The 71,139-nt window shown below is 44.3% G+C and overlaps 5 protein-coding genes and 3 non-coding genes across 8 annotated transcripts in view; 1 reads left to right on the forward strand and 7 right to left on the reverse strand.

The window, feature by feature from the left end:
• Positions 1-2,225: 2,225 nt before the first annotated feature.
• Positions 2,226-7,411, reverse strand: LOC139154254 (zinc finger BED domain-containing protein 4-like). Its single transcript, XM_070728682.1, has 2 exons — positions 7,392-7,411; positions 2,226-4,265 (listed from the first exon to the last, which is right to left on the reverse strand). The coding sequence occupies exon 2, from the start codon at positions 4,254-4,256 to the stop codon at positions 2,226-2,228; it is 2,031 nt and encodes a 676-aa protein (XP_070584783.1). The 5' UTR covers positions 4,257-4,265; positions 7,392-7,411.
• Positions 7,412-10,651: 3,240 nt separating this feature from the next.
• TRNAN-GUU (transfer RNA asparagine (anticodon GUU)) lies at positions 10,652-10,725 on the reverse strand. The gene has a single exon. It is a non-coding gene; the product is annotated as a tRNA-Asn (tRNA).
• Positions 10,726-11,363: 638 nt separating this feature from the next.
• Positions 11,364-11,435, reverse strand: TRNAD-GUC (transfer RNA aspartic acid (anticodon GUC)). The gene has a single exon. It is a non-coding gene; the product is annotated as a tRNA-Asp (tRNA).
• A 3,387-nt stretch (positions 11,436-14,822) lies between these two features.
• Positions 14,823-15,295, reverse strand: LOC139154967 (histone H2B 8-like). The gene has a single exon (XM_070730104.1). The coding sequence runs from the start codon at positions 15,277-15,279 to the stop codon at positions 14,899-14,901; it is 381 nt and encodes a 126-aa protein (XP_070586205.1). The 5' UTR covers positions 15,280-15,295; the 3' UTR covers positions 14,823-14,898.
• Positions 15,296-16,145: 850 nt separating this feature from the next.
• TRNAF-GAA (transfer RNA phenylalanine (anticodon GAA)) lies at positions 16,146-16,218 on the forward strand. Its single transcript has one exon. It is a non-coding gene; the product is annotated as a tRNA-Phe (tRNA).
• A 523-nt stretch (positions 16,219-16,741) lies between these two features.
• On the reverse strand, positions 16,742-17,276 carry LOC139175966 (histone H4). The gene has a single exon (XM_070767389.1). The coding sequence runs from the start codon at positions 17,211-17,213 to the stop codon at positions 16,902-16,904; it is 312 nt and encodes a 103-aa protein (XP_070623490.1). The 5' UTR covers positions 17,214-17,276; the 3' UTR covers positions 16,742-16,901.
• Positions 17,277-24,199: 6,923 nt separating this feature from the next.
• On the reverse strand, positions 24,200-53,063 carry HNRNPC (heterogeneous nuclear ribonucleoprotein C). Its single transcript, XM_070727613.1, is given in 11 exon segments — positions 24,200-24,600; positions 24,697-24,857; positions 26,387-26,447; positions 26,449-26,489; positions 26,802-26,885; positions 26,888-26,961; positions 29,369-29,416; positions 30,373-30,448; positions 40,278-40,549; positions 46,755-46,780; positions 52,946-53,063. Coding segments are annotated over 9 exon segments (870 nt in total). The 5' UTR covers positions 40,519-40,549; positions 46,755-46,780; positions 52,946-53,063; the 3' UTR covers positions 24,200-24,516.
• Positions 53,064-68,187: 15,124 nt separating this feature from the next.
• The window catches only part of LOC139153547 (G-protein coupled receptor 4-like), a 9,261-nt gene continuing 6,309 nt past the window's right edge, over positions 68,188-71,139 (reverse strand). The window contains exon 2 of the mRNA XM_070727617.1: positions 68,188-71,139. This exon is cut by the window's right edge and continues 416 nt beyond it. Coding sequence (XP_070583718.1) covers positions 70,411-71,139 — 729 coding nt within the window. The 3' untranslated portion in view covers positions 68,188-70,410.

Here is a 71,139-nt window from a genome sequence, read left to right on the forward strand (position 1 = left end):
GTTTAACAACCTTTGGTCATATTGTCATGATTTAACCTTCTTAAGATACTTTTGGCCAGGATGATTGAGTGTTCATTTACATATTGAAATACCTTTTGGGGAGAAACTCCTGAAGGTATGGCAAAGGTGGATACATTCAAACAACTCTGTAATTTTTTTAAAATTTGGACTGAAGAAGTTAGTTGGATAACAAAACATCTCAGTGAAACAAAGTTCGGTCCAGTTGCCACGATTTACCATATTTTTCAGACTATAAGAACTCCAGACTATAAGATGCAGCTAGCTTTGGGAGAAGAAAACTAGGGGGGGGGGATTTGCCTCTGCCTCCCAGCAATTTGCCTCCTTGCAGCAAACAGCACACAACCTGGTTAGCTTCACCACAGCCTGATTTAGCACAAACAGCTGATTGGCAATTGGATCACCCTCTTGGAACACCAACCATCAGCTCTTCTGGGCTACGGGGATCACTGCCACCCATCATCATTATTGCCACTTGTCACCCGCCTTCACATGCCCCATCCTCCGCACATCCTGTTTTCAGCCCGTTCCAAGTGGCAGGGATTGCTGCAGCCGCTGCCTTTTGCCACCAAATCGTAATGGCAATCTGCAGCAATCCCTACCACCTGGAAAGGGCCAAAAATGGGATGCGGGAAGGCCAAGAATAGGGTATGCAGAGGCTGAAAGTGGGGTGCACTTTCAATGGAGTGCACAGAGGCAGTGATAGCAGCGGCCAACCCTGTAGCCTGGAACAGCTGGTCACTGTTATTCCGGGAGGCCAATCCAACCGCTAATCAGCTGCTCATGCTACATCAAGATGTGCTGAAGCCATCCAGGCTGTTTGCCATTTTCTGCAAGGAGGCAAATTGCTGGGAGGCAAAAGGCAAAGGGTGGGGACCAGCAGGTAGGCAGGGCCTCGGCAACATTTGCTCTACAAGACACACAAACATTTCCACCCACTTTTGGGGGGCTGAGTCTTATGGTTCGAAAAATACAGTAACCATTTTTAGTTACTTTAGGCCTGGATGACTGAGGCTTCATTTACCGATTCAAAGGTATCATTTGAAACTTTTAATCTGTTTTAACGTGTTAAGAATCTCTGTAAGGTAAGAGAACACAGTTATTCCAGGTGTAAGGAACGAATAAGTATACAGTGTTCCCTCAATTTTCGCGGGAGATGCGTTCCGAGACCGCCTGCGAAAGTTGAATTTCCGCGAAGTAGAGATGCGGAAGTAAATACACTATTTTTTGGCTATGAACAGTATTTCAAGCCTTCCATTAACACTTTAAACCCTGAACTGCAATTTCTCATTCCCTTAGCAACCATTTAGATTATTACTCACCATGTTTATTTATTAAAGTTTATTTTTAAAAATATTTATTAAAGGCAGATGAAAGTTTGGCGATGACATATGACATCACTGGGCGAGAAAAAAATGTGGTATAGGGAAAAAACCTGCGAAGTATTTTTTAATTAATATTTTGAAAAACCGTGGTATAGACTTTCGCGAAGTTCGAACCCGTGAAAATCGAGGGAACACTGTACTACTGTAGTCCAAAAGTTTTCTTTTTCACTTGTCCTCATGCTCTTCATCCAGTCTTAGAAGGTCGTCTTCCTCTTCCACACTCGGGTCTTCTCTTGGACCCAGAGGACTCTGGGAAGAAAGATCTCCAGGGGAGAGCCTCCAATCTTGAGGGATGAGGTGGCGATTCCTACGGATGAACGTGAACATTTTAATGTTGGCTGAGGAAAGGTTCTTGGAGTGGTCTCCTGTTCCCGATAAACTGGGTGCACTACAGAGATCTTCAGAGGGTGAGGGAGATGTTGGTGGGCACCCAAAGTGGAACACGGCCACCTTGAAGAGAGCCGGCCACATCGCCATCTTCCCTTGCCAATACAGCATCGGATCAGCATTTTCTCCAATATGGTCCACGTTGTCGTGGAGATATTCTTCCATTTTCCCGAAGGGCCGTGGCTGCTGTCCCTTCAGAAGTCAAACTGGAGGCAGGATCACTTTTGGTGATGGCCCTCCAGCGTTTCATGGTGAACTTCCAAGCCGCTGAACCAGGAGAGCTGGCAGAGCTGGCGTTGTTTTGGTCTTGAGAAGAGCGATTGAGTGGCGTGAACTCCGTATCGGCTCCTCCATGAGGCACGTAGGACCTGGTGGCCAGGTCAACGATGCGCTCCTTTAGCAGGGCTGCGTCACTCAGGTCTGTCCCACCCAGCTTCATGGTGGTTGATGTTCTCTGAATCGGGGGTCAAGGAAGGCCGCGATCCGATACATCATATTGTCCTTTATTTCCTGCAGCTGATTGTCAGCCTCCAGGCAGTCCAATGCCTGCGTGGTCAGGCGAGCTGCGGTATTATTATTTTCCTGGTAGTATCTGGTCCTCAACGCCCTGAGCTGTTCTTCCAAGAACCACAGGAGAGGAAGGGCTTGGCAGAGAGTTGTGTTGGGCCGAATCACGAGCGCAGCGGCATCCTCAAACGGCTTCAAGATCTCCACCAAGCACTTCATCACTTTCCAGTCGGTGGGTGCCAAGAGCAGTTGGGAACCGTCTTCGTCGAGCATGGCCACAATGGCTTGGCGCTGCTCATATAGGCGCTCCAACATCAGCAAGGTGGAGTTGGATCTCACTTGAGCTTTTGTCCCTAGAGGCTGACGCAAGCCCAAGTTGGCCTGCACTTCCAGGAGACGCCGTCGTACGGTGGCTGAGCGGCGGTAGCAGCTGCATATCCTCCTGGAAGTCTTCAGCAGACGTCCGACTTGAGCATCCCTGGCCAAAAACGCTTTGGTGACTAGCTTCAGACAACGGGCCAGGCAAGGAACATGCTGGAGGTGCAATTCCCGCACCGCCCTTGCCACGCTGGTCCCGCTGTCACACACTACGCCGCCCGTCTTCAGATCGCACAGCCAATCCTGGAGGACTTCTTGCAGTTTGTAGCAGATATCCTCTGGGGCACAGCAGCCTTCAAAGGTGCACACTGACAGTGTGGCGTGCTGCCTGGTGAGGGTGCCTGCTAACTCTGCGATCCAGTGTCCTGTCACCGACATGTATGTGGCTGTTTGCCTGTCACCCCAGGTGTCTATTGTGATATGGACCGTGCGGCTGACACTGCAGGCCACGGTTTGCTGCACGGCCCGAGATACCACTTGTGATAACTCAGGCACTGCCTTGATGGCGAAGAACTCCCGGCTAGGGATCATCCAACGAGGCTGGGCGGTGGCCATAAGCCGGCAAAATCCTTCGCTCTCCACGCAGGAGAAGGGCTGCATGTCCATCGCGAGCATCCACGCGGTATCAGAAGTCAACTGGATGGCTGTTGGGTGGGTGGGAGGGTAGAAGGGTTGTCTCCTGTCTTGCTGGGTAAATGGAAAGTTTGGAGGAGATGGCTCGGTGACTGCGACGGGAGTGCTGTGGGACCTCTCCTTCAGGGGCATCAGCGTGGATGGAGAAACCACTGCGACACCTGGCAGGTGAAGTCCATGGTGGACCTTCAAGTGTTTATGGAGGGCTGTGGTGCCGGGTCGGGTGCCTCCGTCCTTCCCTCTCCTCACCCGTTTCTGGCACATGCTACAAACAGCCACGCAGGGTTCCCGTGGGTCCAGCGTGAAGTAATCCCAAACCGCCGAGGTGGTTTTCTTCTGCACGGGTGGTGGGATTCCATCCACTGTTAACATCTCCCGGTCATGGCCACGCTTGGCGTGCACTGAAGCAGGGATGTGGGTGATGGGTGTGAAGAAATGGAACATCTCCCTTCCTCCCGGAAGGATGGACCTGCCCAGCGTAGCTGTGGACGTATAGGCTGGTAGAATGTAAGGGGGAGCGGGGGATGGGAGAACACGCAGAGGGGACAGAGACGCTATCTCGGCCACATCTTCCTCCTCCTCCTCCTCTTCCTCCTTTTTTAAGTAGGAAAGCATCTTGTGGATTTCAGAAGGGTGGTGCTGCTTCACCATCACTGGGGCAGAAGGGTTGGGTGAAAAGCTGCTCAGGTCAGCAGTGTCCACCTCTTCTTCTTCCTCCTCTTTGTCCTTCCAGTAGAACAGGTCATGCGTTGAAGATGGGCAGGGTTTCTCCTCTTTCATCCCAGGCTCTAAGGAACCAACAGGAGTGACCACATTGGCCAGAGACTCCTCAGATACACCTCCTTCCATCGCATGGGGGAAAGGGGACCGCTGAAGAGAGACAGGTAGAGTCCTCCTGTTGAACGCTGCCAATTGGAGTCGTCTTCCCCGGCCACGCCGTGGCATCATGATGGAATCCTGCAAAGGGAAACCCAGATACAGAATATTTTTTATGTTTCCACAGCCTCAAAGCCAGCTGCTTTCCCTACCAGAAAGAACCAAGGGAAATCGTTCAAACTTTACACATCACCTTCGATTCCCAATCAAGTCCAACATTTAGGTTGTTAAGTGAGACAGTCATTAAGTGAGTTTTGGCCCCATTGTATGTTCATATGAGGAATCCTCACGCCACGGCCACAATGGAGCCCAATATATATGTGGCTAACGGAGACGTTTCTTAAAGTGAGTTTTGCCCCTTTTCCACAAATACAGGGGTTTTTGCCACAATTGTTAAGTGAATCATAGCAAGTTAGGAACACCGTTGTTAAGTGAATCTGCCTTTCCCTCCTCCAATTGTCTTTGCTCCTCAGAAGGTCTCTAATGGTGACACATGAGCGCTGGGACACTTCAACCGTCATAAATATGAGCAGGTTGCCAAGCATCCAAATCTGATCATCTATCCGTGGGGTTGTTATGCAAACAGTTGTAAGTGTGCGACATTCATTCATTTAATTAATTAATTGGATTTGTATGCCGCCCCTCTCCGAGGACTCGGGGCGGCTCACAGCATATACAAGAAACAAAACAATAATATGAATCCAATTAATTAATTCCTAGTTAATACTACATTAAAACAAATATTTAACTTAATTAAAAAAAGGAAAACCAATCATTCAATACTCATACTTAAACATTCATTGATCAGAGGGAAGATGTAAAAGTCCCAAGCCTGGTGGCAAAGATGAGTTTTTAAGCTCTTTCGGAAGGCGAGGAGGGTGGGGACAGTGCGAATCTCTGGGGGGAGCTGATTCTAGAGGGTCGGGGCTCCCACAGAGAAGGCTCTTCCCCTAGGTCCTGCCAGCTGACATTGTTTGGTCGATGGGACCCTAAGGAGGCCAACTCTGTGGGGCCTCACCAGTCGCTGGGATTCGTGCGGCAGAAGGTGGTCACTTTTTTTCAGGAATGTTTTGACTTTGGTCACTAAACAAATGTTCGTAAATCAAGGACTATCCATACTAGGGGTCAGCAACCTTAAACACTCATACCACAAAACTCCTAAAGAAAACATGCCTGTTCAATTCTGGAGCTGACTGGAGGGCCAGTTCCCCCACCATAGAGTCTCCTCCTAGAACTGCGTCCTTTTTCCTCTTCTGACTGGAAGTCCAGTTCCCCCACCACAGAGTCTCCTCCTAGAACTGCATCCTTTTTCCTCTTCTGACTGGAAGTCCAGTTCCCCCACCACAGAGTCTCCTCCTAGAACTGCATCCCTTTTCCTCTTCTGACTGGAAGTCCAGTTCCCCCACCACAGAGTCTCCTCCTAGAACTGCATCCTTTTTCCTCTTCTGACTGGAAGTCCAGTTCCCCCACCACAGAGTCTCCTCCTAGAACTACATCCCTTTTCCTCTTCTGACTGGAAGTCCAATTCCCCCACCATAGTCTCCTCCTAGAACTGCGTCCTTTTTCCTCTTCTGACTGGAACTCTAGTTTTTCCACCATAGAGTCTCCTCCTAGACCTGCGTCCTTTTTCCTCTTCTGACTGGAACTCCAGTTCTTCCACCATAGAGTCTCCTCTTAGCATGGCGTCTTTTCCTTTTACTGACCAGCCACATGGGGCTGCAGCAGAGGGATGAAAGAGCCACAGGTGGCTCCAGAGCTGCAGGTTGCTATACAGTTAAAGAGCTTAGTCTACTGTTGGAGGGAATGCAACCTTCTTCCTGAAGCTTCTTCTACAGAAGTTAACCCAGAGCTGCCACAAGATCACCCCGTGTTTTTTAGCTCCTGGAATCTATCATTCTTAGTCATCCTGGCTAAATTCTTAAATGTCATTACAGGCAGTCCTCGACTTACAACAGTTCATTTAGTGATCAAAGTTTCAACGGCACTGAAAAAAGTGATTTACAGTTCACAGTCCCAACCTTTCTAGCATCCCCATGATTGTGTGATCAAAATTCAGATGCTTGGCACCTGGTTCATACTTATGACCATTGTTGTGTTGTGATGTGTGTGTGTGTCACACAATCCCTTTTTTGTGATCTTCCAACAAGCAAAGTCAGCGGGGAAACCAGGTCCACTTAAGGACAGGGTTATTTTAAATTATGGCCACGGTGACGCTGCAACAATCATAAATGTGAAATACAGGCATCACTTTTTTCAGCGCTGTTAGAACTTTGACCTGTCCATGCTAAAATATACTGCTCAAAAAAAATAAAGGGAACACTCAAATAACACATCCTAGATCTGAATGAATGAAATATTCTCAATTGAATACATTGCTCTGTAGAAAGTTGAATCTGCACAACAGCGTGTGAAATTGATTGTCAATCAGTGTTGCTTCCTAAGTGGATGGTTAGATTTCACAGAAGTTTGATTTACTTGGAGTTACAGTATATTGTGTTGCTTAAGCGTTCCCTTTATTTTTTTTGAGCAGTGTACATGCTAATCACATTAAGCAGGGAGAAAAGAAACAGAATAATAAAATCTTTCTTCTGGTTTAACCCTGTTGTTCTCCTCGGATCCTTTTAGCCCCAAAATGAAATTGTAAAATAATTGTAAAAAAAATTTCCCTGCATATCTGAAACTTGAAATTACATGACTTTGTCTCATTTGAGGGGGGGGGGGGGTTGGTTGTTTAGTTTTTGCTGGGCGAAAATATTTACACTTGTACTCCTCCGGGTTTTTTTAGACCCGGAGTAAAAAACTGAAATTTTCATTTAAAGCATTTCATTTTTTTACTCCAGGTCTAAAAGGACCCGAAGGAGCACAGGTGTATAGTAAACCTGAGAACAGATGCCAGGATTCAATTTATTCTGGTACCCGTCATTTAGGTCTTTCACTGACCTCCTTTTAAGGGAAAAAAAGAGTGATCCTTGGAAGAACACAAGTCAATTAATAATAATAATAATAATAATAATAACAATAACAACAATAACAACAATAATAACAATAACAAAACAAAGATGTCAATAATTATAAAAATTATAACAATAATGATGATAGCAAACAAAATAATAATAATGACAATGATAATTATGACAATAAATTTGATGATGATAATAATGATGATGATAATAAGCCCCCTCCCCAATTAAGGCGAGGTAGACTCACCCCCACCGCAAAATGCTTTCTCCCCCCCCCCCCAAAAAAAGGGGGGGAAAACAAGCGTTCCCCCACTACTCAATCTCCGCCGCTCCTTGAACCGAGTGATCTGAGAAAACGATTCCGGGTCCTCGAACACGCGGGACGCCACCTCGCCTTGCGGAACAGAGTGGCCGAGGACCGCGCACGCGCGCTTCCCGCAGAGCCCAAAGCGGGCGGGCGGGCACGCGCTTAAAGGGACAGGCTCAAAAATGAAAATTGGATGGCGGGAAGGTGGTGGGTGGTGGAGACAGACGGGGGGGGCGGGGAGGAGAACACAGCCCCGAAGGAAGACACGGGAGCGCCCGGATGAATTTTTGTTGTTTGAAAATTGTCTTACATTTTAAAAGAAGAAATTTCTCTATATGTTTATATTTAGGCAGCTAGGTAAGCAGGCAGGTAGATGGGTGGGTAGGTAAGTAGAGGGGCTCTTAATTGAGCGTCGGTTTCCACAAAGCTGCCACGTTCCTTCAAACTCTTATTATTCTTTCCGCGTCCTGCCCTTTGCCAGGATCCCAGTTCGGTGATCTTTTTTGATGTAACCCTAATCAAAGTTTGATAGAATATCCTTTCTCCAATACTGTGTATTGGAGAGTAATGGGTTTCAGAGCCCAAAATGTATGTTTCTAAGTGAGAAATTCATTTGAACTTTCCAACATTTTACTACCTTCCTTGCCACAATTAAGCGAATCACTACAACCATAGTTCCCTCTAAGCTGAGCAGTGAGCAATCGCTCACTTAAAAATCATCATCAACTCAGAGTTTTCCAAACCTGCCCAGAAGCCGAGAGGGAAAGAGTGAGAGGGAAGGAGAGAGAGAGGAAGAGAGGAAGAGAGAGAAACAGATAGAAAAAAGAGAGGTAGGAAAAGAGAAAGAGAAAGAATGGGAGTAAGGAAGAGAGAAAGAAAATCAAAATCTAGTTTGAAAGTAGCTCAACTATTTAAGTGGCATTTTGATATTGATAGAGTTGCCCTATTATGAGCTCACTGTTATAGACGCACAGTACAGTATTTTATTTTGAAATTCTCGGAGGCAAAACAGGGTGGGTTTTTTGTTTGTTTGTTTGTTTGTTTGTTTATTCATTCATTCATTCATTCATTCATTCATTCATTCATTTATTCTGTGCCTCCCAGTCCCAAAGGGACTGCCACTCAGACAATATACTTTTCAGCCCCCCCCCCCCCCAAAAATAAATTAGAGGGAACACTGACTACAAGTGTCCTGAGTAATGTGGTTGTTAAGTGACTCTGGCTTCCCTGTTGACTTTGCTTTCTTGAAGGTTGCAAAAGATGGTTTATATGACCTCACAAAAATCATAAACATAAGTCAGTGGCCAAATTTTGAATTCTGATCAGGTGACCTTAGGGATGCTGCAATAGTCCAACAGTGTGAAGAAAGGTCAAGTTGCTTCTTTTCAGTGACCTTATAATTTTGAAGGGTCACTAAAACAAACTGTTGTTAGTCAAGGACTCTGTACTCCTGTTCAAAAAGAAAATACTGTACCTTCCCCTCCAGGGATGCTGCCCATCTCAAGTGACCCATCCTTCCCCCACCCAGATTCTAAAGACAGGGCGTGACCTTTCAGAACATAATAGGATTAATGGACCACCTTTGGAATAGCAAAAGACCTCATGGTCCATCTAGTCTGCCCTTAGACTAATTCCTGTATTTTATCTTAGGATGGATGGATGTTTATCCCAGGCATGTTTAAATTCAGTCCCTGTGGATTTACCAACCATTTCTGCTGGACGTTTGTTCCAAGCATCTACTACTCTTTCAGTAAAATAATATTTTCTCACATTGCTTCTGATCTTCTAGAATAGAAGAGAAGAGAATAGAATCCTTTATTGGCCAAGTGTGATTGGACACACAAGGAATTTGTCTTGGTGCATATGGTCTCAGCGTACATAAAATAAAATATACATTTGTCAAGAATCGTGTGGTACAACACTTAATGATTGTCATAGGGGGCAAATAAGCAATGAAGAAACAATATTAGTAAAAATCTTAGGATAAAAGCAACAAGTTACAGTCATACAGTCCTAAGTGGGAGGAAAAGAATGATAGGAATGATGAGAAAAACTAGTAGAAATAGAAGTGCAGATTTAGTAAAAAGTCTGACAGTGTTGAGGGAATTATTTGTTTAGGAGAGTGATGGCGTTTGGGAAAAAAACTATTCTTGTGTCTAGTTGTCTTGGTGTGCAGTGCTCTGTAGTGACGTTTTGAGGGTAGGAGCTGAAACAGTTTGCGTTCATGATGTGAGGGGTCAGTAAATATTTTACCCGCCCTCTTTTTGACTGGTGAAGTATACAGGTCCTCAATGGAAGGCAGGTTGGCAGCAGTTGTTTTTTCTGCAGTTCTGATTCTCCTCTGAAGTCTGTGTCGGTCCTGTTGGGCTGCAGCACCAAACCAGACAGTTATAGAGGTGCAGATGACAGACTCAATGATTCCTCTGCAGAACTGTATCAGCAGCTCCTTGGGCAGTTTGTGCTTCCTGAGCTAAAACTAAAGACATTCCCTGCAGGCAGAGAAAATATATATTATATTAATTATAATTGAATGTAACAAAAGATATACATTAAACCATAGCATAAGATATATATATATATACATACATACATACATGTATGCATGCATACATACATACATACATACATACATACATGTAGATTGTTCTGAGTTCGGGTTTTGCCCCATGTAATATTTTGAGTGTCTATGCGACATTTCGGTGAAATCACATTCACCATCATCAGGCTGAAGTTGTAAGCTTCGTGCTTCTGTAAATATAGATATATAAATAAATATAAATAAATATAAATATAAATTATTAAATTTATATTTAATTTAAATTATTAAATATAAATAAACTATATTTACAGCAGCACGAAGCTTACAACTTCAGCCTGATGGTGGTGAATGTGATTTCACCGAAACGTCGCATAGACATGCAAAATATTACACGGGGCAAAACCCGAACTCAGAACAATCTACATACATATACCCGTGAAAATCTACGAAAGCAGGCATAGACATGTTTATATAGATGTGTAAACATCTACCTGCAATGTATGCCTCTTATTCATAAATGCTGATGCTGGAACCATTGCTTTAAAAACCACAGAATGTAAATTGAAACCCAATCGGTTTATCTAATAAAGAAGCAGCTGTGTTTCTTATCTTTTTAATTTTGCGTCAAGAATAATTTTTTTTTAAAAAAAAATATTCAACGCGTCCCTGGGTGGGCTTGAACCACCAACCTTTCGGTTAACAGCCGAACGCGCTAACCGATTGCGCCACAGAGACTCCTTTGGAAGGAAGGGCGATCGTTTAGAAAAAACTTTTACCCAAGATTTGAAAGAGGATTTAAAAAATATGGCAACATTGGGAACTTCAAAGCAAATAACGCCAGTGAATAAAAATAAAAGCACAAGCTATGACAATCATTAAGTGTTGTACCACATTATTCTTGACAAATGTATATTTTATTTTATGTACATTGAGAGCATATGCACCAAGCCAAATTCCTTGTGTGTCCAATCACACTTGGCCAATAAAGAATTCTATTCTATTCTATTTCTTTTTTCCTGGCAGTAACTTAGTGACGCACTAGCTGTGAAAAATAAACATTGATTCCCCCCCCCGCCCTCCCTCCGCAATGCAAAAGTTCTTCAGAGAGAGCTTCCACTTTTCATGGTTTAAAGATTGCTCAATCTTATTTGCAACTTAAAGACGCCTGGGACTTCAATTCCCAGAATTCCCCAAACCCGAACCCATTGCTATAAAACTTTTTAAATAGTGTGTCGTGCAGCTTTCCTCCTCTATCGGAGATCGCATCTTCACAAAACCTTTCATGCAAAGTTAGATCCATGAAGAAAAACGCCTTGGCTGAATTCAATTTTGCAAAAAGCTAATGAAAACAAAAGGGAAAAAAAAAATGACCTCTCCCCGTCGGGGAATCGAACCCCGGTCTCCCGCGTGACAGGCGGGGATACTTACCACTATACTAACGAGGAGGAGGCTGAAAAGTGCTTCTAAATGACTCCCCTTGAGTTCCTAAAATCTTGACGTCAGCCCAAAATGGGGACTAATTGTTTTTCTACCCCAGTTTGCTAATTTTAAAGATACTGTATATCTTTTAGCTAGCATCTAATTTGCCATATGCTTTTTCCTTTAGAAACAGATAGATATAATAAGACTTAAGCCTTTTGATAAATACAAGTCACCCTCTTAAAGGCAATTATAACATGGGGAAATGAACTTTTTCCTTCTCCAACTTATGACTGTAACTTGTTGCTTGTATCTTTACGATTTATATTAATATGGATTGTTTCCTGATTGTTTATTTGTACCCTATGACAATCATGAATAGAATAGAATTGAATTGAATAGAATAGAATCCTTTATTGGCCAAGTGTGATTGGACACACAAGGAATTTGTCTTGGTGCATATGTTCTCACCGTACATAAAAGAAAAAGATACATTTGTCAAGAACTGTGTGGTACAACACTTAATGATTGTCATAGGAGGCAAATAAGCAATGAAGAAACACTATTAATACAAATCTTAGGATACAAGCAACAAGTTACAGTCATACAGTCCTAACTGGGAGGAAAAGGATGATAGGAATGATGAGAAAAACAAGTAGAAATAGAAGTGTAGACTTAGTAAAAAGTTGGACAGTGTTGAGGGAATTATTAGTTTAGCAGAATGATGGCGTTTGGGGAAAACTTGTTCTTGTGTCTAGTTGTCTGACATTGAAGGTAGGAGTCAAAACAATTTGCGTCCAGGATGTGAGGGGTCAGACTCGTGCCGTATACAGGTCCACAATAGAAGTGTTTTACCTCATGATTCTTGACAAATGTATCTTTTCTTTTATGCACACTGAGAGCATATGCACCAAAGAAAAAATTGTGTGTCTTGGAAACAACTGGACTTTGTTTTTTTCCTTTTGAAGACCTTTCGCTTCTCATCCAAGCAGCTTATTCAGTTCTGATGGAAGAGTGGGGAATGGAAGGATTTATGTTCCTTGGGGACTGCTGGTCATTTGCATCCTTTTAGAGCAGTGGTTCTCAACCTTTCTAATGCCCCGGCCCCTTAATAGAGTTTCTCGTGTTGTGGTGACCCCCAACCATAAGTTGAGCGCTAATTCTCCCAACAGAGCTTTAAGCTGATTGGCAGGAAGGTCTGAGGAACATTGACTCTGTAAACACCTGATTGGCCCTACATGGCATTGGGACAGAATACATCCGGAACCGCCTTCTACCGCAGGAATCCCAGTGGCCGATAAGGTCCCACAGAGTTGACCTTCTCCAGGTCCCGTCGACCAAACAATGTCGTTTGGCGGGCCCCAGGGGAAGAGCCTTCTCTGTGGCGGCCCCGGCCCTCTGGAACCAACTCCCCCCAGAGATTAGAATGGCCCCCACCCTCCTTGTCTTTCGCAAATTACTTAAGACCCACCTTTGTCGCCAGGCATGGGGGAGTTAAGTTATCCTTTCCCCCTAAGCTATTACATGTTATGCATGGTATGTTTGTGTGTATGTTTGGTTTTTTATAATAAGGGTTTTTTAGTTGTTTTTATTAATTGGATTGTTCATGTTGTTTTACCACTGTTGTTAGCCACCCCGAGTCTGCGGAGAGGGGCGGCATACAAATCCTAATAATAATAATAATAATAATAATAATAATAATAATAATAATAATAATAATAATAATAATAATTGTAAAAATATGTTCCAAGGTGCCAGAATAGAAGCTTTAGTTCCTAACACCATGGGAAATTTGTCTTTTCCCATGGTCTTAGGTGACCCCTGTGAAACAGTCGTTTGACCCCCAAAGGGGGTCCCGACCCCCAGGCTGAGAACCACTGTTTTAGAGGGATTAACAAAACAATAGATTTGGACCAAACATTAGGAAGTCTTAAAGGTGCTTACTCCAAAGGGCAACTGGACTTTTATTGTTGTTGTTTGTTGTTGAATTTGGTCTCCACATTACAAAAAAGATGTTGAGAAGTGCAACTTAGATGATTAGAGGCCTGAAGAATGATTGCAGAAATGGTGGAGAATAGGACTACGACAAAAGTGGGTGTCACCAGTTCACTCAGTACTGGAAATGTGAATGGAAGCTATTCAATTAGGGAGGAACAGCCTTGGAATGGTGTAGAAGTAGGCATGGATTTCCTGAGGGGAAAATGGAGGACTACATGAACCAGGAGCACTAACCTTTGAAAAGTGTTCGGAAACTTCAGATCGTGCAGAATGCAGCTGCGAGAGCAATCATGGGCTTTCCCAAATATGCCCATGTTACACCAACACTCCGCAGTCTGCATTGGCTGCCGATCAGTTTCCGGTCACAATTCAAAGTGTTGGTTATGACCTATAAAGCTCTTCATGGCACCGGACCAGATTATCTCCAAGACCGCCTTCTGAACGAATCCCAGCGACCAGTTAGGTCCAACAAAGTGGGTCTTCTCTGGGTCCCGTCAACTAAACAATGTCGCTTGGCGGGGCCCTGCGGAAGAGCCTTCTCTGTGGCGGCCCCGGCCCTCTGGAATCAACTCCCCCCAGAGATTAGAATTGTCCCCACCCTTCTTGCCTTTCGTAAGCTCCTTAAAACCCATGGCATGGGGGAACTGAGATATTCTTTCCCCCTAGGCTTCTAAAATTTATGTATGGTATGTTTGTATGTATGATTGGTTTTTAAAATAAGGGTTTTTAGCTGTTTTATTATTGGATTGTCGCATGTTGTTTTTACCACTGTTGTTAGCCGCCCCGAGTCTATGGAGAGGGGCGGCATACAAATCCAATAAATAAATGAATAAATGAATCAATCAATAAATCAATCAATAAATGAATAAATAAAAAAATAAAATAAATTAAAAAAAAATAAGTGAGTGGCTGGAACAAATTATAGAACAAAAGATAAACTGAAACCAGAAAGTGTTCCCATTAGGAATATTAAAACCAAAAATAGATAAGCTTGCAATACATAACACTATGGTAGTGTTAACTAATTAACTCTAGCTAGGATTGCCTTCATACTAAATTGGAAACATACTAGTACAGCTTCAGATGAAATAGTAATTAGAAAGATAACTCTTTTTAATGTGAAGAAATTGACAAAATGACCACAGAATTGCAGGAGAGAACAATCAGATTAAAAGTTTGGAATAGAATGTAAAGTGGTTAGAGAATAGAGGTCCAAATAAGAAATAGAAGTTTTAAATTATTCATTTAACCAGTCACCAATTATTGGATAAGTAGCACTGTTATAATTATATTAAAACCGATACAAAAAGCTGTAAAGCAAATTTACATTATTTTTGTTGTTTTTTAAAGGTGAAAAATGTTCAATAAAGGTTTAAAAAAATTTCAAGTGAAGTAGCTCTTTTTTTGAGAAAGTGGGTGGCTCTTAAAAGAGCCTTTGGTGAAAATTAAAAAGGGAATTGGGGGAATTCGCCGCGACTAAAATAAGAGAAACTACTTGGAGCTGGTGTACTTGGTGACGGCCTTGGTGCCCTCGGAGACGGCGTGCTTGGCCAGCTCGCCGGGCAGCAGGAGTCGGACGGCCGTCTGGACCTCCCGGGAGGTGATGGTGGAGCGCTTGTTGTAGTGAGCCAGGCGGGAAGCCTCGGCCGCGATGCGCTCGAAGATGTCGTTGACGAAGGAGTTCATGATGCTCATGGCCTTGGAGGAGATGCCGGTGTCCGGGTGGACCTGCTTCAGCACTTTGTAGACATAGATGGAGTAGCTCTCCTTGCGGGTCTTCCTGCGCTTCTTGTCCCCCTTCTTCTGAGTCTTGGTGATGGCTTTCTTGGAGCCCTTCTTGGGCACCGGAGCGGATTTAGCTGGTTCAGGCATCGTGGTCAGCGAGAGATTCTCCGTAGAAGGATGAAGAGAAAGGAGAAAACCCTTCCTTTATTTATAGGGCGGTCTATGCAAATGAGCGGTTTCAAAATTCTCAGGCGCTATTGGTGGAAAAGCGCCCTCCCTTTACGCTATTGGAAGAAAAGCCACGAAGTTTCTATTTGATCCATTCCCATTGGTGCTTTCAGTTTGAACGTCTCATTGGCCCAATTTGAAAATAGCGGCTGTTTAATTGGCTAGAAAGGCCAACTTAGAAATCTCGTAATACCTTTACCTGTTTCGGTTTAGGGTTTTTCTTTTGCAGCAGGCTGGATATTTTAAGCCCCCACCCCCGCCTTTCTATTGCCTTCCTGTGTGCGTCTTGCATACTGGCCCCATCGGTTAAATACAAATTATTTAAGATAATTAAAATATTGATTAAGTCTGCACTACTATTACTACTAGTTTTTTCCTTATCATTCCTATCATCCATTTCCTCCAACTTATGATTTATGTTGCTTGTATCCTTAAGATATTTATTAATATTGTTTCCTAATTCCTTACTTGACCCCTATGACAATCATTAAGTTTTGTACCTCGTGATTCTTGACTAATGTATATTTTTTATGTACATTGAGTTTGTTGGTTGGTTGATTGTATTTATATGCCGCCCTCGGGCGGCTTACAATAGAGAACAATACAAAAATATCCAAAATCCAATGCCCCAAAGGCAAATTCCTTATGTATTCAAGCACACTTGGGCAATAAATAATTTTATTCTATTCTAATTACGCTACAATTAAATTAACCTTGGAAATATTTCTGAAGAAAAAAACTTTTAAGCTATGAAATTGCACAGAAAAAGAGGTGGTTCCGAGCGAGCCGAAATAGCTCAGTTGGGAGAGCGTTAGACTGAAGATCTAAAGGTCCCTGGTTCGATCCCGGGTTTCGGCAGGGGTGTTTCCTTTTCTTTGGAAAAGGTGTTTTTTATGATGTCCGTTCACCCCAATCGTTCGACCCAGTCACGTTACACTAAGCTACCTTCGATATCAATAAATAGCATGTTGATTGTATGAAAGCCACCCGCTTTTGCAGTTCGCTCCGCCAAATACATGAAAGCTATCTCTTGTATCTCTGCTGCCCCATCTCGTGATCTCATTTTATATAATATTAAATTTTATTTTTTGTTTCCATGTAGTCGCAAATGCAATAAAACTTCACAAAGAACAGCGGGAGAAAAAGAAAGCAATCTCCACCGCCCGTTTTACCTTTCATTTAACCCCTTATCGTTCTTTTTTAAAAACGGTTTTAAATTATCCCGGAAATTTGTCAGTTTATTCATAAAATAGTAAAATGGGCCAATTAAGATTCAGACCAGAGTAAACGACGCGAAAAGCACGAGTAACCCGAGTTAAAAAGCAACCCGTAATGAAGTTAAAACGAACACAAACTGACGGTACAATAAAAAGACTTACTATTTCAGAGTGTGCAATTTTAAATTTACTCCTGTATAACAGCAACGTTTCGTTTCAAAATTTGGATCGTAACCAACAGCTTTTTCAAGAAAATTTGATTGGCCCTTAAAAGGGCCTTTTGTGCTTTTGTTGGAGTAAATCTTTTAAAAGTTTTTGAAGTCTTTAACCACCGAAGCCGTAGAGAGTGCGGCCCTGGCGCTTCAAGGCGTAGACGACGTCCATGGCGGTGACAGTCTTCCTCTTGGCGTGCTCGGTGTAGGTGACGGCATCGCGAATCACGTTCTCCAGGAAGACCTTCAGGACACCGCGAGTCTCCTCGTAGATGAGGCCCGAAATACGCTTCACCCCTCCGCGACGAGCCAGACGCCGGATCGCAGGCTTGGTGATCCCCTGGATGTTATCGCGTAGGACTTTGCGGTGTCTCTTGGCGCCTCCTTTCCCCAAGCCTTTGCCTCCTTTTCCACGACCAGACATCTCGGAGAGTATGCAGCAGCAAATAACTCAACACCAGAAGCTCAGAAGAAATAGTGATCTGTGGCTGAACGGGCGGACGGTTTATATAGCGAGAAATCCGACCAGAGGGAAAACTTCAAAGACAAGCGAATTGCCATGGTTATTTTGCATAATAAAGGCTATCCAATCCAGCCTGCCTAGCGCTTTTCAAACTAGCCAATTAGCATTTGATTAGATTTGCAAGCCGAGGCTTCTTGGCGCCAAGGTTTCTTGGCGGGAACGGTTCTCCGGTAGTATAGAAGATTCTAAATTATATTTAATTTATATCGTTTAGAGTATTTTAAACTACTGTATATCAGAACCAAATAATGTAATTAATTAAAGCTTAATTTGCTTTAGCACCTGTAGAAATATAAATGCTTAATTCGATAGAACGTTTATCTTTGCATTTTTATTCTTTGTGGAACACTTCGCAGTGAAATTGTACTTACTTACTTACTTACTTACTTACTTACTTACTTACTTACTTACTTACTTACTTACTTACTTACTTACTTACTTACTTACTTACTTACTTACTTACTTACTTACTTACTTACTTACTTGTCAAACAAGTATAGTATTATAGTACATATTAACATAACATAACATAAGTAGACCTTTAAAAATATTTATCCCCCCTCCTCCTCCTGTGTGTTTGAATTAGCAAGCCCCACATTCAAAAGGTGTTGGATGTGAAATTAACCCAGCAGAAATTAATGCATTTCAAGGTGAGCTTGAACTAATCCTATCGATTTTCTGTTGGGAGCCCTTTATACAGGGTATATACCCCACATACACACACCCAATCATACTCTTTTAAAGGGAAGATCTGAAATAGCATGTCAAACAATTACAATTACTTTGGGACCACAAATAAAGACAGAAAATCTGGGCAGGTAGATAAAGATGTATGAATTGAGAAGCGAAAAATCTTAACCTTAATGTATGGAATTGACAGCTGCAGAATGAAACTGTCTGCTTGTCATTCAAATGGAGGCTGGACTATTTTGGGACAATCACTAAAGAAAGGAAAGAAGGAATTTCCTCAGTAGAAGTCAGAGAAATGAAAAATGGGTCCTTTCTAGATACAGTGGTACCTCGAGATACGAGTTTAATTCGTTCCGGACCTGGGCTCTTAAGTCGAGCAGCTCTTATCTCGAACGACTTTTCCCCATAGGAATTAATGTAAATAATTTTAATTGGTTCCAGCCCTCAAAAAACTCACAAAGTTAGTCTAAATTATGCAGAAAGACATGTTTTTAATGAAGAAATGTACATGTACATATAAATGAATAATGAAGTTTCTTTCACTTAACTTGTAAACTTTCTTAAACTTTTAAATTTACATATGTTCAACTTCTCTGCCACCCAATCCTGTAGGACAGAGGTCCCCAACCCTTTTTGCACCAGGGACCGGCTTTAAGCGATCAAGAGAGGAATGGGTGAATGAATGGACGGAGGGTGGGAAGGAAGGAAGGAAAGAGGGAAGGGACAGGAACAGAGGAAGGAAGCAAGGAAACTTATGAAAGGGGAGAGTAAGAGAGGAATGAGTGAAGGGAGGGAGGGAGGGAAGAAGGTGGGAAGGAGAAAGAAAAGAAGAAATAGAGGAAGGGAAGGTAAAAGAGAAAAAGAAAAAGAGCAAGAAAGAAAGAAAGAAAGAAAGAAAGAAAGAAAGAAAGGGGGAAGGGACAGGAACAGAGGAAGGAAGCAAGGAAACTTATGAAAGGGGAGAGTAAGAGAGGAATGAGTGAAGGGAGGGAGGGAGGGAAGAAGGTGGGAAGGAGAAAGAAAAGAAGAAATAGAGGAAGGGAAGGTAAAAGAGAGAAAGAAAAAGAGCAAGAAAGAAAGCTGCAAGCACCCCCCCGAGCCCCCCAGGCCGGCTGCAACCTTTTAAAACATGCGCGCCGCTTCGCAGCTGTCTCCTGAAGCCGAACGCGGAAGTTAGCGTTTGGCTTCAGGAGACAGCTCCTTGGCGCTTGTATCTCGAATTTGGGCTTGTAAGTAGAACAAAAATATCTCTCCCCTCCCAGCTCTTATCTCGAGTTGCTCTTAAGTAGAGCAGCTCTTATGTCGGGGTTCCACTGTATATGTACTAGAATTGAAATAAATATGAAACTGTTCTGTCTGGGTTCCCCCAGATGCCAACACCAACTAAAAAGAGTATCCAGACACGCTGATAAAAAGCAAAGTCATTTTATATCTTTGAAAACAAACACAGATAACAAAAACTGTTCTTATAAACTGGAATGCTATGAAGCTTCACAGAAGAGTCACGACGGCCAGACAATACAACAGGCTTCTTGCTGGCACACATACCACTGTAGATAATAAAACCCACGCCTCCCCCAAGTTTTCAGCCTTCGAGGCCACAAGCCAGAATCAGAGACGCCAAGGATCGAAGCAAGGTCACAGGACTCCCAAAAGATAACTCTCCACAATACAGGAAGGGCGGGCCTGCCTTTTCAACCTTTCTGAGGAGAACCACACCCAAGCCCAGCTGTTGCCTATTAGGGATGGAAATACCTGGCTAATTGTCCCCTTCGTTGTGCTGCCCTTCTCTGCCTCATATCTATGATGGCTTGTGCGTTCTCATCTAATGATTCCAGGCTACTCGCTGGGGAGAGCTCCGCCCTGGGGGTCTCAGGCTATTCTCCCTCCTCCTCGTCCTGACATTCCTCTTCCCCGTCTGCCTGGTCCTCCTCCTCCTCCTGTTCCTCGTCCTCCCCCTCTGAGCATGGAGCCGGCAGAGTTCCAGCCGTTCCCTGAGGAGCCTCAGACTGAATCACAACAGAAACTAATACATTTCATTTATAGCCAACCTGCCAGAAAGTGAACAGGAACTAAAGAGCCTCTTGATGTGGTTGAAGGAAGAGAATGCAAAAGTTGGCTTGGAACTCAATATTACGAAAACTAAGATCATGGTACCCGGCTCTGGAATGTGCTATGTTTTGAGTGCCATGTGTTTCCCATCCCCTTTGCCAATGGCAACTTGATAGCAGGCCAGGGATGCTTTGAGAGTTGGCACTCACTTAGCAGAAATGCTGGGCTCCATTTTAGTCATAAGTCAAATGCTACATGCGCTGGGAGCTTCTGGTTTTTGTCAAAGCAGGCCACTCTTAGTTCTCGTATGCTGGATGTCATCTCACCATCACTAGCCATGGTTTTCTCATTGATTTTTCTTCTCAGAAGGATACCAAAAATAAAAGTGATCACAGGATCCCGAAATACTACTATGGTCATAAATGTGAAACAGTTGCCAAGTATTTGATTTTGATATGATTGTGGGGGTATTATAATGGTCTCAAGTAATGAAAAACGGCTGTAAGTCATTTTTTCTAGTGCCGTTGAAACTTCTGTCACTAAATAAACTGCTGTAAGTGGAGGAATTCCCATAGTCCAGACAGGGAGCATACACCAATGAGCTACACCTATTGCAAGGTTTCATTAACAGAAGCTTGCAAGTCTACAATAATAATAATAATAGTAATAGTAATAATAATAATAATAATAGTAATGATAGTAATGATGATGATAATAATAATAATAATAATAATAATAATAATAATAATAATAATTTATTAGATTTGTATGCCGCCCCTCTCCGCAGACTCGGGAAGCTTCCTGAAGCCCCGGAGTGCAAAAAACAGCACAAGGGGAAAACCAGAAGTCCATTGTTTTAACTTCCTGTTTGCCTAATGTCCCGTTTTTTGTACTCTGGGGACTCAGGATATATATATATATATATATATTGCCCTTTGTCAGTTCCACCATGCATGTGCGTATGTTTGCCAACTGATTTTTGGCCTTGGGAAAGGCCATTTCGCCCTCTGGATTCTTCAGGGAAGCTTCCTGAGTCCCCAGAGTACAAAAAACGGGACATTAGGCAAACAGGAAGTTAAAACAATGGACTTCTGGTTTTCCCCTTATGCTATTTTTTGCACTCCGGGGCTTCAGGAAGCTTCCCGAGTCTGCGGAGAAGGGCGGCATACAAATCTAATATATTATTATTATTATTATTATTATTATTATCATCATCATCATCATCATCATCATTACTATTATTATTACTATTACTATTACTACTATTATTATTATTTTAGACTTGCAAGCTTCTGTTAATGAAACCTTGCAATAGGTGTAGCTCATTGGTGTATGCTCCCTGTCTGGACTATGGGAATTCCTCCACTTACAGCAGTTTATTTAGTGACAGAAGTTTCAACGGCACTATAAAAAATGACTTACAACCGTTTTTCATATATATATATATATATATATATATAGGGGTATGTCAGTTTCCCCAAGCCAGGTGACAAAGGTGAGTTTTCAGAAGTTTGCAAAAGGCAAGGAGTGTGGGGGTAGTCCTGATCTCTGGGGGGAGTTGATTCCAGAGGGCCAGGGTCGCCACAGAGAAGGCTCTTCTCCTGGGTCCCGCCAGATGACATTGTTTAGTCAATGGGACCCGGAGAAGGCCAACTCTGTGGGACCTAATCAGTCGCTGGGATTCGTGCGGCAGAAGGCGGTCCCGGAGGTATTCTGGCCCAATGCCATGTAGGGCTTTATAGGTCATAACCAACACTTTGAATTGTGACGGCAGTCAGTGCAGGCCGCAGAGTGTTGTTGAGACATGGACATATCTGGGGAGGCCCACAATTGCTCTTGCGGCCGCATTCTGCACCATCTGGAGTTTCCAAACACTCTTCAAAGGTAGCTCCATGTAGAGAGCGTTGCAGTAGTCGAACCTTGAAGTGATGAGGGCATGAGTGACTGTGATCAGTGACTCCTGGTCCAAATAAGGCCACAACTGGTGCACCAGGCAAACCTAGGCAAATGCCCTCCTCGCCACAGCTGAAAGATGGTGCTCTAATCTTAGCTGTGGATCGAGGAGGGTGCCCAAGTTGTGGACCCTCTCTGAGGGGGTCAATAATTCTCCCCCCCCCCAGGGTAATGGACAGATGGCATTGTCCTTGGGAGGCAAAACCCACAGCCACTCCGTCTTGCCACGGTTGAGTTTGAGCCTGTTGACACCCATTTCACTCCCATTATTTTTACAGACCCCCAAAATTAGAGGGTCTCTTAATTTCTGAGCTTCTTTGTCACACCACCTTTCCCTTTGGGCTGTACTGACTATCCCACCTTCAAGGATTATTGTTCTGACCCAGCTCCTCAAACACAACAAACCCCTCTGAAGTTAACTCAAAAGATTCTTTTATTAGGAATTCCAAACTCCTTGATTAGGAATGCTGGCAATCCCGGCAAAAGGTTTCTCTCACCACAGAGTAACAAGTCCATCCAGCCGAGAAATGAATAAGTTGTCTGTCACATCTATTCATTTCCACCCCCTGCCCTTTATCTCCAGAGCTACGGTGAGGTTTTGCTAACAGCAGTGGCTCTTCCTTCCCAAGGATCTGCCCATATATTTCCACTGCTCTCCTCTCCTCTGCTTTCTGTTTATCCACACGGGACCCAGCTGTTCCTCCATCAGCTACCTCCAGACCTGAGGGTTGTTGACTCGTGACTCTCCCATCTGAGGGCTGACAGGCAGCCCAGGCTCCCTATGTGTGTTTGTGTGTGTGATCCACCTCCATTCCCTCGGGAACTTTCAGATTGCTCCCACGCCTCCCCCTCCTCCTATGACTTGGCTGCCCGAAGGGCCCAAAAGGCCACACAATTATGGATACAAGATTCGTACTTCTTCTGCTCCTTCCTCAGCAGGTGATCAAGAGAGCTGGTGATGGAATCAGCCAATGTTGACGGCTTGTAGGGAACCACAAGGACGTGGTCCTATCTCCCTTGCTTTTTACCGTTTTTATAAAATGGACCTTTCATTTTAAGTTATCGCCAAGATGCTGGTGATGTCCTGTTAGAGTTAATAACCTAAGCCATAGAGACACCTCCAATGTACAGTTCTCGTAGTCCTCAATGTACGACGATTGAGCCAAACATTTCTGTTGTTAAATAAGACATGTGTGAAGCGAGCTTTGTGTCATTTTTACTATCTTTCTTGTCACGATTAGGTGAATCACCAACATTGTTCAATTAGTAAAAACATTACGTGAATCTGTCTTCTCAACCTATTACCTATCTCCTTTTCTACTTATGGCTATAACTTTGTTGCTTTTATCTTTTCGATTTATATTCTTTTTATTTCATTTCCTAGTACGATTTCAATTATTTAGTATCCTATGGCTATCACCATGTGTTGTGAGGAACGCATTTATGATGACTATGATCCTAAAAAGTGCTTCTTTTAAGCAGTTAAGCCCATACGTGGCCGTACATTTGCAAATTTACAGGGAATCCTCCCCTACCCAATTCAGACGCCCCAGAACTTTTGCGAGGTATAAAACAGGTGGAAACTTGTAGTTGTCTCTTTTCTGTGAGTAACCTTGGAAATGAGCTTCTCTTCCACTCTGCCATAGATCCGTCCTCAGTCTATCAACTTTCCTTACAGCCTCATTTCCTGCTAATTAAGCCAAAACGTGGCTAACGCCCGAGTCAGGCGATCAGTGGGATCATCCTATAATGGGGTCACAATAGGGTGGGTGTGTACTCCAGGTCATTTCCCCAAATATTGTCATCTGATGAGAGTTGGGAGCCTGCCTCTTCGGTGGTGGATCCTGCCTTACGGAATACCTCCACCCCTAATCTGGCAGGCCTTTTTAATTTTTGATTTTCCGTAAATCTTTGAAGACCTTGGAATAACATGAGGTTTCTGCACCTCTGATTTAGCACCAGTTTATTATTTTCAACGTTGCTTTTTTTTTAATAATGCGTTTTTTAGGCTGCTTTAGAGGTTTTCCACTGGGAGCTGTCCCCTCCCCTTTATGGTCCAGAGTTAAAATCCAACTTTGTATTTAAGAAAATACGTAACGCATGTTTGCCAAAGCGCTGCTTGAAGCGAAACGTCTTCCTCCCCACCCCCACAGCCCAAACGCCGTTCGGACCAATGCACGTCGAATCAGCCGTCTATAAACAAGCATATTTTTTATTGTCAATAAAGAGGTATCAAAATTAAAGGAGGAGGGGGAAAATTACAAGGGATGGGACTCAACTAGGAGGAGCGGATGAAGGGAAATGTGAGGCGGGACGGCGACGAGTGGATGCCAAAAGACACGAACATTGTAAAACACACAGGGCTGCGAGATGGGGAGAGGAAGGCGGTGAGAAGCAGCCAGCAAATGGGGTGGGGAGGGGAGATGGGGGTGATGCGAGAAGCTCAATCAGAACAATGCCATGTGGGTCAAGGATCAAGAGAGCATGGGGGAGAGGTAATGTTAGGTTCTTAGGAGTCATCTTCGCCATTGGCACTGTCTCTGTCGTCTTCCCCTTCTTCCGGTTCCTTATCGTCGCCCTTGATGGACTCCAACTGGGAGAGAGAAGGGGACAGGCAGAAGAGCTGAGTTAACAAACGGGGAGAGCCGTCATCCTCACTCGAGGCTCTCTGCCTTCTCCAGCTTCGTACCTGGTCGTCTCCCCGGTCTTCATTGTCATCATCGTCATCCAGCAGGTCCCCTTCCTCAGCTGAGTCATCGGCTCCAGCCTCAGACTCCATCTTCACATTGCTCTCTTCTTTCTTGGTCGAGCTGGTGCTTTGTTCTTCTTCCGACTTGTCGTTCTTCAGTTCTGGCAAAGCAGCGAGAGGGCGGGCAGGAGAATCAGAACACTGGACGGGACTGGGGTTCACAATCATACTGCGCTTCCCCTGAAAATAAGCCCTCCCCCTGGAAATGAACCCTCCCCAGAAAATAAGTCCTCCCCCAAAAGTACCATTTCCTCTGGTCAAGGTTAGGGACACAGAGCTGGAAATCAGGTAAGGTGGCAAGAGGCGGCCCTGTCGTGCCCCACACGCCCCCAAATAATAAGACTCCCCCGAAAATAAGGCCAAGTGCTTATTCTAGGGTTCAAAAAACAGAGTCTTATATTTTTGGGAAAACATGGTTAGAAGTCAAATCTCAAAAGGGTTTTTTTGGGAGGGGGGGGCTTTAGCCATTACAAAAGATCTCCCACCCCAACCATCCCAATAGTTAGCAATATGGCATTGGATCAGACTATTTGTCGGACCACCTCCTGCCGCATAAGTTCCAGTGACCGGTCAGGTCCGACAGAGTTGGCCTTCTCCAGGTCCTGTCAACTAGACAATGTCGGATGGCAGGACCCAAGGGAAGAGCCTTCTCTGTGGGGGCTCCAGTCCTCTGGAATCAGCTCCCCCCTGGAGTTTCGCACTGCCCCCCACCCTTCTTGCCTTCCGGCAAGAGTCTCAAGACTCATTTATGCTTGGGGCCACTAGCCAATGAATGTACTGTATGTCAGTTGATTGAATAGGAATGAGTGTTTTTTAATGGTCCTGGTGTTTTAGAATAATTAATTTTAAACTAATTGGATTTAGGATGTCATATTGTTCTTTTTATATGTTTTACACTGCCCGGAGTCCTCGGAGGGGAGCAGCATATAAATCCAATCAATCAATCAATCAATCAATCAATCAATAAAACTTTTGGGAGGTAACTGCTTCAGAAGTTTGTATCCTGCTTGAAAGGCTACTGTACAAATCTTTTTCCTCCCAGCATGGAAAATTCTAGTGCTGCGAGTGGTGCGGTGGCCTAGAGGGAGGAAGCTCTCGCCTCACAATCCAGGAGAGGCTATGAGTTCGATCCTAGGGAAGAGGCAGATCTTTCTCTCTCTCTCTCTCTCTGGGTGCAATGGGAATATATCTGCTGGGGATAAAACTCCGCTGGTGACAGGAAGGGCATCCGGCCGATAAACCCTCAGCTGCCATTCAGCTGCCTAGACTCCACCCCGCAAGGAGTTATGGGTCATTAAGAGATTAGTTCTCCTACAATGGGGTGAACGGATCTTGGGGGAACGGAAAAGGTGACAGCATAAAAAGCCACACCTAACTAGAGAAGCCCACTCTGTACCTAAAAGATGTCTGAAATTCTTTCCTGTGGCCCAGACAACTGCCCATTCCCAACCTAAGCTTTGTCCACATTCAAACATGAATCTTGTGGCCCTCGATATCTTTCTCCCTCTCCCCCACTTCCAAAAGATTGAACCCTAAACAAACATTTCAGGCCACTGCATGCATCCCACCCAGATCTCCAGGCTGTTTATCTTTCTCCCTCCCCTCCCCTCGCTCCCCTCCCACAATTTACTTTGATCCTTCTCTATCTTCTCAAGGCTTTCCAGCAGAGAATCCACTTTCAGCTTTATCTGGGGTCAGTTCCTTCTTGATGGCTTGCAAGTCGTCTCCTTTCACTGCAAGGTAGAAGACGGAGCTCAATTAAGTGGAAGTTTCAGCACCGGGGAGTGTATTATTAAAAAAAGCATAAAGTACTCAAGAAAATGCATAAAAGGAAGATTTTTTAAAGAAATGTTTCCCCCCACCTTCTCTTCTAAAAGCCCCTCCCCCCACTTCAAAGAAGCATTGCAGTCAGGTTGAAAACAGGGAGGAAGGCAGACTTTGGAGTAAACTCAATTTAAATAATGCACAAAACCTCTCCCCAACTCCCCAATTCCCACCCCTCTCCCCCATTTGCTAAAGACCCTGCTCGATGTTCCGACACCTACATTTTCCAGATTTGGAGGACGATCCCCGCTGCCCGCTCTTTGAGTTGAATCCGCTCTTCCCTCTGCGAGAGGTATTGCCAGAAACCGCTGGCGTTTGGAAGGGACCACGGCCCTGGCAATGGGGGGCGGAGGGGGCACTCGCGCTTGGTAGCTGTACATCCTTAAGGAGAATACAAAAAGGGGGGATATATATATACCGTATATACTCAAGTATAAGCTGAGTTTTTCAGACCAAAAAATGGACTGAAAACCCCCACCTCGGCTTATAAATCGGGTCAACTGACGAATCACAAGAGGGCGCCCTGTGGGAGCCCGGCAGGCATTGGTGGCTCGGGCGGGTGAGGGAGCTATGGCAGGTGCCGCCTCTTCCCGGCTGACGTGGCTTTGGGGGCACCTTTGGGAGGGCATCACTGTCCGTGTAAATACGTAGTGCCTAATAGTGCCATCTCTGACAGCAGGATGTAGGGACTGGGCTGCAGAGGTCCAGAGGTCCAATTGGAAGTTGGAGCCTTGGAGGGTGGAAAAGTGCGACCTCCACAGCCTGGTCCCCATGTGCAGGAATTCTGGGAGTTGAAGTCCACTAGTCTTAAAACCCGTCAAGTTTAAAGACCCCTGGGTTAGGGTTAGAAATGCAAGAGTCTTCAAACCTGGAAAGATTAAAGCTTGTGGACTTCAACTCCCACTCCTCAGGTAGCATGGCTGGTGCAGGAATTCTGGGAGTTGAAGTCCACTAGCCTTAAAATTGTCAAGTTTAAAGACCCCTGGGTTAGGGTTAGAAATAGGTTTTAGCTTGGTTGCTGATTGAGCTTTTTTTTTTTACCTTTTCATTGTTATTACCAGATTGCTTTTGGTTTACCCTCTTTTAAATTTACAGAGCTACTTTACTGCTTTTTCTTTAAAATAAATATTCTAAAACATTTAATCTACTGATGTCTCAATTAATGTAATTTTATTGGTTTCCATTTTTATAAGTTACCAGTAGCCACTGCATTTTTTAACCTCGGCTTATACTCGGGTCAGTAAGTTTTCCCAGTTTTTGTAGCTTCAAAACTGCTTTGCAAATCCACCACCTCAACATCGCATTGCAAATCTCTTCTGGGGGTGTTTTCAAAACACACCTTTCTTCTAATTAGATAAGCCAATTGAGGGCACGATGTCCTCCTTTAACAACAGCTTGGCTCTTTCTGCAACCCCCACACCTCAGAAATATATCCTTTGGCTAAAGACGATGGTCCAAAACTATTTTAGAATCCAGAGCTGGAAGGGACCTTGGAGGTCTTCTAAGACTTCCTCCTCGCTCAAGGAGACCCTATATCTGTGATGGCAAACCTATGGCAAGCATGTCCAAAGTGGCACGTGAAGTCTTGTGGCCCAGCATATGTGGCCATGCTTGTTTATGCTTGTTTGTCTTCCGGGTCTGTGGCACGCATGTGCGCGCACCAAAAAGGAGTCCTTCATGCATGTGGCAAAAAACAGTGTGCGTAGGCTCTCTGGCCACCTGACTATCGGGTGCACGTGCGCACCAGAACCCCGGAAGTTTGGCTTTTCCAGAACGTGATTTCCTTGTGCGCGTGGCAGTACCAAACCCAGCCTGTGCACACAACCAACCAGCTGATCGACAGGCATGTATGCACACACCTGAACCCATAGAGATGGCTTTTCCAGAGCACAGCCCTAACAAGCGTATGCACATGATGATTCCACATGACCTTTTGGCCATTTGGTGCTGAAAAGTTTCATCATTATTGCTCTATACCAATGATGGTGAACCCGTGGCACGGGTGCCACAGGTGGCACGTGGAGCCATATCTGCTGGCACCTGAACCATTGCCCTAGCTCAGCTCCAACGTGCATGTGTCTGCTGGCCAGCTGATTTTTGGCTCACACAGAAGCTCTGGGAGGGTGTTTTTGGCTTCCAGAGATTCTCCGCGGGGATGAGGGAGGGCGCCTATGGAGGGTGAAACACGAGCCTACTGGGCTCACCAGAAGTTGGAAAACAGGCCATTCCCAGCCTCCAGAGGACCTAAGGGGGGGGGGGGGAATGTTTTCGCTCTGCCCAGGCATTGAATTATGGGTGTGGGCACTAGTTCATGCATGATAGCGCACGTGCGTGCTTTTCGGCACCTGAGGAAAAAAGGTTTGCCCTCACTGCCCTATACCATTTCAGACAGATGGCTGCCCATTCTTGTCTTTAGAAACCTCCAGGAATGGAGCTCTTACATCTGCTCTTATATATCTTCAATCTTTCCCAAAACATTTGATCAAAATCTTGTCTTAAATCTCGTCAACACAATCAACGGCTAATGGCCATTTCCTTCCTAACTTTGGAGGACAAGGGATCTAAAGAGTTTAATTCCCATTAATGTAAACGTTTGAGGCATGCACAGATACTCTACGAAGCCATGGGAAGACTTTTTTTCTTAACGAACAAAAAGGAGATGAGAGCCTTAAGCTCACATTCCATGAATTAATTGCTTAAGTTCCAACAATTTTCCCCCTGCCATTTTATAAATTCACTGGATCTGGAGTTTGAGAAAAAGGGAGCAGAGCAATTTGATCCCACGTACCTGTCATAATAGTCGCGCTGGAAGTCATAATCAAGGTCAAACGTAGATCTGAAAGACAAAGCATGGGGCACAAAGTCAGGACTCAGGGAGGCTGGGGACCCCTGCCCCCACCCTTCTAAAGGGCTGGGATGGGGGGGAAATCACAAGACAATCCTTTAAAGTACTAGCAGGAGGAGTCTGCTCACAACCCAATTTAGCAAATAGTGAAACAGTTACAGTAAAGTAAGTAAAGTACAGTAAAGTAGTTACAATGTAAAGGTGAAAAAAGCAAGCAGGGTCCCACCCAATTCCCCCTCCCCACATTGCCGCCACCCCATGCTTCAAAAAGCTATCTGCTCCTTGGCACTGATTCACTCAGCTTCATCCACCCCAGGTACATCAAAGCCACATTGCGGTTTCCGACAGTCGACTGGATTGCTCCCAAGTGCGCGCAGACACACAGGCACACCCACCCGCAAAAACAACTGAGCACTGCATCTTGCACCCAAGCTGGACAGTACAGAAGACAGAGGCATTGCTCATTTCAAAATTAAATTAGGAAATTAAATAGAGGGAAGAGAGATATGAGAGGGGGAGAGGGGCGATAGACGCGAGACAAAGAGAGGAGAGAGGGAAGAGAAGTGAGATAGGAAGAGAAAGAGATAAGAGGGGGGGAAGGGGATAGTGATGAAAGAGAAAGGGGAAAAGGGAGGGAGAGATGAGAGGGGGGAAAGGTGAAGGAGGGAAAGAGGAGAGATGAAAGATAGCGAGGAGGGAGAGAGATGAGAAAGAGGTGGGAGAGAAAGCAGGGAGAGTGGGGGACAGAAACGAGAAAGAGGGGGAGGGATGATAGAGGGGGGTGGGTGGAGAAAGGGAGGCGGGGGAAAGATGAGATAGAGAAAAGAGGGGGATAGATAAGGAAAGAGGAGAGACAGAGATGAGAGAGAGAGAGAAGTTAAAAATAATGTAAATGTAAGGGTCCCGACCTGACTAGAGGGGACGGAGAAGGTGGTGCGGCTACTGACCCGTACATCTCTGTGGCCGATCTCTTCACCCCAGCTTTACCCCGGTTCATCTTCGGTTCTGCAGCCAGATTAATATCTGAACAAGACACAGAAGCTCCATTTGAAACCTAGGATCTCCACATGCCCTTGGGAGAAATTACAATTCTGCTGCCATATGGACAACGCAGCTTTTCTCACCTGAGGAGAACAAACTTTCTCAGAAGTCTCCAGCTAACTGCTAAGATACTTAAAAACATATCTGCCAAATGTTGGACATGCAATCAGATACCGGGTTCGTACTACCATAGGTGGTGGACTTGCCCAAAGGCCAAAAATATGTATACATTGAGATGAAAATACATACCATGGTTAGAGGACATGATAAAGCAACATATTCTTGTTAGGTATTTTGCAGAAAGAATTGTAATACAGTGATCCCCCGCTCGTTGCGAGGGTTCCGTTCCAGGACCCCCCGCAACGAGCGGGTTTTCGCGGAGTAGCGCTGCGGAAGTAAAAACACCATCTGCGCATGTGCAGATGGTGTTTTAAACTTCCGCAGCGCTAGCGAGGAGCCGAAGATTGGGGGGCGGCGCGGCTGTTTTAAAACGTCGCCGCCGACATGGGGGGCTCGCTAGCGCCCCCCCGAACCCCGAACCCGGGTTTGGGGGGGGGTGCTAGCAAGCCCCCCATGTCGGCGGCAATGTTTTAAAAGAGCCGCGCCGCCCCCCAATCTTCGGCTCCTCAGCGGCGAGCGAGCGAAGCCAAGCCGGCAGCAATGTCGCCGCCACTGCAGCCAACGCACGCTACGATCTTCCGGGCCAGCCAGGCTCAGCGGATCAAGCCCGGCTCCTCTCGGCCCAGCATCCTGGGCCAAGCGGCTGCCTTCCGTCACTGAGCCTGGCTGGCCCGGAAGATCGTAGCGCGCGCTGGCTGCAGCGGCGGCGACATTGCTGCCGGCTTGGCTTCGCTCGCCACTGCAGCCAACGCGCGCTACGATCTTCCGGGCCAGCCAGGCTCAGTCACGGAAGGCAGCCGCTTTGCCCGGGATGCTGGGCCGAAAGGAGCCGGGCTTGAAGATCGCAGCCCGCGGTGGCGAGGGCTTGCGATGGAGGGTGGAGGAAGCGGCCATGGGAGGGCGAGCTGCCTCAGGGAGGAGGATCGGGCGGGACCAGGTGGGGGCTGGAATTTCTCCGCTGGGAAGAAGCGGCCAGGGCGAAGGGCGGGCGAGCGGGTGTTGGGGAGGGCTTCTCGCCCTCCCGCCAGCAAGAGGGGGAGCGAACGGCGTGGGCAGGCGAAGGGCGGGCGAGCGGCAGCGAGGAGTTTGCGTGGGCGGTGGGGAAACTCCTCGCTGATGCCAGCAAGAGGGGGAAGACCCAGGGAAGCCGCCCAGCAGCTGATCTCCCGGTTGCCATCTACGCATGCGTGCCCATAGAAAAAAAGGGCACGCATGCGTAGATGGTATTTTGACTTCTGGGTTGAAAAATCGCAAATTACCCTGTTCGCAATGGTCGGGGACGCAATAACCGGGGGATCACTGTAAAGGGTGTGCATACTTAATATGACACATTTTGACAGCTGCGAGAACTCTATTCGCACAACACTAAGAATGAGGAAACGTCTTCAGATGAAAATATAATTAAAAAAAATATCAAGATTGTGCGGAAATGTATAGGTTAATGCTAAAGCTAATGGATAAAGAAGACACAGAATATTTTGGGATTTGTTTTATCAACGGTTAGATAACAAAGGTAGGAATTAGAAGCTGGAAAAATATTACTATATATAAGTAAAGAATATTACTATTGTTATGTATATATAAAATGACCCAGATAAATACAATGTCTACTAAATACTTGTGTATGTTAAAGGAAAATGTATAATTATTATGCTTTTAATAATAAGAAATACCTAGCTAATAGCTGAGGAATCTGGGAGTTTAGGGTTACAACAATTAGAGAATACTGTAATACTGTTGTCTACCAGCTGTTTTTACGTATAATTACTTATAATACTTATAATATCAGGAAAAGGAAAGTGCTACACAAGTTCTGGGATTGAGTTTATGGTCACATACTCACACAGCCTGTCAAGGCAATACAAGATTTGTAAGCCCCCCCCCCCCCCAAAAAATAAACATAATAGCTTCCTATCTGGGTTTTCCAGATTAATTTGAGACACTCAAATCTCGTTAAATGAAGCATTACAGTGCAACTGGTTCTTTGGAATACATTCATCCCTCAACTTTCACACACACACCCCCGGGGAATTTCAAGTTAACAGCAAAACTTCATCACTTACACTATGCATTTGTTCTTTCTCATGCCCACTCACACATTTGCCCACACTTACGTGCTTGTTAACTACAGGCTGCCAGGCCCTAACTTAGAAGTATCAGAAGCTCAGAATCCAAAGGAGTAGGTGGGCTTCAAGACCCTCTTTATCTTGTAGGCCTGACTTCGTTGATTCACAATGCTGGCAGCTATTCTTGCCTTAATTTGAATGTCGGGTAACAGGGTGGATAAAAATCGATGATTTAAAAAAAAATATTTAAAAAAATGTAAATCAGATGTTTTAAAATTTAAATTGGATTTTTTTTTATTTTTAGCAAATTAATTTTAATAAAATGCTTTTCGAGTAGAAATCTATCTAAAGATAGTTTTCTATTTAAGCTACATTCATAATTTATTCAGCATAAAATAATTAATAATTTGGTTTATTTAGATCAGGGGTCTCCAAACTTTTTACACAGGGGGCCAGTTCACTGTCCCTCAGACCGCTGGAGGGCCGGACTATTAAAAAAACCAATGAAAAAGTAAAATACCAATAGAAAAATAATGCATCAATTAATATATTGCCATAAATTATACTTTTCTATAATTTCATTCAATATTTCCAAGTTCAATTAATTTTCAGGCACTTAGCATTTACTATTATGAACTTTCACCAATCTTCTACTTTTCCAAGCACGTATATTTTAAATTCACAATGCAAACTCATAAAATCATACAGTACATATCATAAACCCCTTTGTTTATCATATGTATCTTCCATTAATTTTACCTATATAATTCTATAGTTCTAAAATTCTAATCCAATTTTACAAATTAATACAGCCTAATATTAAACAACACCTAAATATATCTTTTACCAATATTCCATAGTCAATCCAAATTTAATAATCAATCATCCCTCCTCAAATTTCTACCACTGTTCTCATTTCTGGGTACCTCTCCTGTCTCTCCCCCTTTTCTCTCTCATTTGTTTCTCATTTCTCCCTCTTCCTCCCTTTTTCTTTCATTCCTTCCCTCTCTCACTTCTTTTTCCATCCATCTCCTCCCCCCTTGTATGTGTGTGTGTGTGTGAATTATTGAACCATTTCCAAAAACAGGTGAGGTCTGGGGGGGGGGGGGGGTTTCTGTTATTATTTGGGTGTTTTTTACCATATGCTTAAATCAAGAGTCACTTCTCTCTCTCTTTCCCTTCCTTCCTTCCCTCCCTCCCCTTTCTCTCTCCCTCTCTTTCTCTCTCTCTTCCTCCCTCCCTTCCTTTCTCAACACAGCAGAGCCATTCGCTTCCCCTTTCCCAAAGGGAACTGAGCATGCGCATCCTTCTTTTGCCCATCTCCGCTTCTCTCACTTCCCAGCCGAAAAGGCACGAAGGGGGAGGAGAGGAAAGGCTTCCCCAGTGTCCATCCCCTCCCCATTCTTTGCATCCCTCCAACCCAGGATTTCCCTCCATAAAAGAAGCTGATGGCGGCATTGCTGGGGATTCCCTGAAGGGGTCTGGCGGGGAGGGGGGGCGTTTTGGGCCCCCTCTCAGGAGGGAGAGATACAAGTCTCCCCCCTCCTGGTTTTGTGTGTGTGTGTCTATCTGGGAATCCTATGTTCTTAAGACAAAGGCGTGGGTGGGATATTGTTGGTGTGGTGTTGTGGTTGCATGTTGCATGTGGGTGAAGGAGAGCAGTGGAGGGGGAGGGGCACCCCTGAGCGCACCAACACCACGACCGACCCCCTTCCCTCTTTTTCCCCCCTCTTTCTCTGTGTGTCGTCTCTCCACAGGCCGGATAAACGGCCTCAGCGGGCTGAATGCGTCCCGCGGGCCGTAGTTTGGGGACCAGTGATTTAGATCATGAATTAATTAGGGCACCAATTGGAACCCTGACAGGAGCTTAGTTATGTAGCATGAGGCTCTATATTCTGCAATATTTACGTTTACAAAAAACACAATTCAATGAATCCGAACTCTGTGAGCTAAATACCATTTCCCACAAAATGAGACATCCCCTGATAATAAACCCAACAGGGCTTTTGAGTGCATGGCAATAAGGTCGAGCACTTATTTCAAGGTTCAAAAAAAAATAAGACAGGGTCTTATTGTCAGAGAAGCATGACAATAAGCACCTTCATTCTGTTTGCAAATAATATTAAAGATTGTAACTATCAGCAAGAAAGAGTTTTTACATTTAAAGAGCACCTGTCTTTTCAGATCCATCATGGCAGCGCCTGTTAGGGGGCATCCACTCACCTGCATCCCGCCATGTCCCTCACCTTGTTGTATTACCCCAGCATCACCAGCTGCCCCATTAAAGTGAATGGGACTGTTGGTGAGTCAACAGCGGGTCAGAAGAGGAGCCTCTGCAGGACAGAGATGACAGCTGGTCTTCAAAAATCATGATTCAAATCAAGTCTTTTTACTAATGATTTCAAATCACAATTTAAATCCACTGATTTAATCTCAGATAGGTGTTTCCATACACTCAGGTCCAAATTGCTTTGTCTGGTGATATATTCCCCCTTTGTTTTCTTAGCTGCCCCAAGGGATCTTTTGGTAAACATTCTTTGATTTTGGGGTTGTTGGGGTTTTTTGTTTTCTTTGCTTCATCTTTAGCTATGACAGCTTCGGGGTAGTCTCACAAAAGCCTAGGGTGGATTAAAAAATGATTATTTTTTTTGAAGGAGGGGGTTAATTTTTTTTAATCTAATGTGTTTTAATAAAATGCTTTCGGAGTAAGAATCTAAAGGTAGTTTTCTATTTAAGCTATATTTATTCAACATGAAATGGAACTTAGTTATGTAGCATGAGGCTATATATTCTGCCATATTGGGACTGTTGGTGAATCAACAAACAGGGTAGCTGCTGTGGAACAGAAATGGCAGCTGTTCTTTAAAAATTATGATTTAAACAAAGTTGTTTTAAATCAAATCCTCCCTGCAAAAGTCCACCCGCTTCTACAACAAGTGTTGTTGTAGACTTTAAGGTTTAGCCCAAATCTGCCTTTCATTTATACTGTTTTTTGTACTGAGTATAACTTGGGTATTGTCTTCTGTCTGACCACTTTTCAAATATTGGAAGTTATACCTTTATCTTCCCTGCTTCAATCCCAGCAAAACAATTCTAGCTGTTTAAAACATGTACAGTACCTTTATTCAAGTGCCCATTATGTGAATATTCTTCTTAAATTGTGGAGCCATGATCCAAAGGCAAAATTTTGCCTTCAGATCAAGGCTCCACAATTTAAGTTAACTTAAGTTAAGTTAACAGGATTGCATTGTTCATGTTCTGGGCCAGTAATTTTCTCTTCACATAATCTATTTGTGCTAATTTTTAAGCAACCACATTACTGCCTCGTGTATTATCCAATAGATGCCTAGAACTTTTTTCCATATATACAAACAAACAAACCGCTCTTCCCAAATCTACATGCGATGTTCACTTTAGGGTTTTAATGCATATATTCAAGCATGTCCCCTTCCTGAACGCAATTGCATTATTCTCTACTTTGTAGCATCAATAAATTAGATAAAGGCATTGCTTTATATGAAGGCAGGACCAGAAGCAATGAATGGAAAATAAACAAGGAGAGATCCAACCGAAAACTAAGCAGAATTTTCCTGACAGTTCCAACAATCAATCAGTGGCGCTTGCCTTCAGAAGTTGTGAGTGCTTTAACACTGGGGATTGTATAATCATTTGTCTGAAATGGTACAGGGTTTTTCCTTCCTAAGCACGAGGTTGGACTAGAAGACCTCCAAATTCCCCCCCCCCCCAACTCTGTTATTCTGTTATCGAAAACATTTTATAAAATCACAATTGGGAAAGTCTTGGAGGCCATACATTCTAATTCAAATTAAAGTAGCAGTAGCACTTATCTATCGCTTCACAGTGCTCTACAGCCCTCTATCATGCGGTTTAGTCTCAACATATGGCCCCAACTATCTGGATCCTCATTTTATCGCCCTTGGAAGGATGAAAGTCACCCTTAAGCTGGTCAGAATCAAATTCCTGGCAGTAAGCTAGCCTGCAATACTGCCTCTAAACACTGGGCTACCACAGTTCATCTAAATCAGGGCTGTCAAACTCCTGGCCTGTGGCCCAGATGCGTCACACACTGGCCATGCCCGCACTCTTTAGCAAATTGGGGGGGGGGGGGATCTGATACATCATGTGATGCGAGTTTGACATCCCTGATCTAAGTAATCTGGCATAGGATGGCCCAACTTCTCTTTCTTTTTTGGACATCCAATAAAGGATAGAGCCTAACATTGTCCTGGGTAAACACAGCAGCATGCTGATCCACGAAGCAGACGCCTCTTTTACATAAAACCTCTTTTATGTAATGTCCAGTAAAGTCTCTCCTCCCCCAGTCTTTCAAGATAGTTTAGAATTACCGATATCAGGCTTGAGAGTGGCCTGGCTGATACCGCAATACTTGGCAAGAATGCAAGAATGAACTAATTAAGTGAACTAATTATCTTCTGCAAACTCACCTCCCCTTTCACTCCTCTTTTATTCCCCATGGGAGGGACCACTCATCATCCACCTGTGGCCTTACTTCCAAGTCAACCCTTGTTTCTCAGCTGTTCCCTTTGTCTGGCAGCTCTGCACATGTGCACACTGGGAACAGGTTCCAGCTGTTCCTCTGCCTCACTGCTGTCTAGCACCAGAGGTAGCTGATAATTGCCAGGTGGCCTTGGCCCCCTCTCTCTGAGCCTTCCCCAGCCTGGTTAATGCCCCCCCCCCCCCCCAACCTCGCTGTCTGACTCTGCTGCCAGGCCACAACACATGCCTGCAAACATCTCCTTACATGTTACAACAATCCTTACAACACCCAGTTAATATCCTTGGCACATTGCTTTAAACAGGAGTGGCGAGGGAGAAAAAGAATGTCTCTGTCACAGAGGTGAACCACCTGAAGTTCTACAGGATGCCATACAAAAGCAGTCATGAAAAGCAGAAACAAATACAGGAAGCCCTCCGAATTACAACAGTTCATTTAGCGGACGTTCAAAAGTTGCCACGTCACTGAAAAGAAAAAGTGACTTATGATCGTTTGTCACACTTACATCCACTGTAGCTGCCACTCCCCAGTCACATGATCAAAATTCAGGTGTTTGGCCGCCAGCTCTTATTTGTGACATTTGAGATTTCTTGGGGTCATGCGATTGCGACCTTCTGACAAGTCAATGAGGAGTCTGGATTCCTTTAACAACCGTGTTACTAATTTAATACCTGTGAGCGCTTCGCTTAACAACTCTTAAAAACAGCTGGAAAGGTCATAAAAGGGGGGAGGACTTGCTTAACAGACGTCTCGCTTAACGACAGAGGTTTTTGGCTCCCTTGTGGTCGTGAGATCAGGGATTAGCTGTACTTTCTCTCACAAGCTGTGACATGCCATTATAAGAAGCCCAGGCCAGCCTGGAGTTAAAAGAGCTGCTTACCTAGCAGCTGGCAACTATAAACCATGTAGTGCGCTCAAATTACCCAGAAAACCTCCTTCTTTGCTTTTGTTATCAGTCTTTGCTTTTGTTATGGAAGAAAACCTACTACAGTATCACCTTTCATAAAGAACCCGCTAAGCGGGAGGGAAACAAGACAACTTAAAAAAAAAATCTCCCTGCGGGGAGGGGTAATAAGGATATTGAGTGGGGAAAAACATCTTTTTTTGCCCCGCCCCTGCCAGCATTTTTTGTCTTCCGCTGGCAGGGGTGGGGCAAACAAATGTTGCTTTCCAAGTACTACTACTACTACTTTTATTATTATAATTGTCATCATCATCATCATCATTTCAAACAGACAGGACGGAAGATCTGAAAACATCCCCGAGCTACACATTCTTGTGATTTATTTTCAGAGCTGTAAATAGGCAGGAGAGGAATAAATTCGCATTCCGGTGGTGATGAGATTTTAGTAATACAGTTTCAGACAAAGTTCCCCACTTAAGCTTGTCCTGGTGAAGCCAACAAGCTTATATACCAGTGATGGTGACCCTTTTTTAATTCGTGTGCCAAAAGGGTGTGTGTGGGTGTGCTAGCATCTGTGCCTATGGCCACACCTTCCCTCCCCCTCCACGCATGTGCACTCCAACACTGCTCCTGCGCATGCACACAATTTCTCCGTCCCTGCGCATCCGCATAGGCCTCACTAAAGCCTGGTACGGTAAAAAATGGCCAAACTGGAAGTCTGGTTTACCAATTGGGCTGTTTTCTGCAATCCGGAGCTTCAGGAAGCTTCCCTGAACCTTCCAGAGTGCAAAAACACAGCACAATGGGCAAACTGGAAGTCTGTTTTTCCAAACTGCCGTTTTGCCCTTGGGCTGTTTTTTGGTATTCTGGGGCTTCAGAGAATATTCCCTGAAGGTTCTGGAGGACAAAAAGGCCCTCCCCAAGACTGAAAATTAGTTAGGTAGTGCGGGCACATGCACGCTGGAGCTGACAAAGGGCAACGTCTCGCTTGCCCTCCAACATGGCTCCGCGTGCCACCTATGGCAGACATGCCATAGATTCACCATCACGCTTATATAGTGTTTAAATAAATAAAGAAATGACATATACATGTGTGTGCTTTTTCTCTGGTTCCAAGAAAGATGTAAATATCAAGTAGGACATTGCACTTTTTAAAAATTTACCCTCCTATTCTCAGGTTGCAGAAAGCAGAAACTCCTAGATCAAGACAAAGACAGGCCAATAATATTTCCAAAGAGGTAAGCGTTCTACATTATAAAATCTGATGTGACTGCTTGGTCAGCTCGATCAGGTAGATCAGACCAAAATCTACTCTGTAAGAAGGTTGAAACTACTTCCCTCCCCAATATATTTAATTGGTTTAGCTTAGTTTATTGTCATTGCACCTTGTACAATGAAATTAAATATCATCTTCTGTTTACATCATACATAAGAAAATTGTTTTTCAGCCTATGTCTCGTTTCTATTGTTCTGTACTGTCTGTCAGAAGGTAATAGTTCAAAGGGGGGGGGGGGGTGCCCAGTATGGGATAGATATTCAAGAATGTTTTGAACATTCTTAAGGCAGAGAATACAGAGCTATGCCAAGGAGGAGAGGACAACCAATGATCCTCTGGGCAAAAATTTTAAACCTCTGGAGCACTGTCCTATCTGCCATTGTGCAATTGGTAAACCATACACAGATGAAGAGTTAAAATACTCTCTATGGTGCAGTTGTAGGTGGTCACCAGCAATTTTCCATTCATTTGTTGTTTCATGAGAAGTCTCAGGTAGTATAATTTCTGTGGGACCCTTTTGGCCAGTGCTATAATTTGAGTGCCCCAGTCAGGTCCTCTTTTATGATAACACCCAGAAACTTAAAACTAACCACTTGCCCCACTTGGTATCCATTGATAACAAAGGGCTGGATGTCTGATCTATCTCTTCTGTTGTCTACTATTAACTGCTTCCACCTTCCTTTCACTCTGTTTTCTATTTCTACAATACTAGAAATATCTTCACACTCACACATACACACAGGATGCAACATGTATCTTGTTCGCACAGGGAACTTCTGGGAATCTGTTAGCAGAACAAGGCAAAAAGGATAATGAGCCGAAGTTCTTCTCTGCTAGAAGAACAACGCCAGCAATTTCATTGGGGCGATGAAGACCAGAAGGGCTAACCCTGGAAGCCGCCTACTTACCAAGGACCTGGCCCGCTATCATCCTGCCATCCTCTCCCGCTACTGCAGAGCGGGCGTTGCGCTCATTCATATACTGCACAAACGCAAAGCCCTTGTGCACGGAGCAACCCATAATCTTGCCGTACTTGGAGAAGATGGCTTCGACGTCGGATTTCTTGACCACGAGGGTATTGAGGTTTCCGATGAAGACGCGTGAATTGAGGGAACGGGGATCTGTCTTGTTGGTGACATTGCTGGCCATAGCTCACCCACGCAGCAGAAAGGCTAACCTGCTGCCGAGGCCAGGGAAAGGGAGAAAAAAAATGGGTCAGCAAAAGGAAAAACCGGTCAGATGTCATAGCTTTTTACACGATATATATAACCAACTGCAAAGAAAAATACAAAACGCACACATTTTGGGTGCATCATCTGCCAGGTAGCACTTTCTCAGAAAGAAAAGCTACCAGCGTGAGGCAAGCTAGGAAATCTCAGGTGCATCCTTCCTAGGGATAAGAAAGAGCAGTTTTGGCACACACAGACAAAAGTGTGAACACTAGGGGGTAAAAAAAACTTTCCTGAAAAGCAAAAATTAAAAGAGAAAGAAAAGGGGAGGTATTTTAATCATTAGCCTACCATAGTCCACTATCTCAGGGAAAAAGAACCTTGTACGAGGACTGGATATATGAAAATAATGTTGTCTATTGTATGCAATGGCCTTCAGCATAAGTAAACTCAAGCTGCTTTCATTTCCACCACCACCCTCCAGCACCAGTGATCTTCTGAACAATGTCAACTCCACTCCTACCTTAGTTCTGTTCCAAGCAGCATTCTCAGAAACACACAATCTACCACTTCAATACATGCTTTGGTCAATACAAGTAGCGGCATAGAAAAGACAAATGCAGGGAGCCCAGCAGACCTCAAGTTCAGAGGCAATTAATAAAAGGACCATATTTTTTGGAGCAGAAGTTCCCCCCCCCCCCCTGCCCTTAATGAGGCAGCTCTTAACATGCTTTCAAGCTTTTTCACTGCTAATCTCTTCAAAGGAGGTTTTCTTCCCAGCCATAAGTCTTTGCAGGCTTTTTTTCATTTCTAATAGCTTGGATTAAGGTTTTTTTTAAAGCCCTAACCAGGGGATAAAATAATGTGCGGACCAGACTAAGGACGCTAGCCAGAATAATACCCGATAAGCAGATTTTCTCCCCTATTTTCCACTCCAAAAACTAAGGTGAATCTTATACTCCAAAAAATATGGTACTCTTATTACCAAGGGGCAATGTTCCCTGATTTCTTCTTTAAAATTGAGATGCATCTACAAATAAAGTGTGCCTAACATTTTCGGGATTCTGCACATCTAACCTACACCTTTGGGAGGAATTCAAAAAAAGAGTGCAATCCAAGTCTAAATTTGGGGAGATTTACATGAAAAAAATTATTTTACCACAAGTTTCTGTCCACAGATTTAGGCTAGGTGTTAAAAGGCCGCCACACTTGTGTCTGGTGCTTTGTACACAGCACTCTGAAAGCTTTGACTTCTGCTTATGTGCAGGAGCCATAAAGGTAAAAAAAAAAAGGGAGCGGCCTCTTTTTAAGATGCAGCTGAGTAGACTGTGCAGAGATTCAAAGCACCTTCTTGTTTTGTATTCAAAAATCCCTGTCCGTCGCTTTTATGCATTAATGGGAAAGTATGTATTTTATATGATTTGAGTAAACAAATGGCTTTTATTGCTGCTGGAACTTCCATCCTGTGCAAACTTGAGGGAGGCCTGTCTTGTTAGTCGGACTTTGGCAGGGGTCCAGAGAAGCATTTTCTTTATCCACACACTGTACTCAACTTTCCCTTCAGACTGTTTACAGGACAGGAATTGATAATAAAATCCAAAGGCAACAAACTATCAAGGGCAGGAGACAAAACATAGATAGAAGATTGGCTCTGTTTGTTTGGAGTCTCCAAGACATTTTCTTGCAACCAAGTTCCCAGAAGACTGCAAGTCTGTATCTGTCAATCCCAACTCTATTTTTTGGAACCTTGAAATAAATGCTTGGCCTTATTGCCATGGATTCAAAAGCCCAATAGGGTCTAATATCAGGGGATGTCTTATTTTGGGGAAAACAGGGTAATGAACACACAGCTATCTATTCAGATGGGAGTGCACAGTCCAGGGGTGAAATATTCACGGTTTGCTCATGTCTATCTGTCGTCAGAGAGCTGGTCACGAAGGGAGCTTGAGGTTCCACTCACCCACCACCATTTGGGTTATTTTATCCTTTTTGCATATGCAAAGTGTTCTGTGCATGCACAGAGGGTAAAAGAACCCAAATACGGTGTTCCCTCGATTTTCGCGGGTTCGAACTTCGCGGAACGTCTATGCCACGGTTTTTCAAAAATATTAATTTAACAATACTTTGCGGGGGTTTTCCCTATACCACGGTTTTTCCCACCCGATGACATCATATGTCATCGACAAACTTTCGTCTGCCTTTAATAAATATTTTTTTAAATAAACTTTAATAAATAAACATGGTGAGTAATAATCTGAATGGTTGCTAAGGGAATGGAAAATTGCAATTTAGGGGTTTAAAGTGTTAAGGGATGGCTTGTGATACTGTTCATAGCCAAAAATAGTGTATTTACTTCCGCACCTCTACTTTGCGGAAATTCAACTTTCGTGGGCGGTCTCGGAACGCATCCCCCGCGAAAAGCGAGGGAACACTGTAGTGGCACCCAGGAAGGTGGGCGGAGCCTCACGCTCTGTTTGCGACCGCCTCTCCGATGACCGATAGGCAGGAGCGAAATGGGAGCCTTTCACCCCTGGGACAGACACATCTTTAATGCACTTGTAAGTACATGAACTAACAGAAAGAGCACCAAGGAGGAGTGAAACAAGATTAAAAATAGGAATGACTTTCACTGCCAGTATTCAACTAAACCTTGTGGTTCTTTTCTCTTTGCCGCCTGATAAGGATTTATCCATAAATACTGAGCCAGTTTTGATTTTACCTATATGTAGATAGGATTAAATAAATCCACTTAAGGCTTCTCTCTTCCACTTCATCTCTTGTGCTTCAAAAGAAACCAAATTCTCCTTCTCCTAATGAAGAACAAAGTAAAAGCTTTGTTCAAAACAGGTTGCTTGCTTCACTGCTCCTCCCTTCTTGTTTAAAACCAACAACTCTTATTTCTCTTCAGTTTCTGTACAGGCAAGGTGCTAATCTTCATTTCTGCCTGAATTTAAACCCAGGCAGGAAAGGGAAAGCCTCCTCGCTGAAAATTTTAAATAAGTCAGCCCGACAAAAATTTATAAGATGAATTAAAATCCCAGCCACTTCAAGTGGTAGGAACTGTTTCTTTACCTGATTGTGGGGGTCTACACTGCTTGCTTTTTCTTTAGCACTTCAAAGGAAATCTATGTGCAGCGCTGGGCTACAAACCGGAACGCTAAATTGCACTCGCCGCTGTGGCTTGTACATGCTTGCGGGGTCAGCATAATTTTGCTTCTCCACCTGTGGAGGTAGCAAAATCACGCAGAGCCATACGTGCGCCTGTGTTTCAGCGAGGTTTTTTTGCTTCCACGCATGTGACACACAGGCACACCTGCAGGTCCATACATGATTTTGCTACCTCCACAGGTGGAGAAAAAAAATCATGCTGGCCCCATAAGCACTTATGAACTGCAGCAGCAAGCGCAAATTAGCATTCCATCTCGTAGCCCACCACTGTCTATGTGATAATTCTGTATCCCAAGTTTTGCTGAAATAAGTAGATCAGGGAGAGTGACTACTTCATAGATTCCAGTGGCTGATGTGAACTCTCTATATGCAACAAGAGGTTCTGCCCAAGGAACCAAATGTTTTGAATAGGTAATAAATATTTTTTCCTCGATACATGATAATGCCAAACATGCCTATTTGCTAATACATTCAGTCAGAATCTGCCTTCCTATAATTTAAATTCTACATTCTGGGCTGGTGTAGGCCTTTAGTTTAATTTTCCATGTATTAATCTTCTCAAAACTAAAAATTCCATTTCCTGCAGCCTCTCTTCACAATATAACAGAGCAAATGAGTTTGGCCATGAAGCAAAACTATTCAGTTTGCCCAAGAAAGTAATAATCCCCCAATTATTTTTAAATTGAATCCATTAAAACTGTTCTAGAAGCTAAATGTTTTGCTGAGATATCACAATTTTTTAAAACAAGTATGCTAAAGAAAAAGCCCCTACCACTGGTCAATGAAGATGATGGAGAAAGATAGAGGTCTTTTTAGAAATAATCTTTATTCCCACAATGTTCTATGGTTAGATCATATTAAGATGTCTTTCCCTAAGAAGGAACAAACTGACACACTTTTTGTGACCATTTAGAGCAGTAGTTCTCAACCTTTCTAAAGCTGTGACCTTTTAATACAGTTCTTCATGTTGTGGTGACCTCCAACCATAAGCCTAACGCCAATTCTCCCAACAGAGCTTTAAGCTTTGGCAGGAAGGTAAGAGGGATACCTCCACTGTAAAACCGATTGGTCGGATTCCAAGGCACCAGAATAGAAGCTTTAGTTCCTAACACCATGGTCTTTTCTCATGGTCTTAGGCGATCCCTGTGAAATGGTCGTTTGACACCCCAAAGGGGACCCAACCCCCAGGTTGAGAACCACTGACTTAGAACTCTAGAATTTAGAACTCTTGGTCTTCTACATCAGTGTTCTGCAAACATAGCCACATTAAGACTTGTGGATTCCAACTCCCAGAATACACTAACTAGCATAGATGGCTGAGGAAGTCTGGAAGCTGAAGTCCACAAGGTTGAATGTTGGTTGCTAAGTTTAAAGACCTGTACTAATATTACAGACTTCCTGCATTGTGAAACTTGTAGAGTAGCAAGTGTATCATATTTCTCACAGTATACTGGTTAATGTTACATTTGTTTATTACACAACTTCCACAAACTGAGTGCCTCAATTGTCTCTAGGTTCCCTTCTCTTTATTTAGCTTTATGCATATTACAGCAGATAATTGGGATATTTGCAAAGCCATTGAGAAAACCTCAGGGACAGCAGATGCATGATTTTATAGCTATGTGCTCTGAAATTCCAAGAAAGAAACTTTTATTACATGTATCATCACAATTATGAATTTGGGAGACTTTAAAAAAAATTAACCCAGTATTAAAGAGTCCATTGCAGCTCCACTGGTTTTCAATATATTTTGCCATTTCCCAAGACCAATCATCTCTGTTAACAGCTGAATATACACCTTACAGCTAGCCCTTGACTTACGACCACAATCGAGCCCATTCATTTTTGTTACTAAAGCAAGACAGCTGTGGAGTTCTGCCCCCTTTTATGACCTTCGTGCCACTGTTGCTAAGCGAACTGCTGCAGCTAAGTGAATTGTGCGGTCATGACATGAAAATCTGATATCCCCCTCCATTGATTTTGCTTATCAGAAGCTGGTTGGGAAGGTCACAAATGGGGACCGCCTGACCCCAGGACACTGCAACTGTCACAAATACATGCCTGTTGCCCAGAGCCTGAATTTTGAACACGTGGCCATGGACATGCTGCAATAGCCATAAGCCACTCCACCCCCCCACACACACACAATTGCCGTTAACTTCGAAAGGCTATGAAACAAATACCAAGTCTACCTGTATGCAGTTCCATAACGCTCCTGAAAAGGACATTTTACTTAATTTTTTTTTATGCCAGGATTCGAACAGTGCCCTCGGATATGCTATACAGGTGCATACAACTTTTAAGAAAGATCTTTAAGAGGGGATGGCCTGGAATGAAGCCAATGCAGCTCCTTACCATCAGCCAAGATGGGTATTGCCCCTGCTCCATGCAAGGCTCCGCTGGTAGCTGCCTCTGTTACTCCAGACTGGGCATCCATGACGGCGCTTGTAAGGGGGAGGGACGGTGCAGAGGAAAAGACCAGGATGGGAACTGAAGGGGGCATGAAGGGGCGGAGTGGGGCCTCTGACCAGGGTGAGGCTGTCACTGCTAGAGAGTGATCAGCCCCACAGACACAGTGCAGCAACAATTGAAAAATCGAATAGAAATAAAATATTAAAAATGAAAAATAAAAATGCGTAGTAATTTCCTGAGTTGTTCAACTAGGTTCTGCAGAGGTTATCAGGTTCTGTTCTTGGCAGCCAGGAGATCAGTGAGGGAGGGAAAAAAAGAGTTAAATGTGATCAATCCACTTTCTTTTTTTCTTAAAAAAAAAACCACGTGTTTTAAAAACCTGGTATGTATGGGTTTTTTTCCTTCCCCAAGGGGTTATATAAAAGTCAGTTAGGTTCATTCAGAAAAACTCCATTTTCATCTGGTTAAAAATCAGCAGTCATTTTTTTTAAAATCATCACCATCAGCAACACATCATCATAGTCACAGTCACCACCATTATTGCAGCAATAATATCAATAAAGTAACTAGCAACAACGATAAAAAGGAAATCAGTGGAAAGGCAGGAAAAAAATGGAAAAAATTGGAATAACTTACTGTAGCTGAAGATCAAAAAAATCTCGCTGTAAAAAAACAAAAATAAAAATAGCCTAGATTAGAAAAACGGGAGGTGTAAAAAGATCAAAGTCAATAACGATTTTTTTTCTTTTTCTGTCTTTTTTCCCCCCCTGTCAAGCTCTCATTCCAGCCATGGTTACCGCAAAACCTGGCAGAGGAGAGAGTTCCTGGCAGAAAATAATTCCAAGCCCTTTTGAACACCATTTCATTCTAAAAATGGCCTACGAAAGGCCAGCTCATATGAGGCTAAAAGGTTCTTCCTCTAACCTAGCTGCTGCAGGGGGGAAAAAAAAAGTGATTTTTTCCCTCAAAATTACATTTTTCAATCCAGGGTTTTGTTTGTTTTTTTGGTTTGACTGCAAGGCAACACTGGGCCACCAAGGCACGGTTTTATTAAAATAACTTGTACTGAGACAGTGGGAGAAGGTGTGCGTGTAGTGGGGTGGGTAGGGGTTTTTTTAAAAAAATAAAATGAAAACAAGCTGAGCTCCAGTGAAGGAAGGGTTGGGGGTTTTCTCCTTGCTGCCCTGTGAAAGGAGAAGGGACAGGATGAGTCAAGGGTACCCCAGAAACTTTGCCGACATCTTCCAGTTTCCCCTCCAGCCCAGAGAACACCCCAGCTTCCAGCCCCATGTGGCTATTCCAAACCCACAGCAGCCACTCAGGTGTGATTCAGGTGCCACCTTGATTTTGCCATGTCTGTTGCCAACTAGTCGTGCTGGACGACTTCAAAGTCACCTGCAAGATTGTGATAGATAGCTCATACAGATCTCTAAAGCAAAGAGGAAAACTGAGCACACGCCATACATACACACACACACACAAATGGAAAAGATACAAAATCTATACAAAAAAATGCATGAGCTGGTCTTCTGGTAGGTTCTCATTACAGTGGTAAAAGTCCCAGTAACAGAAATTTCTAGCATTCAGATTATTACCCCTGCTTATCTACCTTTCCACTCACCAATCACTCAAATACCAGGTAACTGGGGCAGGGAAGTCACCCACCTATGTTTTCACCCTCACCTATTTAAATTACAGATAGTCCTTGACTGATGAATGTAATGGAGCCTGCCAATTACATTCGTAACCTGAGGATTCGTTGGAGTGAATCATATAAAACGAATGTGAAAACTCCCTATTTTCATTCATTCATTTGCTAAATGAATGTGCAGGTCATTCCCCACCCTGAGATACCTCATGTGCACTTATTTATTTATTTAATTGGCATACAAGTCCAACTAAATAAATAAGGACCCGGATTGTGGGGGCCATATGCTGGCTCTATTAAAAAGTACTATTGCTAACATGTTGTAAGCCGCCCTGAGTCTAAAGAGAAGGGCGGCATAAAAATCAAATGAATGAATGAATGAATGAATGAATAAATAAATGCACATGTGGTATCTTAGGGTGGGGAAGGCGGTCTAGTGATGGAACAGGCCATCTCTGTAAGGCCTCCTCCGAACCATTGAGCTATCTCATATTCTCCACAATTGTTTCACCCCACCATCCTCCCATATAGGGTCACTTACCTTGCAAACATTTAGCGTGCTGTCTTCTCTCCAAGCTTCTCTGCCGTATAAGATCACAGCACCCAGAAGCTTCCAGTCTCCATGCAAAAACATTTGCAATTTGATGGGATACTTTTGAGGAGGTGCAATATTCACTCCCTCTAAGCGTCCCAGCGGCTTGCAAACATTTTGTATGAAGCAAAGCTTTAGGGGCTGGGGAGGCGTGATCTCGCGGCCTGAAGTCCTGCGAGATCACAGCCTCCAGAAATTTCCATGCATGCAATTGTTTCAGCACCCCCTAAATCATGCAACCAAAATTCAGACACTTGGCAACTGGTTCATATTTACGACAACCAGTGTGCTGGGTCAAGTGATCCCATTTTGAGATCTTCCGACAAGAAAAATCTTTGACTAACTTAACTGCAATGATTCCCTTAATGAATGTGATAAGGTTGTAATATGGGGCAAAATTCAATTCACAAATGTCTCGCTGAATTTTGGGCTTGTGGTTGTACCTGTATTGGTAGACGATTAAAGACCAGATTTTTCTCTTAGAATTGCTTAAGTTGTGGATTTAAATCATGGCCTAGAGCAAATGCTTGCCATTATAATTCATCCACTGCAGTACACTAATATTAGAAAATTTTATTTTTCTCTCACCCTCTTTCGCTGTGTAAATTATGGCTGATGAATCTGAGCCTTTTTAATGCTGAGGATTACGTATGGTGCTATGCTGAGATTCAGGAACTAATTATAAACTATATGTGCTCCTTAACCATACAACCATTGCCAAGCAAGGCAGTTAAGTGAATTTTGTCCCATTTTACAGTTTTTCCTTTTCAAGTAAATCATTGCAGTTGTCAAGTGAACTTTAACCCATTTTAAGTGGGTTGACTTTGCTTTGTCAGAAGTTCACCAAAGGAGATCCCACAATGGCCATTGCATCCATCTAAATACGTGCTAGTTTTCAAGTTTCTTAATTTGGATCATGTGACCATGAAAATTCTGCAAGGGTTAGGTGAAAAATTATCGCCAGACATTTTCAGTGCTTTTAAGTCAGAGGCTTATCTGTCCTTCGTATCTGAAGTTATTTGTATTACAGTATCACCTCCTTTGTTGCAACTTCAATACATGGATTGGTATCAAGTTAACCTCAGGCTGTTAACACATGCAGAACTCTTCCATCTGCCCAAACCACACTGTTTGAAAAGTGTGAAGATTGGCATGGCTTTCTTGCCAAACCACTATCTTGTTATGAAACAAGAATTAAATAAAAAAATAAGACATTGTGGCTTTCAGCATAAGAATAAACTATCAGCCCTATAATACAAACTGTTTTTCAAACTTAATTTTTCACACCAGGGACTACAGTTATACGCAAAGTGGAGAGGCAGAATAGGATACTAAATATCCCACCTCAACTGGTTTTTAAAAAAACCCAGATCTTCTCCTGAATCTGAGGATGGTGCAAACTGACTCAGGCAAGTTTAAAATATTAAGCACAAGCTCAACAAAGAGATGGATTAGATCTTGAGTCATTTTTATTGGCAATCCCTTTCTAGCAAATAAATAGCAGAGTTTAATCAGAAACATGCCTCTGCTAAATAAAAATACAAAGCAGAAGGGCCTGCTTTATATTTTTATTTAGCAAAGGCAAGTTTCTGATTAAACTCTGCTATTTATTTGCTAGAAAGGGATTGTGCTCTGCTAGAAGGTTTGTGTAACTTACAGCTATCAGCCGGAATAATACTATCTAAAAAAAATATTAAGTATTTGCTGGTCAGTCTTTTGTGGAAGCAAATCCATACTGAAATGCAACTGCATTTGTTCACACTTAGGAATACATTTCTGTTCCTAAAATCGCTATATACTTGTTGCAAAGCGAATATGCATTCTCCAAATTGCCCAGATTCTTCAGATGTCTATTGCAATAATACATAAAATAGTACCTATTTTTATTGCTCCTAGGTAAATGTAGGTCAGGTGTGTGTGTGTGTATTTATATGCCACCCCTCTCCGAGGACTCAGGGTGGCTTACAAAATATAAAAAACAATGCAACATCATAATCCAATTAATTTTAAAAAGTTAATCTAAAACCCCCGTAGTATTAAAAGCAGTCATTGCCATTCATACAACATACATTACATTCATTTGGTCAGAGGGCTAGGGTCTAATGGCCCCAAGCCTGGCAGCATAAAAGTCTTGAGACTCTTGCGGAAGGCGAGGATCGTAGGGGCAGTGAAGATCTCTGGCGGGAGCTGATTTCAGAGGGCCAGCCCCCCCACAGAGAAGGCTCTTCCCATAGGCCTCGCCAAGTGACATTGTCTAGTTGACCGGACCTGGAGAAAGCCGACCGTGGGACCTAACGGGTCGCATGTATATGTAGGTTTTGGCATATTCGGGTCTTTTCCCTGTAAGATTAGCGAGACTGTGTAATTCAGTTTCCAGATGGTCTTTGTTGGCTAGGGATTTGTTTCTGGAGATGAGGGTCTTGCGTACGGAGTTGTTCTGTGTAGGGTGGTGGGATTGTGTGTTTAAGTAGTGGTTGGTGTGTGTTTTTTTCCGGTAGATGGACCCGAATATGCCAAGATCTACATACCTATACCTGTGAAATCTACGAATATATATACATATATATGTCACTTTTTTTTTTTGCTGAATTTGAAAATTAAGGGAGACTAGGATAGATCTATTTCGGCCTTATTTTGGCCTCATCAGCTAGCCATACCCACTGGGACTTGAGCCTGCAACCTTTGCCTTGTAAGGCAGAGAATTATCCTGCCAGGGCCATATATATATGTATGTATGTATGTATGTATGTATGTATGTATGTATGTATGTATGTAGATTGTTCTGAGTTCGGGTTTTGCCCTGTGTAATATTTTGCATGTTTATGCGACGTTTCGGTGAAATCACATTCACCATCATCAGGCTGAAGTTTCCAAGCTTCGTGCTGTTGTAAAATGCTGTTGTAAAATGGAATTCCATTTTACAACAGCACGAAGCTTGGAAACTTCAGCCTGATGATGGTGAATGTGATTTCACCGAAACGTCGCATAAACATGCAAAATATTACACAGGGCAAAACCCGAACTCAGAACAATCTACATACATATACCCGTGAAAATTTACGAAAACATATATATATATATATATATATATATATATAGATATATATATAGATATATATAGATATATATAGATATATATAGATAGATACACACTGCTCAAAAAAATAAAGGGAACACTTAAACAACACAATATTATGCCAAGTAAATCAAACCTCTGTGAAATCAAACTGTCCACTTAGGAAGCAACACTTATTGACAATCAATTTCACATGCTGTTGTGCACATTCAACTTTGTATAGAACAAAGTATTCAATTAGAATATTTCATTCATTCACATCTAAGATGTGTTATTTGAGTGTTCCCTTAATTTTTTTAAGTAGTACTGTATGTATGTAGGTAGGTCGGTCTTGGCATATTATCGGGTTTCTTCCCATGTAAGTTTCACAGATTCCTGCCAAGTATCTCTGAAACTTACATGGGGAGAAATCAAAATATGTCAAGACCTGCATACCTATAACCGGGAAAATCTACAAATGAGATATATATATATCTCACTTATATATGCTTTTAGACGTTTTACCAGCTGCAACTCATCCACCCTAGCCTATGAAATGTGTATTTTTTTTAAAAAATCTGCAAAAGAAGATCACAATTTGATCGTGGCAAGTGTGCAAATTCTGATGTTTTTGGAGTTTAACGATTTGCAATTCAGCCTTCCTAGCCTATGAATTGTGTGCATTTTGAACAAATTCTGCCCTTTCCCCTCCCCCCCCCAAAAAATCACAATTCAATCCTAGTAAAAATCTTCCCATCGCACCTTACAAAGAAATATCTATGGTTTTTTTTAAAAAAAAATTAATAAATAGGGGGACTGTCTTCCGCTACCTTCCAAGGCGTTGTGGGGGTTTTTTAAAGTCGGTTTTACAGCCCTGTGATCTCCTGGTGGTATCCTATCCAAGTACCCCCTGGATTTGTTCCGTGAGATCCGGTTTTGCTTGTGTGCTATCTGCGGAGGCCGTTGGACATCTTATCTCCTTGGATTTGTCAATCCGGATTAGACGAATGAGATCCGACCCTGAACGGCCAATAAAGGTCAGGCCGAACCCCTCCCCCACCCCGCATCCAAGCATGTGTTTCCCTCTCCTTAAGATGGCAGCCATACCTGCCAATGGGATCTGCGCGCGCACCTGGCACGCTTTTTTATACATTCAGGCAGCTAGGCGCACGATTAACACTTCCCATACGTTTGAGTTATTTCTTACAACCCCATCGACGCATAACGTACCACAAACACACATTTCGCAGAAGACACATGAAAGCAGTCTTCCTTCTCCTCCCCCCAGTATAATCGTCTCCCAAATCGGCTTGGATGACACCAATACATTGAATAAGGGGAAGGGTGGGAGGTACGATTTCAGAAAGACCGCCGGGGACACCAAACCCGAGGGGGCGTGTGGGCAATACCATTATGCGAACTCCTCTCCCACTCCACACACACGCACACACACACACACACACACACGGGGGAAGGAGATAACCGTCGCCACTCTTTTCCGTCAGGCGTATTTCTTCAGGCAACGAACTCACCGGGACGCCCAGATCCAGCACGCCGCCGCTTTGCTTATCTAAATGTCTAATTTTTGTAAGCGTACACCGCTTCTCCCTCTCCTTTCACAGCTACGCTCACCTCATTCGCGCTCCGAACGCCTCACAAAATGGCGCCCTAGCTGCCCTCTGCGCAGCGCAGCCGGGTCTGTGAGAGCACCGCCCACTCTTTTTTTTCACGACTCTACGCTCTCTGAGGTAAGAGTCTTTCTTACCTCGGGCGCGCTCATTGGACAACCGATCAAGCGCCAAGTCAATCATCGGACAGCGAGGATGGGCTGGACGAGGGAAAGACGAAGCAAGCTGGTTCGATAAAACTGAGGAGAGGGAAGAGGAAAGAGGGGAAGTTCCACAATAGGATAGGATATATACGCTGTCACTCAGCATGGCGTGGCTATTGTTCGCAGTGAGATTATACCACGGGACTATCGGATTAACTGTTACCCTTAGCTGCAGTCTTTTCCCTCGTCGCCCATTCATTTTGGGCCCACCCATATCTAAAACTAGCTCTGTCTATGGCTAAAACTCCCTTCAATCATTTTAGCTACATTGTCAAAGGCTGCTATCGAACTACCATTAATATGAAAAGAGTCTCTTACATTAAAGAAGGGACGATTTGACCCTAGCATTGGGCAATTGACGTAAACAAATTCTCCAAGCCCGTTGGTCGAAGCCAAGCGCTGCGTCAATACTAGCGTCCAATTGACGTCTATTAAAAAAACGCGGGATGCGGCGTCCCCGCCTTCCGCTAATAAATGCTCACATTCACATGTTAATAGGCTGGTTGGAAGAAAATAACATTTCCCTTTTATTTTTCCCTCATTGTTCTCCCTGCTATTGTACAGGCGGTCCTCGATTTACCACCGCAATTGAGTCCAAAATTAGGGTGCTAAGTGACACCTAAGTGCATTTTGCCCCATTTTACCTCCTTGTCAGAAATGTGAAGTGAATCTCCGTTGTTGGGTGTCGTTGGGCTTCCTGACTGGATTCACTTCCACCACCTAACGCCAAAATTTTAATCCAACAGGAAAATGACCCTGGGAAAATTATAAGGAAAATTAGTGAACTAAATCTATAATCTGGAGGACCAAAGGGAAAGGAAACATTTAAATATTTTAAAGGGTTAAATAAGGTTCAGGAGGGAAGTGTTTTTAATAGGAAAGTGAGCACAAGAACAAGGGGGCACAATCAATTAGTTGGGGGAAAGATCAGAAGCAACATGAGAAAAAAAATTACTGAAAGTAGTAGATGCTTGGAACAAACTTCCAGCAGACCTGGTTGGTAAATTCACAGTAACTGAATTTAAACGTGCCTGGAATAAACATATCCATCCTAAGAAAGTACAGAAAATAGTATAAGGGCAGACTAGGTGGACCATGAGGTCTTTTTCTGCCATCAATTTTCTATGTTTCTATGTTGTTAAGTTAGTCACACAGTTGTTAAGTGAATCGGGCTCCTTCGTTGACTTTGCTTGTCAGAAGGTGGCAAAAGGGGATCAGGCGCACAGGGGTGTGTGTTACGTGTGCATTGCATTATAGGTGCAGGCAGGCATGCACGCTTTCAATTCAATTCAATTCATTAGATTTGTATGTCACCCCTCTACGTAGACTCTCCGTATGGAGTGAATTGATATGGTCTTTAGGGGGCAGTATTGAGCTATATTTATTGTCCTAAGCTAGGGAGTTTTTTAAAAACTTCCCAACTTCCTTAAATACATAAACCCTTTGGATTGCTTAGCCAACGGATTATGGAGCCCAAAAGGCAAGTAACTCTTTTAACATTTTTTCAAACCATACATTTTCTCTAAGTGGCTTCCTTAATATGTATTTAAAATCTTTGCATTTTTTCTATAATTTTCTTATAGAATAGAATAGAATTTTTATTGGCCAAGTGTGATTGGACACACAAGGAATTTGTCTTGGTGCATATGCTCTCAACGTAAATAAAATAAAATATACATTTGTCAAGAATCATGTGGTACAACACTTAATGATTATCATAGGGGTCAAATAAGCAATGAAGAGGCAATCAATATTAATAAAATGTTAGGATACAAGCAACAAGTTACAGTCATACAGTCAACATGGGACGAAATGGGTGATAGGAATGATGTAGTAGAATAGAAGTGCAGATTTAGTAGAAAGTCTGACAGTGTTGCGGGATTATTTGTTTAGTAGAGTGATGGCGTTCGGGAAGAAACTGTTCTTGTGTCTAGTTGTCTTGGTGTGCAGTGCTCTGTAGCGACGTTTTGAGGGTAGGAGTTGAAACAATTTGTGTCCAGGATGTGAGGGGTCAGTAGATATTTTACCCGCCCTCTTTTTGATAATGAAGAAAGATAGCACCCACCCCTCTTTTTAAAAAATGAAATATAGTAGGAAATATTTAAAAAGCAGACTATTTTCCCCAAAATAGAAACAGAAATCTTAAGGGAGACAGAAACTCAGCTCCCTGCCCCCAGAAGATATTTGGTGCTCATTGAGCAGGACTGGGCCAGCCTCTCTACAAAACAAACGACCTCAACTCCAGGGTGATAAGACATCATAATAGGACCGTGATGGCAAATCTACAACATGCGTGTCACAGATGGCATACCAAGCCATACCAGAGGTCACGCGAGATGTTGCCCTATGTCAGCTCCAGCACTTATGTGTGTGCTGGCTAGCTGATCTTTGGCCTTGAAGTGCAAAAAACCCCAACAGACAAACCGGAAGTTCGGAAAACACACTTCTGGTTTGCTGTTGTGCTGTTTTTTGCACTCCAGTTTCTTCAGGAAATAGTAATAGTAATAGTAATAATAATAATAATAATAATAATAATAATTTATTAGATTTGCATGCCGCCACTCTCCGCAGACTCGGGAAGCTTCCTGAAGCCCCGGAGTGCAAAAAACAGCACAAGGGGAAAACTAGAAGTGCATTGTTTTAACTTCCTGTTTGCCTAATGTCCCGTCTTTTGTACTCTGGGGACTCAGGAAGCTTCCCTGAAGAATCCATAGGGCGAAATGGTCTTTCCCAAGGCCAAAAATCAGCTGGCAAACATACGCACATGCATGCTGACAAAGGACAATGTCGCATATCTCTGATATGGCTCTGTGTGCCACCTGTGATAAACGTGCCATAGGTTCGCCATCATGGGTATAAATAACACTCACTCTCCACTCCAGAGGTGTGTTTCTCCCGGTTCATACCAGTTTTATAGAACTGTAGCAAACTGCTGGTGACATCATGATGATATCACGTAGCCAGTTTCGGTCTGTGAATTTTTATTTTTTTATTTTGGAAAAAAAGAGGGGGTTTTGGAATTTTTTTCTGTGTCTTTTTCTTCTTTTGCACATTCACAGAAGCTGAGTTTCTGCCATTGTGTATGCGTCACTATCTTGTTTTCAGCAATTTTGGGTGGGGGCAGGGATGAGCTCCTAGGAGGATAGTGTGGCACACCGTTCCACTGGCGAAAATGGAGGTGCACATGCAGCTCCATCACCGCCCTGCGTGCACGTGCCATGCGCACACATGCACACGCTGGAATCGGCAATTTTTGCAAAAATACCGAGGCGCAAGGGATGTTCGTGTGAGATTCGGCTTCTGTACATGTGCAGCAGCCGAATCTCACCACTCCAGACACCATCAACAGCGCCCCCCAGCTCTGGCCGTGCAGCCTGTGTGCTCTCTCGGAGCGGCGATGGCGGCTGCCCTGAGCGACTTGTGGCCTTCGGGAGCACAGCACTGGAAGCCCGGCATGACGCAGCTCTCCGCCAAGTCCGGACCCGGACAAATCAGCTGCTGGTCAGAGGGCAAGGGGAGCCCACAGAGCGACATCCTCCCTCCTCCATGCCCACTTCTGCACAAGTAAGACATCCCAGTCTGGAATGGAATGAGGGAGGGTACGGGCGGAAGTGGTCTAACTTGTGCAGAAGTGTCTGAGGGAGGATGTTGCTCAGGGAAGGGGCGGTCTTTCTGTTCCCCTCGCCCTCTGCTGCTGCAGTCAATTAGTCTGGCTCGGTAGAGAATGGTGTACCGCCGTGCTGGGCCTCCAGCGCTGTGGCGAAAATCGCTCGGCCGCCCCCTCCAGATATGTGCTAAAGTGTGGGAGAGCCCCACAGGCTGCTGATGGCCTGACATGAGTTGATGCACGGGCAATGGGACGGCACCAGTCCGCACCTCCCCAGGCAGGCAGGCAGACAGGACCACCCCCCTTCCCATTCCCCGCTTCCGCTGCTCCGTAGCAGGGAAGGTGGTGGAAGGGGTCCAGGGACCATGCGAGCTGACGGCCACTGGGCGATTCTGCGTGTCTCGGCTCTGGGCCCCCTCTGGGGATCCTGGCAGTGCTGTCCACGGCTCTGCCCAGATTCTGAGGAGGACACTGAGCTCAGCCAGTCAGGGCCCAGGAAAGCTCACGGAGAGCTGAGTGGTTGCTGGGAGGGCGGAGCGGGGCCTGCGCAGGGTCTGAGGCAGCAGCGAAAGAGCTCGGAGCCATCCAAGCCTGCCTCTCTTCCACCCCGCGCTTGGAAGGGACAAGTGCCATGGGAGTCCTGAGGGCTGTGCCTTGATCCACAGCTCACATTAGAGAAATATCTTTCAGCTGTGACGAGGGGGACGTTTGCCCAGGTTCACCTGGTACACCAGTTGCGGCCCTATCTGGACCGGAAGTCAGTGCTCACAGTCACTCATGCCCTCATCACCTCGAGGTTCATCTACTGTAACGCTCTCTACATGGGGCTACCTTTGAAAAGTGTTCGGAAACTTCAGATCGTGCAAAATGCAGCTGCGAGAGCAATCACGGGCTTCCCTAGGTATGCCCATGTTACACCAACACTCCGTAGTCTGCATTGGCTGCCGATCAGTTTCCGGTCACAATTCAAAGTGTTGGTTATGACCTATAAAGCCCTTCATGGCATCGGACCAGAATATCTCCGGAACTGCCTTCTGCCGCATGAATCCCAGCAACCGGTTAGGTCTCACAGAGTTGGCCTTCTCCGGGTCCCGTCGACTAAACAATTTATTTATTTATTTATTTATTACTTAGATTTGTATGCCGCCCCTCTCCGAAGACTCGGGGCGGCTCACAACATGTAAAAAACAAATCATAAGCAATCAGACAATTTAAAATATTTAAATATTTAAAAAACCCCATATGCTAACAGTCACACACACAGACATACCATGCATAAATTAAACGTGCCCAGGGGAGATGTTTCAGTTCCCCCATGCCTGACGGCAAAGGTGGGTTTTAAGGAGTTTACGGAAGGCAGGAAGAGTAGGGGCAGTTCTAATCTCCGGGGGGAGTTGGTTCCAGAGAGTCGGTGCCGCCACAGAGAAGGCTCTTCCCCTGGGGCCCGCCAACCGACATTGTTTAGTTGACGGGACCCGGAGAAGGCCCACTCTGTGGGACCTAATCGGTCGCTGGGATTCGTGCGGCAGGAAACGGTCTCGGAGATATTCTGGTCCGATGCCATGAAGGGCTTTAAAGGTCATAACCAACACTTTGAATTGTGACCGGAAATTGATCGGCAACCAATGCAGACTGCGGAGTGATGGTGAAACATGGGCATACCTGGGTAGGCCCATGACTGCTCTCGCAGCTGCATTTTGCACGATCTGAAGTTTCCGAACACTTTTCAAAGGTAGCCCCATGTAGAGAGCATTACAGTAGTCGAACCTCGAGGTGATGAGGGCATGAGTGACTGTGAGCAATGAGTCCCGGTCCAGATAGGGCCGCAACTGGTGCACCAGGCGAACCTGGGCAAACGCCCCCCTCGCCACAGCTGAGAGATGTTGTTCTAATGTGAGCTGTGGATCGAGGAGGACGCCCAAGTTGCGGACCCTCTCTGAGGGGGTCAATAATTCCCCCCCCAGGGTGATGGACGGACAGATGGGATTGTCCTTGGGAGGCAGAACCCACAGCCACTCCGTCTTATCCGGGTTGAGCTTGAGTCTGTTGACACCCATCCAGGCCCCAACAGCCTCCAGGCACCGGCACATCACTTCCACCGCTTCGTTGACTGGGCATGGGGTGGAGATGTAAAGCTGGGTATCATCCGCATATTGATGATACCTCACCCCATGTCCTTGGATGATCTCGCCCAGCGGTTTCATGTAGATGTTGAATAGCAGGGGGGAGAGGACCGACCCCTGAGGCACCCCACAAGGGAGAAACCTAGGAGTCGACCTCTGGCCCCCCACTAACACCGACTGCGACCGGCCAGAGAGGTAGGAGGAGAACCACTGAAGGACAGTGCCTCCCACTCCCAACCCCTCCAGCCGGTGCAGAAGGATACCATGGTCGATGGTATCGAAAGCCGCTGAGAGGTCAAGGAGCACCAGGACAGAGGATAAACCCCTGTCCCGGGCCCGCCAGAGATCATCCATCAACGCGACCAAAGCGGTTTCCGTGCTGTAACCGGCCCTGAAACCCGACTGCCGGGGACCTAGATAATCGGCTTCTTCCAAGGACCGCTGGAGCTGGAGTGCCACCACCTTCTCGACAACCTTCCCCATAAAGGGAAGGTTGGAGACTGGACGATAGTTGTTAAGTACGGCTGGGTCCAGGGAGGGCTTCTTGAGGAGGGGGTGCACAAGCGCTTCTTTATAGAGTGATGGAAAAACTCCCCTCCCCAAGGAAGCGTTGGTAATCTCCTGGGCCCAGCTCCGTGTCACCTCCCTGCTGGCCGAAACCAACCAGGAGGGACACGGATCCAGTAAACAGGTGGCGGAACTCACAGCTCCGATGGCCTTGTCCACTTCATCAGGTGTCACCAGATCAAACTCTTCCCAGACAGGTGGACAAGTACGTGCCCCAGTCACCTCGACTGACTCATTGTCAGTCGACTCTGTTATACAATTGGAGTCGAGATCGGCCCGGATCCGAGCGACTTTATCAGCGAAAAACGTGTTAAAATCCTCGGCACTACTCTGCAAGGGCTCCCCAACTCCCCCCTGGTTGAGAAGGGAGCGGGTCACCCTAAACAGAGCGGCCGGGCGGGATTCCGCTGATGCAATCAAGGCGGCATGGTACGCGCATCTTGCCGCCTTGAGCGCCACTTTGTAAGTCTTAATAAAAGCTCTTACAAGTGTTCGATCGGATTCAGACCTACTCTTCCTCCATCGCTTCTCTAGACGTCTCTTTTGGCGTTTCAACTCCCGGAGCTCCTCGTTGAACCATGGGGCTCTACGGGGTCTAACGCCTCGGAGAGGTCGCAAAGGCGCAATCCGGTCAAGAGCCCCCGCTGCAGCCGTGTTCCAGGCCTCCGCGAGAGACTCCGCCGAACTGTGGACGAGTGCCTCTGGAATAACCCCAAGCGCCGTCTGAAAGCCCTCTGGGTCCATCAGGCGCCTGGGGCGGAACATCTTCATTGGTTCCGCCTCCCTGCGGGGGAGGATTGGAGCCAGGAAGTCAAGCCGTAGTAGAAAACAATGTCATTTGGCAGGACCCAGGGGAAGAGCCTTCTCTGTGGGGGCCCCGACCCTCTGGAACCAGCTCCCCCCAGAGTTTAGAATTGCCCCCACCCTCCTTGCCTTTCGTAAACTCCTTAAAACCCACCTCTGCCATCAGGCATGGGGGAATTGATACATCTCCCCCAGGCCTATACAGTTTATGCATGGTGTGTTTGTGTGTATGTTTTGCTTTTTAATAAGGGGTTTTTAGTGACTTTTAATTATTACATTTGTTATACATTGTTTTATTGTTGTTGTGAGTCACCCCGAGTCTGCGAAGAGGGGCGGCATACAAATCTAATTAATAATAATAATAATAATAATAATAATAATAATAATAATAATATCATCATCATCATCATCATATTATCCTTTACCTGTTCTGTTTCCATTTTATAGTTAAGAAAATATTGATACAGGGTTGTTGTTTTTATCATTTTGTTATCTGGCCCCAACAAAATTTTGTCCAATTCTATCTTAGGATACCACTCTATAAAAACCTTAGTAAGACAACATGGAATACTGCAACCAGTTTTGGTCACCACAATACCAAAAAGATGTTGAAACCTTGGCCAAAGTTCAGGGAAGAGCAACTAAGATGATTGAAGAGCTGGACATTTAAACATATGAACAAAGACTGCAGGATTTGGGTTTAGGTAGTCTAAAGAAAAGAAAAATTAGGGGCGTCATTACAGCAGTATCCCAGTATTGAGGAGCTGCCACAAAGAAGAGGGGGTCAAATTATTCTACAAAGCACCAGAGGGCAGGACAAGAAGCAATGGTTGGAAACTAACCAAAGAGAGAAGCAAGCTGGAATTTAGAAGAAACTTCCTAACAGTGGGGACAATTAACCAGTGGAACAGCTCAACTTCAGAAATTGTGGGCACTCCATCACTGTAGGTTTATAAGAAGAGTCTAGACAGCCATTTATTTTATTTTATTTTATTTATTTTATTTTGTCCAATAAAAATAGTATAGTATAGTATAGGTTTGCCTGCTTGAACAGGGGGTTGGACTAGAAGACCTCCAAGGTCCCTTCCAGCTCTATTCTAGTCTACGTTTACTGCAAGAGGTTTGCGGGATTAGTGAATTGGTGTAACAAAAACAAGAAAAAGGTAAATAGATTGTTATTGATTTCAGAAAAAGCCAGCGCAGCCACATATTTCTACATATTAGTGATTCACCTGTGGAAGTGGTTAGCAGCATTATACGTTTCTGTTCAGCTAATGAGTAGGCTAGCTTGGTCGCTCAACAGTGAGACATCGGTGAAGTAAGCACAGTAGTGCCTGTAGTTTCTGTATTGCATGAGAAAAGTTCATTTTCCTCCCACTGTCCATACTCCTTTTTGTAGAGGGACGATGGACAGCATCCTGTTGTATTGCATTACTGCCTGGTTTTGATAAGAAGGTGGTGCAAAAATGGTGAGGATGGCAGAAAAGATTATTGGCAGCTCACTCCCTTCTATCCAGGACATAGCACATAAGTGATGCTTGAGTAGGGTCCATAGCATTGCCTGGGATGCTACACATCCTCTTACATGACCTGTTACCTTCTGGGAGGACGCTTAGTGGTACCCGATGCAGAACATCTAGATTCAGTCAGTTTTCTTCCATTTATAGAATAGTTTTCTATTCCTATAACTTCTATTCTTTCTTAGATATATTTTACTATGAGTATATCTTCTATAAACTTCATCATGTATTTTACTATGTGTATACCCACTAAAACCCTCATTGTGTATTGGACAAAATCAATCAATAAAATAAATAAATATAGCATCAACCTTATTAACTCTCAAGTTTCTTCTTCCCGCTATATATTCAAAATGGACAGTGATTATAGGTAGTTAGCCCTCAGTATATGACTACAACTGAATCCCAAATTTATATTGTTAACTGAGAAATTTGTTAAGTGAATTTTGCTCCATTCTACGACTTTTCTCCCCACATTTGTTAAGTGAATCGCTGCAGTTCTTCCTTTAGTAACACGGTTGTTAAGTGAATCTGATTTTTGTCATGTTACTTTGCTTGATACAATGTCACAAAAGGAGATCATGTGACTCTGGGACACTGCAACTGACATAAATAAGAGTCAGCTGTCAAACATGACCATGGGGTTGCTGCAACTGTCATAAGTGTGAAAAATGGTCATAAGTCACTTTTCTTAGCGCCGTTGTAACTTTGAACGGTCACTGTTGTAAGTTGAGGACTATCTGTAATACCTACCTACCTACCTACCTACCTACCTATCTATCTATCTTATCCATCCATCCATCCATCCATCTATCATATCCATCAATACATCCATCTATGGTGCAGGTATATATTTAACAGTATGATATTAACAGATTAACAGAGTTGGAAGGGACCTTGTGTTCTGTCTGATTCGATGATCATTCAGCAATTAAATCCCAATTAATACTCAAACACAAGGTTGGGAAGTATAATAGTCTATTGTACAAGGGAACTTGTTGAAAACCACAAATTAAAGCAAAGAATGTCCGTCGACTGCCAAAACTCAAAGCAAGCGGCCAAACTGATAAGGAATGTTCCAAAAAAAGAGTTGTAACTTATAACGTAAAGACTATAGCTTGGCTGAAGCAGAAATACTCACAGACTTCTCAAAACTATTTTTTTTTCAAGACTGCAGTAATATTTGAGAAGGGAAAAACTCTGAACTTGTTCCCTCTTGTGTAGGTATAAACATTGATTTACTGCAAAAGGGAACCTCCCAGTCTCCTCCCTTTTTAAACACTCTGTGATTACACGCTGCGCACAGCAGTATTCAAAGCATCTATGTCTGCGTAACTGCTCTTGTCTCCCATGCATTCTTCTTACCCATGCATCTAAATTAGGATCCAGAATCTCCCCCTCCTCATCAGATCCAGGCAAGGCCCGAGCTGTGTTTTCTATATTCTCTGCGCAGGACCCTCAATCTCTATCCCTTCCTCACCCTCACTATCTGACTCCTCTGATAGCCACACGGGCCTATGATGCCCAGACAGACTTAGTTCTTCCTCTTCAAAGTCTGTGATTAAAGGAGCTGGCTGTGATCCAACCACAACACCTTGCTTAGTTTAGTTTGACTTTTGTGATAAAGAACTTTTTTTTGAATTTTCAAACGTGTGTGTGTGTGTGTGTCTGAAATTTGTATCCTTGAATTTTCGGGAAGCTCCTATCAGAGAGCCCGACAGAACACTATGTAGCTATATTGATGCATATTTATTTATTTATTGATTGATTGATTGATTGATTGATTGGATTTGTATGCCGCCCCTCTCCGAAGACTCGGGGTGGCTAACAGCAATAACAAGACAGCATACAATAATAATCCAATACTAAGAACAATTAAACAATTAAAAACCCATTATTATAAAAACCAAACATACATACAGACATACCATGCATAAAATTGTAAGGGCCTAGCCCCATGCCTGGCGGCAGAGGTGGGTTTTAAGTAGCTTACGAAAGGCAAGGAGGGTAGGGGCAATTCTAATCTCTGGGGGGAGTTGGTTCCAGAGGGCCGGGGCCGCCACAGAGAAGGCTCTTCCCCTTGTTTGGTTGACAGGACCCGGAGAAGACCCACTCTGTGGGACCTAACTGGTCGCTGGGATTCGTGTAGCAGAAGGCGGTCCCAGAGATATTCTGGTCTGATGCCATGAAGGGCTTTATAGGTCATAACCAACACTTTGAATTGTGACCGGAAACTGATGGGCAACCAATGCAGACTGCGGAGTGTTGGTGTAACATGGGCATATTTGGGAAAGCCCATGATTGCTCTCGCAGCTGCATTCTGCACGATCTGAAGTTATGAGAGCAAGGCAACAGGATTTTATTTTTAATGTGGGCTGGTTGCGAGAGCAGTTAAAAAAAAAGAAGACAATACAGTTATCTTTTCCCCCCAAACAAATGAAATGGAGGTTTTCTATAACTTGCAGCGAGCTTGTGGTGAAAGGCTTCTGGTGTTTCTTCATTGCAAGGATGACTTTTAACATTACCTCAAGACGCAAAAGTGTTCACCGTGGTGACGCCAGCAGCAATTTTCCATACCTAGCCACATCAAAGCAACCCAACATCAGGGCTTGAAGCAGACAGAAGATATGAAACTGCTAACTCTGCTTTCAGTCTTCAGAACTAAGTTTTCTTCTGACCTCAGAAGGAAATTCTCAAAGCACCTGGCTTTTGTGTTGCATTTTTGGGAAACTCAAAATGGCACTTTTGGAGTATGGAGGTCCAAATATTTTGCACATCCCTGTTTCAGTTTCACACAGAATCAGCTGTAAATGTCAGCTGTCTAGATTTAACATTCAACCAATGGAACAGATTTTACCTGCAAAAGTTATTACTGTATTATTATTATTATTATTTATTAGATTTGTATGCCACCCCTCTCCGTAGACTCGGGGCGGCTCACAACAGTGATAAAAACAATAAATGGTAACAAATCTAATAATTAAAATCTAAAATAACAGTTTTACATTAAAAAATCTAAAAAGAAAAAAAACCCAATAAATAAAATACATACACCAGTCATATCATGCACAAAATTACATAGGCAAGGGGGGGATGTCTCAGTTCCCCCAAGCCTGACGACAGAGATGGGTTTTAAGGAGTTTATGAAAGGCAAGGAGGGTGGGGGCAGTTCTAATCTCTGGGGGGAGCTGGTTCCAGAGGGTCGAGGCCACCACAGAGAAGTCTCTTCCCCTGGGTCCCGCCAAACGACATTGTTTCGTCGACGGGACCCGGAGAAGGCCAACTCTGTGGGACCTAACCGGTCGCTGGGATTTGTGTGGCAGAAGGCGGTCCCGGAGATATCCTGGTCTGATGCCATGAAGGGCTTTATAGGTCATAACCAACACTTTGAATTGTGACCGGAAACTGACCGGAAACCAATGCAAACTGCGGAGTGTTGGTGTAACATGGACATACCTAGGGAAGCCCATGATTGCTCTTGCAGCTACATTCTGCACGATCTGAAGTTTCCGAACACTTTCCAAAGGTTACAATAGTCGAACCTCGAGGTGATGAGGGCATGAGTGACTGTGAGCAGTGAATCCTGGTCCAGATAGGGCCGCAACTGGTGCACCAGGCGAACCTGGGCAAAAGTCCCCCTCACCACAGCTGAAAGGAGTGACCCACTCTCCCCACATGTCTCACCTGGCCACCAGGCCTCTTCCTTTGTAGGCAAAAGGAGTGACCCACTCTTCCCACACACCTCAAACTGTCCACCGGGCTGCTTCTTTGGCGGACAAAAGGACCACCCCATGCGCCTCGTGCACACTTGCCTACATGTAGTGGTCACTCTGTGGGTTGCATCGCTCGCTCTTTTCAGCCACAAAAGTGGTCCGGTGGCCAGACGAGGACCCTTGGGTGAGTGGACTACTCTTTTCAGCTGCAAAAGAAGTGCCCCAATGGCCAGGCAAGGCACATAAGGAGACAAATTAGGACACCTCTCGAAAAGAAGGCCTAGTCTTTTTCTCAGGGTGGTTGGGGTCAAAAGAAAATAAGTTCCGGCCATATTTTTGAAGAAACGTGGTATTTATCTAGAGTGCTGCTGGAATATTTCCCTTATTTTTTCCCCCCAATACAGTGTTCCCTCGATTTCTGCGGGTTCAAACTTCGCGAATAGCCTATACCAGTGTTTCCTAACCGGTGTGCCGCGGCACACTGGTGTGCCGCGAGACATGGTCAGGTGTGCCGCGAGGCGGAGGCCAGCAAAGGTTGTTTTGAAAGTCGGCCCCCTCGCGCGCATGGCTTCTCCTCGCTAATAGCGGCGGGCAATAGCTGGGGGAGGGGCGGCTTCTGCAAGTGGGAGCTCCAGGGCTGAGGCTTCCACTTGTGGCTGTCCCCGCCCGATCTGTCCTTCTCTCCGGCTTTCTTGGGGCGCGGCTCCTCCCACAGCTGTGGCTGCAGCGGCACTGGCGATCCGTCCGCTAGCCGCTCCGAGCGCTGTGGGAACGCCCACCCCTCTCACAGTCCCGCTCGGTCTTCTCGGCCACCTACATGCTGCGGGAAGCCCGGGAAAACCAAGCAGAGCGCCCAGGCCAGGCAGAAGAATGCCGCCGCCTTGCTATCCCGCTTCTCTCTGGCCATGCGGTTGCAGAAGCAAGCTCTCTCCCCTCACACGCACACTTTCGGCTGGGCAGGGGGCGAAACCGACCCCCCCGGCTGCCGGCGAAGGAGGCTCACTCGAGCCTCAGAAAGTAGGCGGATTCAGGCAAAGAGCCCGGCGCAACGGGCGCAGTGTTGGAAAGCGAGCGGGCGGTGGGGGCGCTTCGCTTCTGCCTTCCTGAGGTGCTTTTTTTGGGCTCCGCGTCCGGCGAGTTTCTGCCTTGCCTTGCCTACTTAACGCGGCGGGAGAGATGCTAATTCCCATCCCAAACAGTCCGTCTTTTCCCTCAGGAGTGGGTGGGCGTTTTGTCCCTGGCACCACGTCAGCAGCATCAGGAGGACAACAGATGACTAATCTCGCCAGAGAACAAGAGAGAGAAAGCATGAGAGAGAAAGAAAATAAGAGAGAGAACGAGAGAGAGCAAAAGAGAGAGAGAGAGGTGCTTCTTGAAGCATATGGTAAAAAGCACCCAAATAATAAGAAACCCCCCCCAGCCCACACCTGTTTTTGAAAAGAATAAAAGAGGAAAAAAACCCAGCCCTCAACTGGTTTTGGAAATGGTTCGAGTGTGTATACACACACACGCATAAAGGGGGGAGAGAGACAGGGATGGAAAAAGAGGAGAAGTGAGAGGGAGAAGGAATGAGGGAAAAAGGGAGGAAGAGAGAGAAATGAGAAACATGAGAGAGAAAAGGGGGAAAGACAGGAGAAGTACCCAGAAATGAGAGAGCGGTATAAATTTGAGGAGGGATGATTGATGATTGACTGTATTTATAAGAGGATGTTACTTGGGATTGTATATATGAGGGAGTTATTTATGTATGTATGTATGTATGTATGTATGTATGTATGTATGTATGTATGTATGTATTTATTTATTTATTTATTATTTATTTATTTATTAGATTTGTGTCATTTTGGTTGGTGGTGTGCCCCAGGATTTTGTAAATGTAAAAAATGTGCCGCGGCTCAAAAAAGGTTGAAAATCACTGGCCTATACCATGGTTTTTCAAAAAATATTAATTAAAAAATACTTCGCTGTTTTTTTCCTATAGCACGGTTTTTCCCACCCGATGACGTCATATGTTATCGCCAAACTAAATTTTTTTGCAAATCAATAACAAAAAAAATAATTATTGTTAATAAATAATTATGTTTATAAATATCAGGATCACTAAGTGTCTTATTCAATGGTGAGTACCAGTAATAATGGTGAGTAAATGGTTGTTAAGGGGATGGGAAATGGTAATTTAAGGGTTTAAAGTGTTAAGGGATGGCTTGTGATACTGTCCATAGCCAAAAATTGTGTATTTACTTCCGCATCTCTACTTCGCGGAAATTCAACTTTCGCGGGCAGTCTCGGAACGTATCCCCCGTGAAAATCGAGGGAACACTGTACATTTAAAATGAAGGAGTAACAAAAGATTGTATAGGCAGTGATAATGCTGTTTTATAAAAGGAAAAGGCTGGCTTCTACTGTTATCAATAAATGAGCATTTCATGTAACAGAACAAACGTAAAGGAAGACATATAGCTTGTGTGTAGAAAAACATATATATAGGAAAGGTAAAATGTTCAGTTATAAAAGCGTTGTGGTTAGGTGATAGATGACAAAACATTTATTTTAACAAAATAGGAAAGGAAATAAATAGTGCAAAGGAGAAAAATACTCATATTCATAACTCTGGTAATAAATCAACATATTTTATTCTATTCAGAATGATTGGCTAAATCTTAAAATTAAAAATCTATTAGTTAGGAATCAGAGGAGCAGTCCATCACAGCTGCCATCCAATGTTACTGTGAATAAATAGGAAAGGAAGTAAATACTGCACAGGAGAAAAATATTCATATTCATAACTCTGGTAATAAATCAACATATTTTATTCTATTCAGAATGATTGGCTAAATCTTAAAATTAAAAAAATCAGAGGAGCAGTCCATCACAGCTGCCATCCAATGTTGCTGTGAATAAATATATTTTCTTTGCTTTGACCTCTGATCATCTGCTGTGTTTGGTTGTTGGATTCCCGAGTTGGAATCCAACCTATTAAATGTGGTAACGGAAATACAGTGATACCTTGTCTTACGAACTTAATTGGTTCCAGGACGAGGTTCGTAAGGTGAAAAGTTCGTAAGACGAAACAATGTTTCCCATAGGAATCAATGTAAAAGCGAATAATGGGTGCTAATCCTTCAGGAAAATCCCAAACTTTAGAAGGGAGGCGAACAGAGGGCAGGGAAGAGCAGCAAAAGGGGGCGGGTGGAAGAAGCAAGGCTAGGCTAAAGGGTGAGTCCAAAGGAAGAAAGGCAAGGGGGGCGCCCCTCCCTTTTCTTTCTTCAACAGACACCTTTTCAGTGCCTCTGCAAGCACTCCAATCTCCTAGCTTTGTTAATGCAAACTCCCTCTCCAAGCCGCCCCTCCCTTTCTTCAACAGACACCCTTTCAGTCCCTCTGCAAGCACTCTGTTCTCCTAGCTTTGTTAATGCAAACTACTCCGTCTCCAAGCCGCCCCTCCCTTTTCTTTCTTTAAAAAAGAAAAAAAAGAAACCCCTTCATCCCAGCAGTAGCGGCTTGTGTTCGTAAGGTAAAAATAGTTCGGAAGAAGAGGCAAAAAAAATCTTAAACACTGGGTTTGTATCTTGAAAAGTTCATTAGAAGAGGCATTCGTAAGACGAGGTACCACTGTATTTGAATGTCTTTTTAAGAAGAGATTAGACAACCATTTGTCTGAAATTGTATAGGGCAGCAATGGCTAATGTTTTTGGAGCCGAGTGCCCAAAGCGCCTGGGCACGCAAACCCCCAAAATGCTATTTGAACATGCCCAGCACATGCTCTCTGTCCCACATGCACATACCACCTGCACCCTACCTTCCCTACCTTCCCTAGTTATTTTTTGGCTTTGACGTTGGTCCAGGAGGTCCAAAACAGGGCGTACAAGGGCATGCAGCTCTCCCACCCCAAGCCTCCTTTTGGCCTCCAGGTTGGAGCAGGCCTTTCAGGCCCAGAACAGGGCATGGGGAGGGCACGCACACGCAAACCCCCCAAAATGCAATGCGTGCCCTACACATGCACTCTGCCCCCCCCCCACACACAAACATACACACGCAGAGACCTGAAGATGAGCTGGCTGGCCTGAGGCGCATGAACATGCACAGTGGAGCTGGGCTGAGTCAACGGCTGGCATGCCAAAGAGACAACTGACGTGCCATAGGTTTGGGCATCACTGGTATAGGATTTCCTGTTTGAGAGGGGTTTGGACTAGAAGACCTCCAAGGGCCCTTCCAGTCTAGTCTAGTCTCATTTAGTCTCATCTAGTCCAGTCCAGTCCCATCCTGTCCAGTCCAGTCCATTCTCTGTTGTCCTATTCTATTCTATTCTACTCTATTCTACTCTACTCTACTCTACTCTACTCTACTCTACTCTGATTCCCTTTCCTATTCTGTTCCGTTCTGTTTCAGTCTCCATTGTCCTGTCCTGTCCTATCCTATCCTATCCTATCCTATTCTATTCTATTCTCCAGATGTGGGTTCCTTCCAGTTTGGACTGGCTCACTAGAACCGCTGGTGATGTCATAATGATGTCATGGAACTGGTTCTGGACCACTATCTTTTTTTGGATTTTTTGGGGGGTGGGTGGGGTATTTTTCCACTTTTTTTATCTCTTCTGCATATGCACAGAAGCCAGGTTTCCGGCCCTGCACATGCATCGCCATTTCCTATTCTGTTCTGTTCTGTTTCATTCTCCATTGTTCTATTCCATTCGTTCCACTCCACTCCCTTTCTTATTCTGTTCCGTTCCATTCCATTTCACAGAGGATCAGAAATCAAAGTAGCCGTCCAAATTTCTCTCCCCCACCCCCTTACAAATTGGCTCAGCGATTAGATTTTTCCCACACATAAGATTAAGGATTCGGAAGTGGTCTGGCGTTTTCATCGTGTCTAAACGTAGACGAGATTCTTGCTTCCGACGAGAGGCCTTTCTGGTTGGCCCTGGAGAAGAGGCATCGCCTGAAATCTGTCTGAATGTCTTTGAGCAGGAGGTTGTAGAAAAGGGGATCCAAGATGTTGTCCAGTAGGGAAAGGCACAGAGTCGCGTGCTCGTAGACGAAGATCTCTCTCAAAGAGCCACAGACCGCCGCCGAAGGCGTTATGACTTCCAGCAGGTACCTATAATACGAAATGACTTGGTAAGGCGTGAAGAGGAGGAAGAAGACAATGATGAGGACAGAGACGAAGACGGAGATTTCCTTTTTGACTTTCTTCTCTAAGGAAACAACCTGCCTGATCTTGAAGAGGACGCTGACGTGGAAAAAAAACATGAGGAAGAGCGGGATCAGGAAAGAGAAGGCCATGACGCTGACCCGAAAGTTTGCATAGCCAAGATTCAGGATGGAGCTGTCCAGGCAGGTGTGGTTCCCTTTCTCAAAAGTACGGACCTGCAATTCGCCGCCGATGGCACAGAGAGTCAAGTCCACCAGCCAAACCAGGAGGCTAATCTTCACGGCGCCCGCCACGGTATGCGCTTGGTGAAACCGAAGCGGGTGCGCCAGGCCGAGATACCTCTCCATGGCGATGAGGCACAGGAAGTTGTTTTTGGCATAGAAATTTGTGCGGAAAGCCACACCGATGAA

Source organism: Erythrolamprus reginae, chromosome Z (genome assembly GCF_031021105.1).
Source record: "Erythrolamprus reginae isolate rEryReg1 chromosome Z, rEryReg1.hap1, whole genome shotgun sequence".
Classification (NCBI taxonomy): domain Eukaryota; kingdom Metazoa; phylum Chordata; class Lepidosauria; order Squamata; family Dipsadidae; genus Erythrolamprus; species Erythrolamprus reginae.

Excerpts from the sequence above, each read along its gene's own strand:
- LOC139154254 (XM_070728682.1), bottom strand. The coding sequence starts at position 4,256 with ATGATGCCACGGCGTGGCCGGGGAAGACGACTCCAATTGGCAGCGTTC.
- LOC139154967 (XM_070730104.1), bottom strand. The coding sequence starts at position 15,279 with ATGCCTGAACCAGCTAAATCCGCTCCGGTGCCCAAGAAGGGCTCCAAG.
- LOC139175966 (XM_070767389.1), bottom strand. The coding sequence starts at position 17,213 with ATGTCTGGTCGTGGAAAAGGAGGCAAAGGCTTGGGGAAAGGAGGCGCC.